Raw genomic sequence first — 68,658 nt, 5'->3', positions numbered from 1 at the left:
CATCAACAACATCAACAACAACATCAACAACAACAACATTAACAACAACAACATCAACAACATCAACAACAACATCAACAACAACAACATCAACAACAACATTAACAACAACAACATCAACAACAACAACATCAACAACAACATCAACAACAACATCAACAACATCAACAACAACATCAACAACATCAACAACAACGTTAGCAAAAGCATAATGAAGAACGACAGTCTAAACGGAAATGTTAAAAACTATCGCAACAACAACATTAACAACAACTGTTACGACATCAACATCATCAACAACAACAACGACAACAACAACAATAATAATAATATTAGCAACACTAACAATAGTAACAACAACAACAACAAATTAATTGATGGATACAAGCGGTTTTTTAACTACAGCAACATCAATACTCTCACCACCTACAACAACAACAACAACAACAACAACAACAACAATAGTTTCACACTCAACGGAGACATCAAACTCAATGCCGATTCAAATTACAACTCCAAAAATTTAAACTCTGCAATCGAAAACTGCAGAACGTTTTACGATTTCGTCAACATCAACAACAACAACATCAACAACAACAACAATAATAATAATAATAACATCAACAATAGCAACAACCACATCAATAACACTAACACGGAGTACCAGCACCCATCGGCTCTCTCCCAATACCTCGTATCAAACACCTGCATCATATGTTTCAGCAGCTTCAAATCTGGAAAAGAACTAATAGAACACGTCTACGGACACCACAAACATTTCATTCCTCCCTACAACTTCACGGCTCTCTCGTTCTTTCAATCCACTTACTTCAGATCATTTCTCCAGCAATTGTCTCATTATCAGCATTCAGTCAGCAGCAGCCACATTAACGATCGTAGTAATTTCGGCTGTAGTGATGGTGGCGACGATGTTGGCGACGACGATTACGTTAATGATGGCGACAACAACAACAACACAAACAATGATGATAATAGTCTCAATAATAAGAATAACAACAACACTGATGACGTCAACGATGATGACCTAAACAACAAACTGACCAGTCGTCCAGGGCAGACAGCAGTAGGCCAGCTGACAGCAAGCAGACCACCCGACACTCAGATTCCCGGCTGGCTAACTCCACTCTCCAGCGTTTCAAATGATAGTGACCGCTACATCAGACGATCCAACAGCGCTCTCTACAACAACACTGAGCCGTTAAATTACGCTAAAAGTTCAGATGACGTAAGAAATTATTTCCTGGATGGTTACTCGTCCAAAAGTTCAGTGCCCCTTTCCAGGTTCAACACCACTTGTCTAGACAGTGGAGGTGTTGGCGTGGTGGTGAGTTGTGGGGAGAGGGAGGTGAGGGTGAAGAATGAGCAATTGGAAGCAGGCGCTCTTCATGGTAAAAATCTTCTCCCATATTTGTTACCGCCATCATCATCGTCGTCGTCGTTTGACTACCAATCGTATCTGTTCACATCTGCGCCCTGGTTGGTCAGTCACAACAACATCAACAACAACATCAATAACATCAACAACAACAGCAACAATAGCAACAATTCTTCCTGTCTCTCACAACTGATCAACAACCAACAATCTTCAAATTTCATCGATAACATCAACAGCCACCTCAACTACAAAACTCACAACAACATTATAAATAACAACAACAACAACAATAAGAACAATAATAATAATAATAGGAGCGTTAAAAACCTCGTTAATTGCGACAACATCAACGACAAACTCAATCCGAAAACCGATAACTGGTCGAGTATATTCGATCGTCCATCGCCGGTATTGAACCATCCCTCGTCCATCTTCGGTCTCAATTTATCCATGGCGGCTTTCCATCGGAATCTTTTCAACAATCCACTCAACAACAACAGCAGCAACAATATCACAAGCTACAATAACATTAATGATATCAACAACAAATCCAAAACAAAATCGCAACAAAACAAAACGCTGCCTTTTATAAACAACATTATCGACAACAACAACAACGCAAACATTAACAACTACATAACAACCAACACTCACAACAACAACAACAACAAATCAACAGCAAGAACACCACTACATCACTAGCCAATCACATCCGCCAATCAAATTCCTCCAGGCCTAAAAATGACACGTGCGAGTATTGCGGCAAAGTCTTCAAAAACTGCAGCAACCTCACAGTCCACCGAAGATCACACACGGGGGAAAAACCCTACAAATGCCAGCTATGCCCCTACGCCTGTGCCCAATCCAGCAAGTTGACTCGCCACATGAAGACCCACAATCGTCAGGGGCGGAATGGCAGCGGGGCCAAATTGGCACCCCTTCATTTGTGTAAGTTCTGCTCGACTCCATTCTCCGTTCTAGCCACCCTAGAGAAGCATATGAAGAAGTGCACCATGAATCAAAACGCTTTCGTCGGACTTTGTAATAATAACAATAACAATAATAATAATAATAATAACAATAATAATAACAATAATAATAATAATGATAATGATAATAATCTTAATAATAATTATATTATTTATAATAATAATATTCATAATAATAATATGATTCCTAACGGTTATAACAATCCGGCTGATTTCATTGAAGTCAATCTGAGGAACGCCATTAAGAATATCAATAAAAAGAGCAACAAAAACGACAATGACCACAACAACAACAACAACAACAACAACAACAACAACAACAACAACAACAACAATAGCATTGGTGATGGCCATGACAACAACAACAACAACTGCAACCTTGATAACATTAAACCCCAACTCAGCATAGATAATACATGCCCCGATGTGTTTAATAATACAACGACGAAAGAACCAAACTACACTTTCAACATTGACAATGACGTCACGAGTAATAAAAACATTGCCTTCTTAACAGTGCCTTCATCATCGTCATCATCAGCAGCGTCATCATTATCATCATCTATGGTGACGTCATCATCATCATCATCATCATCATCAATGGTGACGTCATCATCACCAGTATTATCATCGTTTGCGTCATCGTCGTCACCGCTTTCATCATCGCCATTTCCGTTTCCGCCTATGTTTGCGTCATCATTAGCGCCATCAATATCGTCATCAGCAACATCATCATCGGCTTCCTCATCATCATCATCCTCAGCGGCGTCATCATCATCGTCATCATCATCAACAACATCATTATCAATACTTTCTTCGACTTCTTTGGCTAGATCATCATCGTCTTACTCCTAAAACACGTGCCAGTGGCTAATTTAAATATCACCCATGTATTCAACTCACTCTTATTAGCTTTTACTCAAAAAATAAAATACACACATATAAAAAAATACAAATGTATATACATTGTTATAATGAGGTATTCATACACATACACACAGACACACACATAGACACACACGCACCCACACACACACACATTTCTATATTTGTACTGAACTATCGACTTGCTAAATATATGCTAAGCAACCAATGGTTATCGTCTGTCAAACGCTTGACAATCTTTAAAAAAAGTTCTCTGAAGATTGAAACGAAACAACAAAGTATACAAAACGGAAGATACAAAACATGATAATACAAAAAACAAACGATACAAACACAATGATACAAAACAATACAAACAGATGTAAAACAAGTAAATACAAAGTAATACAAATACAGGACATGAAATACAAAACACAAACACGACGATACAAAACAACGCAAACAAATACAAAACACGATGATACAAAGCAATGCAAACGGATACAAAACATAATTATACAGAACAATACAAACAGTACAAAGAAAAAGATGACGCAAACCAGACTAGAATCAGTTACATCATCTTAAGATTTTTTCCCATGACTTAATATGTTCAAACAAAACACGCACGCACGCACACGCACACATGAGCACACACTCACGCACACGCACGCAAACACACACAAGTGATGGTTGAAGTTTTTTTTAATGTGGTTGATGTCGGATTGTACATTTCTTTTGATTACTAGCAATATAAAGTATACTTATCAATAGTATTTTCATTATAATTTATTACCAATACTACTACTAAAGCATAAGCTGCTGCTACTAACAATACTTCTTCTATTTCTACTGCTGCTGCTACTACTACTACTGCAGCCTTATTCTATTATTTTTTTATTTATTTTAAATTTATTTATTTATCTGTTTATACTACTGTTACTACTGTTATTTTTGTTGTTACTACTACAGTTGCTACATTCGTTCATTGATTCGTTCGTTCGTTCATTCGTTTGTTCGTCCTTTTGTTTGTTGTTTGTTCGTTCTTTTGTACTACAACTGCTACATTCGTTCATTGGTTCGTTCGTTCGTTCATTCATTTGTTCGTTCTTTTGTTCATTCATCTTTCCTTCTGTGCTTTTCCTTTGTACTGCTAATACAACTGCTACATTTGTTCGTTCGTTCTTTCGTTCATTCATCTTTCCTTTCATTCATCCATCTATCCATCAGCACTTATTTCTATTCACATGGATCTTCAGTTTCATTTTGACAATTATTATATGGAGAAATTTTTTTGAAATTTGTCAAATTAAAAAAACATAAACATAATTTTCAATGTTTCGATTTATAATCATTTTTTTACATAAATTTTTTTTACGGTTTTTGGTTTTGGCGTCATAAATTATTTTTATTTACACTAAAAATTCTTGTTGCTTTTTATATGGTGATTTTTTTTAAATTTTTATTATTATTATTACTTTATATTATTGTTTTTTATTATTATTATTAATATTGCTATTGTTGTTTCGTTCAATTCGGCTTTCCAAAAACAATTTTTATTCATTACTTCCCAATCTTGCAGAATAGAAAACAGACCAGTTGGCTATTATTATCGTTGCTACTTTAAAAATATAGAACATCATATAATATTAATAATAACTATAATAATAACCGCAACAAACAATAATATTGTTATTATTATTATTATTAATCATGACAATAATTTTTTAATCGTTCTTGTCAATTCATTCATTCATTTTCTCAACCAGAAGTGTGGGCAAACTACGGCTGGGCCTTGCTCGCCAAAAAAATGATCAAAAAAGGAGCAACAAATCTTAAAAAATTCTCCCCCGGGTCGAAAAAATTTGCTATTTAAGAACATATGCGGCCCTTCAAAAAGTAAAATAGTTCTCAATGCGGCCCTCACAGCAAAAAGTTTGCCCACCCCTGATATATCATTTGACCATATATTTACTTTTGTTAATGACTCTCTTTCCAATATATATATATATATATATATATATATATATATATATATATATATATATATATATATATATATATATAAACATTAAATTTGTTTTTAATTAATTCGGTGGCCTTATACACTCATACACACACACAACACAACACACACATTTTACATATATTTATAAATGTTATATTATGCTTCACTCTATATTATTTAATAATTTTTGTATGTATGTATATATATATATATATATATATATATATATATATACATATATATATGTTATCGTTATTGTTGTTATATATTTGGTGGCATACAGTTAATAAGAACTTAATATATGTATGGTGTTTATTAATGTCATGATATTTGTCATAATAAAATGTCTATTGTATTTATTCATAATTTAAATAATTCTGTATTTGTTCTTTTTTGTCATTCTATAAGCAAGTGCATTTATATCTGTAATAGATTGTGTAATATCATAACATGCCCCATTCGTAATAGTACCTTATGCTATGTAACAAAAATACGACTTTGTATTTAATTTATACTATTTGTATATATATAAACAAACATACAGAAAAACAAACAGATAAACAAACATACAAACAAACACATATACAAAGGAAAAAACACATAAACAAATGAAAAAAACTAAACACACAAACAAACAAGTGAACAAACAAACAGACAAACAAACATTTATAGAAACAGACAAACAAACAAACATATATACCAACATACAAACAAACAAACGCAGAAACATGCAAGCAAACAAACAACCAAACACAGCGCCTGAAGATATATTTGTCCTTCTAGTGCTGATTACTTAGATTTCATCTACTAACAATACTACCATTAGTACCATATCATCATCGTTGTCATCTTCATCATCATCGTCATCATCATTATCGTCATCACACACATAAACAACACACGCACGCACGCACGCACACACATACACACACAAACCCAAACAACACGTATTCAAAAAAATATATACGTACATTTTGTTGTCTAAAAACTGTATTAATTTATACCTGTCAAGTTGTTTTAATATCAATATTTTTATATTTATGAAGCGCTTAGTTTGGTAATAAATATTCCTCCAAGTTGGATGAAGCAGTCGATGGTCGGTTATTTGAATATGAATGTACATACACGCTAAACTATAAACAAATGAATGAATGAATGAACGAACGAATGAATGAATGAACGAACGAACTAAGGAATTAATGAATGAATGAATTAATTAATTAATAAATTAATAAATGATTGAATGAATAAAGAAATTTGCATAAATAAATATATATATACACGCACACTCGCACAAACAAACATCAACAAATCAAACAGGAAACAAGACGAAGTAATATAAACATAGACAGAAATACCAAAAGCAGCAGCATCAGTTGTCCAAAAATAAACGTTTCAACATCCCCATCATCATCCACATTATCATCATCATCAACATCATCATAATCATCATAATCATCATCGACATCAACATCATAACTTCCAGCTATTTTTAAAAGTTGTTTTTTTTGGCAATTTCCATTAAGGGGTTACTGATCTTATTAAGACAAACATTTATTAAAAGAATAATGTGTGTACATACACACGCGCATACACTCACTCACGCACACACACACACACACACACACACACACACACGTACATACACACTTACAAACAACCAATCAATAAAGTAATAACAACCTTTTATATAACAGCCTGACTCCCCGAATAACGGTCTTAAGGTTATCATCTTTTCTATTGTCTGAGTCAAACACACACACACGCGCACACACACACCACACACACACACACAAGCTTTAAACAATGTTTTCCCAGCTCTAAGCTTGATTGTACGACTGTAAGTAAAACCTTTGAAGGAATTGTAAATTCGTTCATAATAAATCATATGTGTGCGATTTCCTGTCTGTAATATATTTGTAAATTTGTGTATGTATGTATGTGTGTATGTATGTATGTGTGTATGTATGTATGTATGTGTGTATGTATGTATGTATGTATGTATGTATGTATGTATTTATGTTTGTTCATGTGTGCGTGTGTGTAGGCATGTGTATTTGGCCGAATATCCAAAGACCGAATGGTTGATCCCCCGTTTGGCCAAAGCCGAAGACCATATACCAAAAAACAATTTAAAAAAGTCATATTTCTGAATGGCAAACAAGCCGTCAAAAAAACATTAGGCGAATTCCAACAATCCTTCATCGAGATAATGTTCATTCAACCTCTTGCCCAAACATAGACAGCCATGAGGGCCAAAATAAAATCTTTGCTAATAATAAATCAACAATTATTGTTTTGGAATTTAAAAAAGGAATGGCTTATTTAAACAGAAATCACACCATTCGTCTAAACGGTCTTTAAAAATGATCGAGTTACACACACACACACACACACACACACAAACTCACGGACACACACACACACGCACGCACGCGGATTCAGAGGTACAGAAGTTTTATCGATTGAACGGTTAGATTAGACTTCATTGAATATCTTAATATCTACATAACTAGTCTGCCTGTGTCTCCATGCTAATGTTTCGACAATGTTTATCAGCCACCACCATCATTAGCATCATCATTATCAATGTCATCATCATCATCATTATTATCACTATCTTCACCGTCGTCACCATGATCGTCGTCATCATTATTCAGCCACAAGTTACATAAAATACGAGTCGTTAAATGTAACCAAACCATTGTCTTCTTCATCATCATCATCATTTTTTTACAATTATGTGGGGTGGGCGTGTGTGTGTGTGTGTGTGCGCCATCATCATCATCACCGCCCACAGAAAGTCTGATTTCGGATAAAGATTTAATTGTAGCAAGAAGACACTTAAAACACGGCCCGATCAATATCAGCCGTAGATAAAAACCCCGTCAAGCTAATACTACTACTGCTGCTACTACTATAACTTTTGCTGCTACTTCTATAACTTTTGCTGCTATTTCTACTGCTGCTACTACTACTGCTGCTGCTACTACTACTACTACTGCTAATACTACTACTATTGCTAATACTACTACTGCTGCTACTACTACTGCTGTTTGCATTATATCATCATTATCATCATGACCTATTACTCATTATTATCAATACCATCGCGGTTACAGTTATAATCTATTATCTTCGTCGTTATCTACAATTTCAATGTCATCATCATCGTTTTTTAGTAACCTTACATTAAATCTCTCTAATCGCGAGATTCACAATCGATATTCAAAGGCTTAAACCTCATTACGCACGCACACACACAAACACACACACACGTACGCACACACACACGTACGCACACACACAGACAGATTCACACTCATCAAAAAACATACAAATCTCCTTTGAACGAGGAGTATTTGTTTTTTGTATACAATACCATTTAAAAATACGACAAACGCAATTTTATCGAGAATAATTATTTCTCACTTAATAATGACAATAAAATCAATAATAATAATAATAATAACAATAGGAATAATAATAAAAACAAAACAAATAAAACTCATAACACCAAACAGAGTATATTATTATTACAACTTCGGTGACTTTTGATTGTATGATGACTTCAAACAATGAAGCAAAGTTTTTCATTTTTGATTTTGAATAAAAAACACAACATTAAAAAAAACTTAATATACAATAATAATACAAATAATAATAAATGATTATTATGAATAAAACATGAACTTAAATATGGAAAGCAGCGAATGAATGAATGAATGGTGTAACTAAGTGACTCGAAGCAGCAAGCAGTTTATTTAAAAAAATAATAACAACAAAAATAATATATATATATATATATATATATATAAAATGTATGTAAATTTTGAAAGTGACAGAAAAGACTAGATGATGATAATAAAATAAAATTATGAAATAAAGAAAAGAATTATATTATAATAATAAAATAATTATTATTCATATACTTATTATTAGTAATAGTAGCAGTAATAATAGTAATGTGTAGTAGGATTACATGGCAAAATATGACAAGAGTAACTAATGTATTTTCTGAATGAGAAACCTATTTGAAATTTTGAAAGTTTAAGATAAAATTATTCTTCATAGTATTATTTATTTATTAAAAAGCGAATGCTCTCGTGTGTGTGTGTGTGTGTACGTGCGTGTTATCAATTAAGTTATTATCATCATTACCTAAAAATGCGTTTAAATTCACTTGGATGAAAAGTTAAAAATTCTACTCTGAATAAAAATATAAATAATAGCGACAATAATAAAATAACAATAATAAAATAATAATAACTATTAACAGCAATGATGAGAATTTAAAAAAAAAAGAATTTTTAAATAACAGGAATAATATTAAAATCCTTTTCAATGTACTAAATTTCAACGAGTTTGAGGTGGCAAAATTAAAAAGAAAAAATCATCAAAAGGCACACAGACTAAAAAAAAAAATAAAGAAAAACAAAAACGAAAGCTACGAATGCGAAAGTATTTTTCCGTATGGGTGTATCTATGTTTGTGTATCTATGTGTCAATATGTATCAATGAGTGTGTATCTATATGTATGTATCTGTGTGTATGTATCTATGTGTCAGTATATGTGTGTGTTATCTGTGTGTATGTATCTCTGTGTCTGTATCTCTGTGTGTGTATCTATGTGTATGTATCTTATCCATGTATTTGTATGAGTGCACCCACCTGCTTATATTATTCTACAGCAATATAGTGTATAGTCATAAAAGACATGCGTTTGGGTGAAATTTATGGAAGATGTGATTGTGGAAAATCAATAAAACAATAATAATAATAAATAATAATAACAATAATTATAATTATTATAATTAATATTATAGAGATAATAAGTAAAAGATGATAGGAAGCATGGATTGGGGTGAAAATAGAGGTGAGAAAATGTTTAATAGGCTACTGTTATATATTAAATTATAAAAAATCTACCTGCAAGAGAGAGAGAGAGAGAGAGAGAGAGAGAGAGAGAGAGAGAGAGAGAGATTATTATAACCACATAATTATCTAAAAGTAATAAGTTGATATACCAAAAAGATGAACATACATGATTAAGAATATTTTAAGCAAAACTTAAGGAAAAAAAAAACAAAGAGATAATAGTTATATGGCTGTTTATTGTTTTTTAAAATCTATCCATTCATACAAAAGAAGCGAATGAGCAATAAAAGAAAATAATAAAGTAATAATAATAAACAACAATAATAATAATAAATGATAATAATATAATAATAATAAACAACAATAATAATAATAAATAACAATAATAATAACAGAGTATACAAACGCTCGATGTTTATTGAGTGAACAAGCGAATTAAAATGCTAATTAATTAAACAATAAATAAATAAATTAATTAATTAAAATGAACTTCACATCAGACGCGAATACTACCCTAGCCACGCATAAGAATAGAATAGCAAATAATATTTCATAATAATACTCAAGAGATATGGACTGAAAGTTTCAATACCGTTACGGGCAATCAACCACCATGGACTTCATCATTTCATCTCCATCATCATCAACGGTATCGTCGTCAGCATCGTCACCGAATACTATGCTCTTTGCTGTTTTAAAGACGCTAACGAAGTTGTAGCAATGCTAATATCATGTAATATGGACAATTAAGTAAATAATAAATCTATATATATATATATATATATACATATATACATATATATATATATATATATATTCATACCATACTATCTCTATACATATATTCATATATATGTATAATAATCATACATTTGTATAACACACACACACACACACACACACACACACACACACACACACACACACACACACACACACACACACACACACACACACACATATATATATATGCTTACTTATAATACTCTGCCAAAAGCAAGTATATATTATATGTTCTGTAAGTAAGAGGAACAGATGAACTAGTAAATTACTATGCATATGACAGTGATAAAATATTAATAATTATAATATAATAATGATATAAATTATTATTATTATTTTTATAACTAGATATTTTTTTCTTTTGGCAAAACAGACAAAATAAAATTAGCAAGTTTAGCAGCAAAGAGAGAGAGAGAGAGAGAGAGAGAGAGAGAGAGAGAGAGAGAGAGAGAGAGAGAGAGAGAGCAGTGAGAATTGACAATTTAATAATCAAAGATGACTAACAATAATAACAAAAAAAAAGAAAAACCATAAATAATAATAATAAAAGCGATAATAATAATAACGATAATAACAATAAAATATCGAATTTAGACAGTTAAATTAAAATGAATTAATAAAAAAATGAATATAAAGAACTGAATTGTAATTTAGTTTAATATATATATATATATATATATATATATAATCTGCTGTGTGTGCGTGCGAGCGCGTGCGTGGCTTATATTCCACCATTATTTGTTATAACATCCTCACTCAATTGATATTTTAATCCTTATTATTATTATTACTATTATTATCACAATTATTATCATTATTATTGTTAATGCTAAATTACTCCTTGGACTGTTCTAATATATATATATATATATATATATAATATATATATATATATATATATATATATATAAATAAACAAATATAGGTATATATACATACAATACATATACATAAAATACATACGTACATGTGTATATGTAGAGAGAACGCACGTGACTAAAAATAGTGGCTGAATGAAGGTAACAGCAATGCATAATGATGCCGTGAATAGTAAACAGGTGGTTGAAATAGTAATAATAATAATAGTAGTAATAATAATAGTAATAATAATAAGTTTTCTGTTCATTCATCATCATATCCCATATTATATTACATTACCATGTTACAAGACAATCAATTATATAATTACATTACATTACATTATAGCTATTAAAACTCCTTTGTAACACTACATAAAACATTACAAATCAGCCAAACATGTGATATAATATCATACGTGTATCATCTGATATCCATCTATATCAATCGATTCCTAGTGCAATAACTATGTAATGACATTGACCAAAGTAGCAGCAATTGACCATGGCATCATCATCTACAATGAGTAAAACGACTGACATTAAGATAGCATTAAGCAAGTGGCATCAACGCCATGCGGCGTCATCATCATCATCATCATCATCATCATCCATCTTTAACGTCATCATTACGTCAAATTACACGCTCCACTTACAATGCTTCGTTTTCGTTGTAAATATTATCATCGTAATAGCAAAAATAATAACAATTGCAACAACAATAACAATAATAAATATTATTATTATTATTATTATTGTATTATTACTATCGTTCATTTTAAGAATAGTAAGAAAAGCAGTAGTAGAAGAAAAATAATATATATATATATATATATATATATAAACAAATAAAGTAATGAAAGTAAAGTTTAGCTTTTTATACATACAAAAATCAACTTGTTAACAGTTCGTATATCTTAATTTAAATGTCAATCATTGAAAGTAGTAGTAGTCGTAATAGTAGTATGGACTGTAGTATTTGTAGTAGTAGTAGTAGTAGTAGAAGTAGTGGTAGCAGTAGTTGTAATAGTGGCTGTAGTAGTATTAGTAGTGAGTTCTCTTTCAGTTTGCAATCACATAGGTTCTCTGAAATAAAAATTAAGTAAGGTAAATAAACGAATTTGTGAGATTAACTGAAAATGACAACCAAAATGAACCAAATGACAAATGAATAACAAAGGAATAATACAACTGAATAGAACAAAATATTTGAAAGAAGTAACATAAATCAGAGTAAATAATATATGTAAAAATAGAATAAGTAAAATAAATACGGAAACCAACATAGAAATTAAAAGCGCTACACCTCCATCATCATCCTCATTATCTGAATCGAACGAAGGAGAGTTAAATATCAACTAAATAAAATCAATTTATTATATTCATATTAATTTTATCAATCAATCAATCAATCAATCAATCAATCAATCAATCAATCAATCAATCAACCAACCAGTCAATAACTCACTCACTCATTCACTCTCTTACTCACTTTCTCACTTAATCAGCCAATCCATCATTTAATCAAAAAACAACAACAATAATGATAACAATTATGACGATAATACAAACAACAATGACGTTGGCAACCAACAATTACAAAAAAACAACAACAACGATAATTAACAACAACGACGACGGCGACAATGATGACGAAGAAGAAGATGATGACGGTAATTACTTTTTCTTGCTGAGTGTGAACATCTTCCTCTTCTTTGGTTCATCGGCAGCAGAGGAGGACTTGGGATCGGCTGCTGATGTTGCAGGAAGTGTTTGTGACCTGGATGGATGCGATGAAGATGAGTGCGCCCCGGATGCTATGTTGATCTTCTCTATCCAGACATTCATCTCCTCCTGGTTTCATTTGTTTTTGGTTGTAAACGAATGAGAATATACTGCCTTTACAGATGTTTTAATAGCTATCAAAGATGCAGACAACAACAACAGCAACAAGACCAACTTCATCTCGGCACTGGAATAGATACTCAGCACCGGATGTGAACTTGAGGTTGAAGACGTTCGGTCGTTTGTTGTAATCTGTGGCCGGACTAGCTACTGAACCTTCCAACTCCAATGGTAACTCGTGATGGAAGTAAGTCTTTGGATCCTGAATATATATATACATATGTATGTGTGTGTGTGTGTGTGTGTATGTGTGTGCGTATGTATGTATGTAATTTACGCATATGTATGTCTACCTATGCATGTATGCATGTATGTATGTGTATGTTTAAGCAAATTTTCAAACGACCACACCACTAAACAACGCTAGTCTGATGAAGAATGCAACGAAACATGAATGAATTAGACAAATGATGATAATGGAACTAACAGATTTAGCATGCTTCTGGTCTTTGTAGAACGACAATGACTTGTTGGCTAGTGCTACGAACATCTTCTCCCACGATCTTTAGGCAGGTATTAATACGTGAATGAATGAATGAATGGATGGATGAATGAATGGATAGATGAATGGATGGGTGTGAATTGTTAGATGAATAAATGAGATGGTTGAAATGTCAGCACGATTTAATTTATGAGTTACCCAACTGAAATGACGATCAACAAATCTAATCATAAAACTAATTGACTAATTGACCAACAAACCAATCAACCAACCAGCCAACCATCAACCAGCCAACCAATCAACCAGCCAACCATCAACCAGCCAACCAACCAATCAGCCGACCAACCAACCTATTCGTAGCTTTCTTAGTAGCATTCTCCCAGAGGTGCTTTCTTGAAAGAAGATTCTCGTGTGTGACTTGCTCAATAACGACCTTCTGGGCTGAAATATTTGAGAAAAATTAATTAAACAAATAATTAAAAATTAATTTAATTAACTAATAAATGATAGCTGAAATTAAATAAAGCGTAAATAATAGGTATTTCAATAGGAAAAAAATATATATACCGTGAGTACATACATTTGTAAGTTGTAATGAGGACAATAATTAAACAATATATGCAACACTTTTTGAAATTCTGCTTAATAGAATGAATGCAAGAACAAGCTAACAAAATATAAAAATGACAAACTGAAAAAGAGAATAAGCAGAAAGAATAGCTCAAAAATATAATCAAAGAAGCAAATAAATACATCAGTCACTCAACCAGTCAACAGTAACTGAAACAAACTGCATCGAAAAAAACCATAACAACATAAAACGTTATTAATACTCATTAAGATTCAACAAAATTAATAACTTCAACATGAGCAACCCAACCCAAGCTACTGATGACAGATTGATTAACGTGTAATGACCGTGAAATAATGAAAACCAAGCAATGAAATGAGATCAAATGGAACGTATGAAAAACAAATTAAACGGTATTGTTATAATAAGCAAGTTAATCTTAAATAGTTTCATTATGTGCGTGTGTGTGTGCGTGTGTGTGTGCGTGTGTTGTGAAATAATCAATTTTTACTGCCAAATTAGACCATCAAGCACAGTGTTGACATCAATGAACCAAATAACATTTTTCCTTCTCAAAAGACGTCACATTCAATTATTATTAAACTAGACCAACAGAATGTTAATGAAAGTTCATGAACGTTCCAACAACAAACTTATCAAAACAAAATAATATAATGGCCAAAAAATAAAGTAATAACGAAATGAAGTAACAACAAAAGCAACAGGAAACAACAGAATACCAATAAAAGCAACATAAAACCAGACCAATCAAAGCATCCTCTTATAGCAAGGGTTCATCAATATGCTCATAATGTTAATAATAATAAAAGCTGATTTATTTGCACATAATAATGAGGATGGCTAATTAATATGTGCATATTGATGAACTATAAACAAACCCATGGCGGTTGTGGGCGAGACTGGCTCATGAAGAGCTGGCCTGCTCGATGCCGATGCACTCTTCACCTCTGAACGCATGTCAATCAACATCATCATCGTCGTCATAATTAACAATTTCATCATAATCAAAATCATCATCATTATCACAGTCATCTGCAGCAACTAATCACTACCGTAGCTGTTACAATCATTGTCAGCAAGAACATTACTAAAAATATTTCTGCCATCATTTTTGTTTCATCCAAATGAAATCAACCACAGAACGCATGATGACATTTTCAACAGGACTGCAGGACTCACCAACATTCACAACATACATTCCTCTACGAGACATTAATTTTAAACGTATCCCTATCATATAGCATGGAATTTCAAAAAAACTTTTAACGTTTTTCGTCTGTGGGATGGCAAAAACAACCTGTCACATTTCATTACAGCACACATCACGTATACACAAAGTCGCAACATCATCAATTGCAACATAAAAATTACTACAAACAACGACAGTTACACTACCAACGGCGTCAACATCTACTACAAAAAACGCAACAAAAAAACAACAAACAGCCAACCTTCAGCTTGTGGAACTTCGGGTTGTTGTACTTCAACAGGTGACTGTGGTTCTTTCACCGGCGATACTGGCTCAGGAGTTGGCGGTTTCCTACAAGTGCAAGTGTTTGATCAATCAACCAACCAATCAAACACTCAATCAATCAATTAACCAACCAACCAATCAAACACTCAACCGATCCACCATCAATCAATCAATCAATCAATTAACCAACCAACTAACCAAGTGACCAGCCAACCAAACACACACTAACTCAATGCAAGAACACTACTAACGAAGGTTCTTCAGGGGGTAGGAACTCCCTGATGTAGACCTCCTTGAATGATGCAGGAAGTGGTGGAAGGGTGGCATCCGGATGTTCACGCATGTATTCATCCCTCTTCCTCTTCTGTACCTCCCTCATCTCAAACTTTAAGATTCAACAAAAGTTGACAGTCACCAAGACCAAAACCAAGAAACTATATAACAACCACAAAAAGATGACAACCAGGGCTGTGGCGTCTCGAAACAACATCTCGTCTCAAGAAGAGGTCTATACCGTCTTGGTCTTGCCTCCAGACGTCAAAAATTTTAGACTTGACTGTCTCATCTTGTCTTAAAACAATGTCAGTCTTGGTCTCGTTTTTTAAACTGCCTTGATACGTCTTGAAATCAAGAGGCAGATAGGAAATTATTTTGTTCACATACAATTTTTTTAAATCCTTTTTGATAAATTTCTTCTATAAGCAAACATTAAATATATATTAGAGCATTTGTGAGCATTAACAACGAGTGATTGATTATGCATGCGTGCGTGCACCAGATATTTTCAAAAACATATTTCTCATTCATAGTCCTTTTAGTGTTAATGTCTGACATAGTAATTTTAAAGTAATTATGACATAGTCAAGATAATCCCATCAATCAAAATTCTTCACGCCTCAAATCACCTCGCATAAAATACGCTCCTGTACATGTGAACAAAGGTATAATGTGCACATGCGTACACACATAAACATATGCAGATACTTACATAAATAAATAAATGTATATTCAAACTTAGATAATAAAAATTCAACTCAAATCTGATTTTTTTTCAAAATTCTCATTGATTTTTTCAAATTTTGTCTCGAATTTTTCATCTTGTCCTCGGATGTATCGAGACATAAGACATCTCGTAAGGTCTCGTCTCGGTCTTGAGCTCTCAATGTCTTTGTCTTGCCTTGTTTTTAAAAAATACTCTTTTCACAGCCCTGATGACAACCACAAAAAAATGACAACAGACCATGGTTAATCTTTCGAGAGCTTGGAATCTTTCTTCTTGTGTAGCAGCAGCCTTTTCGAAGGACTCGTGTTTCTTCAGCAGAGCCTCAACTGCATCGAGTGTCTCCCCGAACTCTTGACTAGTCACGTACGGTTCGTGGGCTGCCAGCCATGAATCGGCAACTGTGGCATCTCTTGCAAACTGGTACACTTCCAAAACTGGCGGAATTATTGTGGTAGTTTCGAGTGTTATATCATAAACAATAGAACATAAGATATAAATGACATAGAGACTAGATAAAAATTAACAATGGTTTAAAAACGTGAACTGACTGAGTTGTAGGTACTCCCATTTGTCCTTCCACTGATCCATCATGTCACCTCTCTGCGTGGCCAGCTGCAACAACTTCTCACGAACCTGTATTCATATATCATACAACAATAAATTCAAATATTTTTAAATAATCACAAAGACACTAAAATAAATATAATATAAAATTATAAATAAAATAATAATAATAGAGTAGGATAAAAATGACAATCTACCTCTGGAGATCTGTGGTGCTTCCTAGCAAGCAGATCCTTGCCTAGGTTGACGCAGATGGCAAAGTTTTCATCACGGGCATCTATCTCTGCTTTCAAACTCTGGTGGTTACTCATCAGTAGTTCGACACCTGATACATCTCTCGGTTTGTCCTGCGATTGCGCCTGCCTCATCATGTCGTTCATCCAGTTCGTTAGGTCTCTTGCCATACCGAAGAATCTGTTGTTGTTGTTAGTTTGGTAAGAATAACAATTCCAACTTCGTAGCATATTTATAAGTTTATTTTGTTTGTTTTATTCCACTTAAAAACCATTTATTATTCATTTTCCAACAGGAAAAACTCATAAGAAAATTGTTAAACATACATTTATTCTCCAAACATTAGTTGACCAACGAATTCATCAGCTAACGATTTTTTGTATTCACCCAGTAACTCAATCAAGCCCTACCAACCAATCAACACAAACCAACCTATAAAGGTCATTGGAGTCACCGAGTGCCGATTTTCTGAGGTCAGCCTTCAACTGAAGGTTCCTCCATGCATTTACGACGTCCATCTCGTGCTGCTGGATGTCTCGCGCCTTCTCGCCTGAATATGCCACAATCAGCTGGGCTGCTTCCTCTTGCACTTGTTGCACCTGGTCAGGTCAGGCGCATTTAATAATATTTTTTATTTTTCATTATTTATAATTTGACTTCGAATTTTTTGACTTAAGTTAATCATAATTAGCACTGCTGTCGATTATTTTTACTGACTGAAGAGTATATGTGAAAAAAAAGACCTGATAGCAGAGAGCCACGAGCTCGTGTTCGAAAGTTGCATGTCTTCTCTGGAGGGCTGCCGTTGATTGTGGATCTCTGCCAACATCATCCAATATCAACAGCTCCTTCTCCTATTTTCATCAAGAATAAATATAATTATTTACATTTCTACTAGAAAAAATCAAATCAAATAACACAAACAAAGACGACCTCATTGAACAACCTCCAAAAAACTGACTAACATGTATGCGGTCAAGGGTCTCCTTACAATCGTTGAAGAACTTGAAGAGCTCCCACGAGGCCTGCAGCATCTGCGTCCTGGTGTCCATCAACTCGAGGAGATCGGTCCACGACTCATTGATGCCATCTTTCCACTCGGCTATAGTAGCAGCGTCCGTGTGACCGGCATGGATCAGTGCATCACACGTCCCGTTCACTACCAACACCCTCTCCTGCCCGACTGTCTCCGTGTCTCTCGCGAATTCTTTGAATTTGTCTCTTAACATCTGTTGTGGTGGGCAGTTACATGGGTGAATCCAACGAAGAACCAATGAATTTATAATTTTAAAAATCATATCTAATGAATTCATTTAACTGTTAGATCACTAAACAACATGATTTAACCAAAAAATCAGCCTCAGACTAATCACTCACAATTCAGCCACTGATGCTAGTTAATAACAGGTCAGCTAACTTACAGTGACATGTTCGAAATCTTGACCCAATTCATGAGAGCCAGCAACGACTTCTCGTTCGGCAATCCACTGCTCTATATCCTCGATGTCTCTATTCAGCAGGTACAACTTCAAAACTTCATCCAACTTCACCTTGCGATCGCCGGCCAGGTCCTTCAAACTGGCGTACAACTTGTCCACTTGTGCCTGCTTCACGGCAATGGCATCGCTGTGAAGAAAGCAAATAATAAAGTGAATATAATGATCATGGAGTTTTAAGTTAAAATTTGGATTAGTTGGTTAGTGTAAAGTTGTGAAGCGTGCACTAACACTCAACCAGATGTACACAAATCTAAATGAAGCTCACGGCATCAAAATATTTTGTTGTTCATTCAATTTATATTGAAAGTCAACATTCACGTTTGGCGAGCAGCGCTGCTCCATATTTAGGCCATGTAAAAATATGCCAATCGGCAATTGAAATAACAACAAACATTATCACTATGACTTCAAACAAGTGCAAAAAATTTAATCATCATTTCTGTCAGCATTATGAATGTTGTCATTATCATCTTCATCAAATTAATCATCGCCGCCTTCACTATCATTCAAATCATTCCAATCATTCCAATCATCTCAATCAATCAATCAATCAATCAATCAATCAATCAATCAATCAATCAATCAATCAATCAATCAATCAATCATCTCAATCCATCCATCCTCGTTTATAGTCTCCATCCGTTATTGATCGGACTCATTCCAACAACCATCTCAATCATCTCAACCCTAAACACCAGCACCAGCTCCACTTCATCAGCGACCTACCAACCTATCGGGATGCTTGTTATCGATGAGGTATCGACTCCTCTCTGACAGCTGTCTGATCGTGTCGGCGTAATCCTCTACAGTCTTCTCGACGTTGGCATGTTTCTTGATCATGTTCATGGCTCCATTCTCATCCTTTGCCCTGTCCTCTGAGATCATGAAGAGCTCCTGCTCGCCCATCCAAGCCTCACATTCAGCAGCATCGAAGAAGTACTGTTTAACAATGTGTGTCATACAGTTATTGTACTTTTGTTAAATTTGTATTTTATGCAATAGCGGTGTTAATTATAACAATTGTAATCAATATTAAGGAGTTGTGGCGATATCTTGAAATAATATTCATCATTATGTTACTAACAATATCAACAATTATTATCAAAAAGAATGCTGAAAAAAATTTAGACATAAAATAAATTAACCCATGAACTGTACTTAAAATAACTTTAAAAATGTTATTATTACCGTCAAACTATCACATTCTAGTTAAAAAAATATTTGTTAAAAAATAAAAAGTTACTAAAGTTACGAACTTGCTGAGCCTGTTCAGAGAGAGCCAGCCTATACTTGCGCTGCTCAATGGCCTCAATTAGCTCCTCCCACCTCTTGTTCAGGTCGGCGATCAGCTGTTGGAACTCCTCCTTCTGTGGATGCCCCTCCTCGATCAGGCACAACCCACTATCTACTACGGCTATGATTGACGGCTCGTGACTGTCAATCTCATTGCGAAGTGATTTGTTCTTAGACTGTAGCATCTGGACACTGTTGGTGGTGGTGACGTTGGTAGTATTGTTTCTGTCATTGTCAGTGATGGTAACGTGCATGCATATTCAACTGATTTAATATCGTTAAATCTTTACAGTTATGAAAAGAGACTGCTAGCTATTTATATTTCCATCCATCCTTTTTTTCCCCAGTCATTCTCAAACTTAAGCGACTGCAGGGGATGTACAACAGACCTAAGTAGTGAGTTGCCATAGTTAGTAGACCTGGCTCTTGCGAGTCGTTCGCTGATCCAGAGTTTCTCATCCTCGACATCTCTCAGGAACTGATGCACCCTCTTCACACGGTTCAACTTCTCTCTCCTCTCCATCAGCGGCTGCAGCATCTTACGGAATCTATCATTTTGTTGAATGTTATTCATCCTTTTCATTATTAATGCGTCTACGTTAGGTGTCAAAGCATGAAATGTAAAATCAACTAATACAGTTGAATCGGTTTACATGAAAAATTTATTCAGGAGAAAACTACCCAATCAACCCACCAAGCAATAAACCTATTGAAAATCAGCCAACAAATCAATCATCTGACTGACAAACTAATCAACAAAAAGCGAATCAATCTACAATCAGTCAATCAACCAATTAATCAACCGACTGACAGACCTATCTTCAACTCTGGCCTTCTTCTGGGCAAGTTCTTCAGACTTGCTTGGATCAATATCTGACAGGTACGGTGCCTGTGTTTCTAATGCCTTCACTTGTTCTTCCTTCAATTTCAACTGGCTTTCAAGGATCTGTTAGACATCAAAGGTGCGTTACAAATTATTCATTCCCCACACGAATAATCATAAACTCGCAATATAACAGGGCTGCATTTTAAACGTTAAAAACTTGCAAATTAGGAGATATAAAAACTCAAAATGTTAATAGTCATCTCAATAAATACTAACATTCTGTTTCTGAACGAGAAGATTAACAGTAGTAAGATCGTGCCCGACATCCTCTGTGACGATCTGAGATTCAATCTCGGTGATCCATCCGTCGATATCATCACAACTCTGCTCGTATAACTGTGGTCTGTTGGCGTCAAACAGTTTCTGGCCTTTCGTTGAAACTGTGTCTTGCAGTTCATTGAACTGCAATGAAAGTTCTTCCAACTTGGGCTGCACCTCCTAAGTGTGTGTGTTAATGCTATCAAGTCAAACAATTGTGCCAGATAGATAGATAGATAGATAGATAGATAGGTAGATAGGTAGATAGGTAGATAGATAGATAGATAGATAGATAGATAGATAGATAGATAGATAGATAGATAGATAGATAGATAGATAGATAGATAAATAGATAGATAAATAGATAGATAAAGAAATAAAAACTACTTAATAACTAAAAAATGACTATACAAACAAACAAACCTTAGCCAGTTCAGGCTTTTCAGCAATAAGTTTTTGACCATCCTTCAATAATTTTTCAAGTTGATCCTTGTTTGATTTGATCTCAAGCTCAAAGGCCTGGTGCCTCATGTACTTGCTGTGTATGCTCTTTGCATCTCTGTATGTGTCGTCTTGGGCGGCTATTGATTTCTCACCTAGCCAATCTGTCAACTGCATCCAAAATATGACAAATGTATCGACAACAGCACCACCACTACCAGCAACAACAACATCATCATCAACAACAACAACAGAAACAAACAAAGCAACAAACAAACAAACAAACCTCATCACAATCCTGCATGAACTTCTGGAGATCTCTAAAGTCCTTCAACTTATCTAACTTTTCATCTGCCTTCTGTCTATTGGCATCACGTCTGTAAAACAAAAATAACATTCAGAAACAGCTTTTTCATGGCCAATTAATGACAACTATTTAAATTCATTTTGAAGAACGGTCCTAACCTTCCCTTGAGACTTTCTGTCTTCTTCCTTATTTTATCAGCAGCAAAATGATTGGAATCAACCAATCTGCTTGCAAAGTTCTGGACAATGTTTATCTTCTCGTCATTAGCATCTAATGTCTTTATGAATGCTTCCACTTGTCGGATTTGATTGTCACACGACTCCGATGTCAGCTGTCAGGTACAGCGTAGAGTTGCAAATGATTCAGATTAATTCCATTGATAAGTGTAAAATTGAGTTTTCTATTAAGATGACCAATGAGCATACACGTGATGAAATGACGAATTTAAATAAAAATTAAAGATGTCAACATTTGTCATGAATACGAATGAGTCAATGAATAAATTAATAACTGCTTACCTGGCGAGCCAAGCTGGGAGATTGCTGATGTGTGGAGGAAAAATAAATGAACATTTGAATGAATGAAAATAATTTACTGTTAATAATATCTCTTGATTATGTGACTAACTAACTCCACCTGACTAGTTCTACTTTATATGAAAATATTTATATTTAATATTTATAAATATTTAACAAAAAATAAGAAAATATACACACGGGCAGTGTCTCTTTGTTGAGGAAGTTCTCCTGTTCACCTAACAATATCTCAGCCTGCTTGCAATCTCTTAAGAACATCTAAATGGAAAACATTGCACAGGCATTATTTTTTCACTCAAAAAGTAAATAAATTAATAAATAAATAAGCAAATAAATGAATAAACAAATAAATAAATATATATATATATATATACATATATATACATAAATTTATATATATCAATCAATCAATCTTCGTTTTGCGTCCAGAGTCTCGGTTCCCCAAGGTAGAACGTATAAATTTATAAATTTATATATATAAATAATACAATTACTAAATAAGCCTTGAAAGGCCAAATAACAACCATGATTAAAAATTTATTTACATTTGTGAGGAAGAATTGAGCAAACTAAAAAAAAACTAATGGATAAAAATATAAATTCGTAAATGAATACATAAATAAATAAATACATACATACATACATAAATAAATAAATACATAAATAAATAAATACATACATAAATAGATAAATAGATAAATACATACATACATACATACATACATACATACATAAATAAATACGCAACAAAGAAAGAGTAACGAAGGAGTGTGCAGTAGACGAACCTGCAGATTGAGATTTTGAATGAGGAGATTCTGTTTGTTCTCCCACATCTTCTTGAGGTCATGCCATCCATCATCTAGTCCCTTTAATCTCTGCAAGATCCACGATTTCCATCATTTATAAGATCACGCGTTATCATATTCACATGTGTATACATTTTTTAAACTAATCTATTTCATCACTATATTAAGATGATATAAAAAAAATTCAGTTACATACTTGGTGCTGAAACTTAAACTAATAAATTCGTGACCATATAGTAAATAGATCCTTAAAACTAGCAACAACATATTTTAAAAATGTTTATTTTAATCAACAATCAATGAAACGAACAAGCAAAAAAAATCCACAAACTTCTCTAAGGAACATGTATTGTACATCTTGCTGTCCTTCTACCACTTTACTACCATAGTCCTGTAATAATTCACATGTGCATTACTATTTGAAATACCAACGCCAAAATTTACATAATACATCATTCATTCATTCATTCATTCATTCAACCATTCATAAACAATCAATCCTGTAAACAACCAAATAACTTAGAATAAAGGATTATATCGATGAGAAAACTATCCCAACCAATCACTAAAGCGGATGCCACAAGCAAGCAGCCAACCAGCGACCAACCTTCATCTGGTCATATTCGGGAGCATAGGCGTCTATCTCAGTTTTGATCTGGGCATGTTGCTGCAGCAGATCCTCGGCCTCTGCAACATCATTTGGAATGCTCTCAGATGCGATGGACATCTGCGTTTTGGTCAGCCACTGCTGGAAGTGGTCGAGGTTCTGTAGGAATTTCTGCAAGTCACTTGCTTCTCCCAATTTTTCATCTCTCTCTTTCAACTGTGATTCATTTATTTATTCAGTTTCATTTATAATAAACATTTATAGGCTAGGCTAATATTGATTTTTTATGAATATGTGTGAATTAGCGTTGAGTAAAATATAGAAAAATTTAATAGCTATATATAGTTCTATCAAGAGTTTCTTCAAATGCATCCTAGCCAATAAAATAATGATTTATATAACCAATTGCAAACATGATAAAAAGTAAAAAAAAAAATAGAAATTTTAGCTATCAATATATTAAATGCATCAAATGATATATAAAGATGAAACAAAACAAAAATATACGAACCATGAGTCGGAGATCTTGCCACAAGTTTGTAATCTGATCCATCTTCTCCTGTATAGCCGGTGCCTCCTCTGGTTTCAACGCTGACAACTTATCTGCTTCTTCTTGTAGGGAAGCTTTCTGTTGTTTTTTTGGAGGTAGTTGAGTAGACAATTTTAAAAACTATGTAAATTATTAAATAAAAAGAATATTCGAAAGAAAATCAAAGAGAAAAAGCAAGGAAGAAGTAGAAATAAATAAGAGACAAAATAAATAGGTAGACAAAAAGAGACAGACAGACAGAGAAAGAAAGGGAGAGAGTGAGAATGAGGAAGACAAAAAAAAACATGTTGAGACCAACCAACCTTAGCATCAATAGCTGCAAGATCTCTTTCGAGACCACTGAGTCTCCTCTGTAATGTGATGATACTGCCGAGGTCGTTGCCCAGTTCGTCTGTTGACTCTATCAATTTGGCTTTATCTCTGATCCACGTCTGTTTCATCGATGAAGATGATGACAGTGATAATATAATACAACGTGTGACGGTGGTTTTGTTGTGTTGTTGCAGATGTAAATTGCAAGATCGCTGATGTTAACTAGGAATGACAACCTCAAATATTGTACTGACCATAGTTTCAGCGGATTCAATATGGAATGTGTTGACGTCATGAGCAAGCTGAAGAGCATCCTTCTTATCATCAGCTATCTTCTTCAGCGCCATCCACCTAGGATGAGTGAGTAATTTTTATTCAGGTGAGACTATAGTTATAATGGTCCTCAACGCCTCACATTTATAGACATTATATTTTAAAAAAAGGAATCACACATAGATAGTTCAATGCATCCGAATATTTGCATCAATGAAACACATCACTTCATTCCAATTCATTATCAGACTGCATCAACCCAATCCCACCATCCTCGCTAACTTCTCATTGAGCATCTTCTCCTTACTGGCCACTTCGACCGAGTTAGGGTGCTCGTTGTCGATGAGTTGACTGGACAGCTGGTTGACCAGGCCTACTTTGTCCAATGTTGTCTTCATCTCTTGGTCGAAGGTGTTGTACCTCGCTTTCTGTATCTCAACTTCTTCAATGTCCTCTGAAGCCACCATCGTGTGCAGGAGTTTCTCCTGGTTGAAAGTTTCATTTAGTGAAATAAGTTTGAAGTTATTCAACAGAAACAGTAAAAAACAAAGAAAACAGAAATAAGAACGTGAGAAAATAAATACAAAAAATTAGCAACAGCAAAACAAAATCGGCCACAACGCTAACCTTCTCGGTGATCCATTGTTCAACGTTATTGGATTCATTGTAGAGTTTGTAGAGAGCAAGGGCATCCAGCAACCTCTGTTTGCGTATGTTGGCTAACTCCAAAAGTTCCTGATATCTCCTATCTATACTGGCAAGTCTGCTCGTCACTTCTGGAGATTCGCGATCCTGTACGAAATTTCAAACTACGGTCAAGTGTTTGTTCTTCTAATTTTATTTGATGGAAAATAAAGTGATATTCAGCTATAGATATAAATTTTACATTTTCTAGAAATTGTATTGCCATATTTGCATTACATTTGACAAACCCTTATTTCACGTCCAACTTTGCAATAATGAATTACAATTTTAAAAAAAAAAAGAGTATTTTATTTCCATGAGAATGTTAAGTTTGTCAAAGAATGTTTAAAAAAATCTATCAAAAAAACAAAAAAAAAACAGAAAAACTTAACAAGTGTTATTTGAAAAGTAATAAATTCATCAACTATTTGCTAGTGAAGTAACTCTCCATGACAGATATAATAATAATATTATAAATAATTAACAACAACAACAACAAACACAACAACACCAACGATGATGATGAGTATGGGTGACAAAAATTTTAAAATAGATTAAATACTGAACCTGTTCACTGAGGTTTGCAGCTTGCTCGTGCAATGATTTGATTACATTCTGATAGTTCTGCAGTTCATCTGTTATGTCCTATCATCGTTATTTTATTATTAGTGGTGAGAGAGAGAGAGAGAGAGAGAGAGAGAGAGAGAGAGAGAGAGAGAGAGAGAGAGAGAGAGAGAGAGAGGGAGAGAGAGAGAGAAAAATTATATCAAACTCGGCCTATTTGCTCTTATTTTTTAAAAAAATCTTGTAATATGGAAAATAATGTTTCAATAAGATAGCTGATGAAGTTTAGGATAATAAAAAAAAATAAATAAATAAATAAACAAATAAATAAATAAACAAATAAATAAATAAATGCGACGTCATATAAACTTCCTACCTTGTGCTTCTTGACAAGTGATTGCACACTGGCCTCGTCATGACCAACATCTTCACTTGACACTAGTCTCAATGTATCCAACATCCAAGTATCAACATCATCAGCATCAGCAAAAAACTTTAAAGGTAAGTAGACAGAAAATATTAGGCAAAAAGCGCTACGCACCTAAAATACTTTATAATTATTAATAGTTATATTTATGTGCAGTAATAAAAATATTTATATAACTATTATATAAGTGTTAAAATTAGATGTACGACTTTCTTTTAGCTGAAAAACAATCCTTTAAAATTACTTCACATAAAACTATTTCAAACTACTAAGCACATATTTAAAATTATTAAATATCAAATGTTTGAACCTCACTATAACGAAATATAAGACGCAATTTGAAAAACGAACAGGCAAATAAATAAAGCAAGTAATGAAAAAACGTATTGCAATAAGAGACCTGAAAAAAGTCAACAGTTTCAGCAAGTCGTTTCTTTCTGAAGTCAGAGAGTTCCTTCATATTGGACCACTGTTTCTCAATATCATCGATGGTCTCCTGGATCTTCACTGATCCAAAGTTTCCAGCCGTGATGAGGTCCTTGCCAACTTGAAGTTCATCTTGCAAGTGGTTCCTACGTGCGTTCAGTTCATCCTCTGTTGCCTGTCAAGAAGAAAGAACTACCGTTTGCATCAACATTTGTACTTCCTCATCACTTCAACAAACAATATAAAGACAGCAGATATAAACAGCCAATCAAACAAATCCGTGTGAAGAGAGCACCTTATGCTTCTTAACAAGCAGCAAAATACTGGTGAGATCGTGCCCCCAGTCTGGCGACGACATCAGCTGCTCCTTCTCGCGAATCCATCCCTCCGTGTCTGCCATGTCCCAGTAGAACTGCCACAATGTTCTTGATTCTCCGAGTCTTGCTCGTCTGGCAGCTGCTAATTGAAGCAGTTCTTCATAGGCAGCAATGAGGTGACGCTGGCGGTCGACGACTACTTGTGGATCACATGGCCTGTAACCTGATTGGTTGGCAGACGTCAGTTGTTCATTCAATCAACCAATCCTCGTTTATAGTTTCCATCCGTTATGGGTCAGTCAGTCAGTTGTTCATTCATACGTCATATATATGTCCGTATACAAGTGTATCTTCACTGATGAATGCTATGAATATTGCAAATGTTTATAGAGTAAACAAACGGATGGCCTCTAAATAATGTACTCCCGATTAATTTAATCTAGCAAACGACTCACAACACTTTTCACTACAGCTTCTCATTCCACAAAACACCATGAAAATCAAAAAAAAATCCGCTGTCAACAACCGCAACATCAACAAAAATTGAAAGAAACGAACAGGATGAAGAAACAACATGAAAAGACTCACCTCCAGTGCCACTATCACCACCGGCTTCAGGAAAGTCCTCATCAACAAACCTCTGCGCCTGTGTGTTGATGTTTTTGACACGATCCCCAACAATATTGATGTCTGCCTCCAGCAAACTCTGCTTCTGCAGCAGATCCTCGACGCCCATCAGATGCTTGCCGTAATCTTCGGAGCTCAAGCGAAGCTAGTGGGTTTATTTGTTATTCTCAATGTGTGTGGTTATTTGCATTATATCATAATCATTAATTAACTCGCAGTTTTATGGAGAGAAATGTAAAACTTGTATACCTTGATCTCATCCATCCATTCAAGCACACAGATCATCTCTTCGAAAATCTTCTGCAACTGCAACGAAAGTTCCAAACGTTGACGACGAGCTCTCAACAATTCCAGCAAATATTCCCACAATCTTAGTACGTTGTCTTTCCTGGGAAACAATTAGAAAGGTTTAATGAATAATTTTATTTCAAGGCCGATGCATACAGATTCTATGAGAAAAGAGTCACAAATTATCGACCAGATAGATAGATATATACCTAGCATTAATGCGCTCAGAGTCATGGTAGTTCTCAGTTTCAAGTTCCTGAGCCACAGATACAACAGCCTGTACACGTTCTTCATATGCATTGATGTCTGTGACAATGGCTTCATGCTTCTTTGTGGCCGCTTCCACTGCTGCCAAATCAAAGCCGAAATTATCCTGAGCGACGAGACGTTGGTTCTCACTTAACCATGTTTCTCTCATGCCAGCTTTGCGATCAAACCTGGCTGCCAACTGTTCCAATTTCTCTTGTCTGTCATTGGAAGATGAATAAAACAAAAAAAATTTATAAAATTCACTGAAATACATAACAAGAACGTTGCATAATCAATGAAATATAATAACTGTCAAATACCAAGTTAACATGAATCAGAAGTCTCCACGAAACAAACCTTATCAACTCCTCCCTAAGAGCCAGTTCTCTCCCATGTTCAGCCTTCTCCAGCAACTCCCAAGCCCTGTTTATATCAGCTATCATTCTGCCCTCAGTCGGCATGTATGGTTTCTGGTTGTTGGCTCTCATCTTGCTCTGAATGGTGAACAGCAGAACCTCCAAGTTGCCCTTCTCTATGAATCTGGTAGGAGATTTAATGCAGAATTAAATGGTTGTGGCAACAAATATTGGTCGTTTCTCGATGTTTCATTTATTCAACTTATTAAAGAAACATTGAATTAGTTATTAAGCAGTCAAATAAATAAAGAGAGGCTGACTTTGGAGGCTTGCCGACGTTTCTGTAAGTGTTGAATGTTGAGAGTTGCTGTTGAACTCCAGTGAGAGAGTTGGCAAAGTTGCGGTCATTCAACTCCTCGATGGTCTGCTTGATCCAGGTCAGGAGGTCAGAGGTGAGGTTCTCGTAATCTGCAATCATCTGGTCATTCTCCAGGCATAGGTTCACCACCTTTAAAATGCGAAAATGGTTAGATAAATAAGAAGCATACACATCGATTGTCATTCTGTTTTTTTTTTTAAAAAAAATCACTTTGAATGCCATTATAGCCATAAATTTATCATCATTACTGTTATCATCCTCATCATCATCATCATTGTGGCCATCAGGTCACTGACCTTTCCTACCCTCCTGCCCTGCACTGAATCAGCCTTCATCTTGGAGAAGTAGTGATAATAAGTGACCACGTACGTGATGATTGATTTTTCATCGGGAAAGTCCACATTAACATCTGATAACGATGATGACGTGCGATGATGATGATGATGATGATGACGATAATGAGTGAGACGACGATGTTATTAGTAAGATAAGATGATATCTGATATAGATAGTCAAACAGCAATGCCATTGCAACATTAGACCATTAAATACAAATGAAACAGTGACAGAAGAATGGAGAGTTGGTGAAGTTATAACTATATTAAACCCATTTGATGATGGAGGTATGTAATGATGGTGTCATCACCTCTGTCATCATAATTACAGTTAGATAAGGATGTAAAATTGCATAACATGAAAGAAATGACAGTTAATGAATGGCAATTAAGAGAGCAGTTACATTAATTAATTTCATTTCTTAGTTGCTATAAGATGTTGTAATGTTATTGAATAGTTTCCCCCCCTACTTTTCACACTCTTACACATACACGCAAGTACGCACGCGCACACACACACACACCACACGCACACTCACGCGCGCACACGCACACATGCACTAACACATCATAAATAATTATAAAATTATTATTAATAAAGATATTAATCATCAGAATAAAAATTAAATTAAGATAGAAAGCACAGGGCATAATAGAATTAATAGCAAACAGCTGTGGTTTGGCCTGGATAAATAAGACAATGAACCAATCAAAATTTTGAGATTAAGACAGGAAAAGACATAACCAACCATTCAGTGACTAATTCGTTATCATCGTCATATACTATCATTCAAATTTTCATTATAATTATAACATAATAATTATAATATTAAATATAATTAATTATAATATACCTTCAGCATCTAGAAGCCTGGTGAGGTTAAGTTTCTCCTCTGCTACATTGAATGCGTTGTTTAGATTGGCAACGTTGTTCACCTTGGTCAGCTTGTTGTATTCTATCAGGTCCGGTCTAATGATGATGATGATGACGACGATGATGATAATGGTGAAAATGATGACGAGTGAATTGACATTAAAAAAAAGCGTAATATCTGAATGGAAGTATTTGCAGAATGTAAGAATGAATGAATGAATTGGTGAATGAATTGGTGAATGAATTGGTGAATGAATGGGTGAATGAATTGGTGAATGAATGGGTGAATGAATGGGATGGTTAGTATTTGAACGAAATTGATGGAGATTCCATTTTAACAAAATTGGTCTCATCTTTCATAAGAATTGGCTGCATTTTAAGTAATGATATTAAATTAAATTATTTCCAATGAAAATTCTTGGAATTAGTTCATTTAACTATTAAAAATATTGGCAATCTATCAGTTGTACCATCAATAAATAAATTAAAAAACCGATCAATCAATTAAACAAACAAACAAACAACCAGCCAAATAACCAGCTGATTATCAAATAAATAAGCCAATCAATCAGCCAGCCAACCAGACAGCCAAACAAACATACAAACCTGTGTTTGTGTATGAGGGCATTGAAAGCCAAACCATCCTTCCAGCTTGTTGTGAAATTCCTGACGTTAACGTTGGGGTAGCCAGCAGTTTTCATCTGACACCAGAGTAACAATGCGTCCTTTGCCGATTTTATTTCGCTACTGTCTACTTGTTCGATTGTAATGTCTTGAATCTGTGGTCACAGTGTTGTGATGCGGTGTTGCTATTGTATTTTATTTAGTAAATATAAATTTGACAGATTATAAAATTAATTAATCAAAAAAAGAATCGGTGTAAACTAATTCATTTAGTGTGATTGTTAATTAAGTTAATGAGAAAATTCTAATGCAATAAATTTCTTTTAAATCGTTATTTTAAATAAACGTTTCAAGGATCTATTAAACATTGCTTAAATTTTTACATTCGTGTGACTGAAAAATCCTACTCACTAGAAACAAAAACAGTCCACAAAGATGGGATGGATGTATTTATTTGGTGTAGTAGTAAAGTTATATTTTTAATGATTTATGTATAAAAACTTAATGACTATCAGATGCACAACTTTTACTCTTTCCTTGCTATCTCTATCTCAAACGAATGGATATAAGGAGAAAGAGAGAAAGAAAGAGAGAAAGAGATCCATTCAACAAATTTTATTACCGTTATTTATTATATCCATTGTCTCCAAGAATAAAAAAAAAACATTGCTTGGAATAGAGACACATAGGTAGTAGTGTACATTAAAATCGAACTTTTTTAATCTATAATAAATATACCAGTAAAAATAATAATATCAATGGTAATGATAAGAGACAGCAGAAGTTTAAAAGTTTCAAAAATTAAAAGAATATCACAAAGCAATAACCATCAGTGATTTCTATGTTAATATACAACGCTCGCACACACGCACACGCACACAACACGCGCACACACAGGCAGACAATTTAGTGGCATTAACTGCATCAATAAATTATGCAACTGTTTTAGAGATAAAGAATAATAATAATCTCAATATATAAGGACCTTGGTGAGGGGGATAAAAATGTTAATAATAATATGATGAACAAATAATAATGATAATTATTTTAAAAAAAATATCTAGCAGCCAAACATCAAGAAATAACTTATGAGAGTAACAAAAAGGAGTAAACAACAACAACAACAAAACTAGCTGGGTAATGAATATGGTTTTTTCAACACAGTGGGGAAAGAAAAATTTTCACAAAACCAAAAAAAGGAATCTACAGCATAATAATTAACATCATCATCATCATCAACATTACAACTTTAAGCTTCAGCCAAAGTAATCATTGCCATCCATGGAAATCATAACAAACAATTATTGATAATAGCTTCAAACCTACTTACATATAATCATCGTCATCATCAGCACACAATCCTCATCATCATCAGCACACAATACTCATCACCATAATGGTAATCATCATCACCCCATCTCAATAACTCCATTATCATCGTCGTCACCATCGTCACCAACTTGGAATCTAAGAATAATAGTCCAGATGAGACCCAGGGTCAGCCTCGGACTGCCATCCACGATATCGTGGGCCCCGACATTTTCAAGATGAACACGCTGCTCATTGAGGAACATCAGCGACTTGTCAACATTCTCCAAGCAGTGGATTCGCATCTTGCCTTTTGTAGGATTGGGCTGAATTAAAAAAAAAATATTAAAGTGGAAAATTTTAAATGAATGCTTCAAGTTTTGTTCCATTAAGTTTGAAATATTGTGAAGATATGGCAATGGTATATTTTTAGATGGTAGGTTTCAGGCAACATGATAAACAAGCAGTATATAACAACCTCAACTGTCTGAAATAAATGAATCAATTCAGTTCAAGATGGATAAAATAATTAGCATAAACTGCAAAGCAAACACGACCAATCATCATAATCATCACCACCACTGCAGCTTCATTCCAATTTTACACTCTCATTAACAATTATAATCACAGATCATTCAAATGAGTAACCAAACATTCAAACAAACAAGCAATAAATCAGCAGATCAACAAACCAAATGACCGAATTGACCAACCAACTGACTGAACCACCCGTCCAAAGAGGCACAACACTACTAACAAACAAGCCCACAACTAACCAATCTCTCTCCAGACAAGACTTCCAACAGTCTGATGAGCATTTTTCCGTCCCTAAGATCCACATAGAGATCCTGTATCTTGCAGCCAACACGTGCCAGGTGTGAATTCACCCATTTAAGGAATGTTTTCTTCTGTACACTCTCCCTTTCATCTAATTTTTTTTCAATATATTTTCAAAATTTATTCATTTATCTACTTATTCATTCACTCATTCATCCAATCATTCTTCAATTCATTCATTCATTCATTCATTCATTCATTAACTGTGCATCAACCGTTGTATCGATCTAACAATATCACTATGTATCAATCTGATTTTATATCTGACAGATAGAATGTCCTAGTAAATAAAATATTAATATGAAGTGCCTAAATTCATTCATTATTTGATGTGAGTGAAATGAAGATTTCAATCTCTAGTCAAGTGCCTAAATTCATTCATTATTTGATGTGAGTGAAATGAAGATTTCAATCTCTAGTCATATGCATTTGTGATACACACATATAAATTGCTTAATATTTAACATCATGATTCTAGTATTTTACAAGAAAAAAAATTTCAGAAAAAAAAACACATAGTCTTCTTCTGCCATACATCAGTAAAACATCTAACAAATTTGATTACTTTAATGATAAACAGATGGAAACAAAAATAGATATACTATAAAAAAGAGATCATGCTATCATCATCACAGAAAACATTTCAAAATACATCAGCCATCATTAAGATAATATGACACAGCATGGTATAATGTAAACAACATAAGCAACAATATACATGAAAACAAGAGCAATCAGGGCACAAAATACCAAAAAAATAAATAAAAAAGAGAAGATAACACAAAGATAATTGTGAAGAAAACTGAAAACCCAGGCAGATGGAAAGAAGAAACAAACAAAGGAACCAACAAAGGAACCAACAAATGATGATGGTGATTCATGCACACATGTGTGTTGGCAAGCAAAACAAACCAATACATGCATACATATTCATAGACACACGCGCACACACACGCACGCACGCGCACACAAATACATATATATCATTATATTAAATAACACATATACACACATACTTATATATTGTCTGACTATAAAACCCAACTTAATCTACTGACAAACACATACAGAATAAATGGAATGAATAAATACCCCATCCATATTTGCACAGTGGCAATAATGGTTATAACAACAACAATAATAAAGATGAATATTTCTAAAAGAATATTAGTTCATTCATCAAACTGTTGGATCAATAAAATCATCATCATCAACTTCACCATCATGTCATCACCACCACTATCCTCATGGTCTTCATCATTATCATCTTCATAATAATATTCACCCACCTTCTCACTTAATGACACATATCTTAAATGGAATTCAATCTCAATATGAGATTTATCAGTGATAGCAAGGCAATGTTAATCTTTGAGTATTATCTTTTCATTTTACATTACAAATAATACATGTTTTTTTCCAGTTTACTTAATGTTCTAATCATCCATCTATTCAATTTTACATTCCTTCCTTCCTTCATTTATTCATTCATTCATTCCATGTCATTTTTTGCATTTATTAAAGCATCAACCTATCAACCCAGCCACAACTTGCATACATTCCTTTAATATTCCTCCAATTAATCACATGTCTGTTTAGCTAACTAATCCCAACATGCAACCAACCAATAGTAATGCACATACAAACAAATTGTTTGTGAATGAATCCACCAATATATGAACCACCCAAAAACGAATGGATGAATGAAAGATGGAGTGGATTAAAAGATGAAAATGTAAATTAAATAGAGAACTAGTTGAATGAAGCTTTCAAAAACCTGCACATAAAACACATTAACTTGGACATATACATGATATATATCCACACATATGAATAATCACATGTTAAAGCCCACAGAACACAAGCAGAAACACCCAGCTGTATATAATGACATTTACAAACACATTCAGTAAGCTAAACACACACGCACGCACGCACGCACATTAAGTAACATCATCTTCTGTAAAATATACAAATATGCCAACCTCTATATGTGCAGTGTGAGTGAGAGCCAGCCAATGAAATTAGATATGCATGAAAACCCTTCTAGTTAATGTTGTATGCATAGTATTCAATCATCATCTATATGCCTGCATACCACACGCATACAGATACACTTTTATATACAAATTCAAAGATATTAAATGGAAACTGTGAAAACATTAAAAAAATGAACTATACTATTACAAATGCAGTAATGTTTGCTTTTCACATTTATACAAAATATACTCCCAACAACACTCTTCTTCATACAAGACAAATGATTACAACAATATTATCATCATAATTTCATAAGAATTTGTTATCAGTAGCTGTATGCTGTATATAATGATATATGCATGTATGTGTACATATGTACATTGCATATACACAAGTGAAAAACATCAGCTCTGCACAGATCAGGCTATGTGTGTATGTAAGATGCATGTGCTAGCATGTGTGTGTACGTGTGTTGTGTCTGTGCACATTAGGAATGTATAACTGTATCATATACATACATATAACACAACATCTCTAACAAATAAAGGTGCCTATGTATGTATATATATATATATATATATATATATATATATATATGTGTGTGTGTGTGTGTGTGTGTGTGTGTGTGTGATGAAAGAGGTTAAATCCAATAAATATACATCATTTAAAATTTGTGAAACACTTTTATTTACAATTCGTTAAATCATGTATGATGTAAAGAGAGAAATTAAAAAGACAAAGAGAGAGAGAGAGAGAGAGAGAGAGAGAGAGAGATCGGGAGGATGCTGCTATGCACAACACACAATGGAATTTCCACAGTGTACAACTATCTATTAATAAACCATCATAATGTCTGTTTCTATTTCATCAATTTGCAACCTCATGAATCAATTCTATACATACATACGTGTGTGTGTGTGTGTGTGTGTGTGTATATATATATATATATATATATATATATATACACATATGTATACATACATATATATATATATATATGTAATACACATATGTATACATATATATATACACATACATATGTATATATATATATAATACACATATGTATACATATATATATACATACATATGTATATATAAATATATATATATATATATATATATATAATACACACATGCTTCTGTTTGCCTTACATGTATACAGATTTTATAAAATTTAAAGTAGTAAGATATATATATATATATTATATTTTTTCTTCATACACATTCATGAATGCAGATAGGCCTTACATAATACAATATGAAAGAAATATTTAAACAATAATCAATAATAGAAGCCAAGAATTGCCATGCAACCAATTTTAAATTGAAAGCACAATGTTACATTCTTAAGTAGTTCTGCCTGCATGAATAGTGTTGGACAGTACAAACACATGAAAATATTTAACACTGATGATGCATGGTGGAACCAATTAGGAATAGATGGTAATATAAAATTGGTTGGCAAAAAAATTATAGAGATATTAAGAGACTGAGAGAGTGGGGTAGAAAAAGAGAGAGAAAGGGGGAAAGAAAGAGAAAAGTTGGGAAGGAGACTGCACTGATCAACCAAGGAATGGTAATTTTGTCCAGACAGATAATAAAATGTCAAAATGATTTACTTGAAGAGACACACAAATGTCAGTATACATCATGTGAGAACCATACATCAAATTTCATTAACATTAAATTTCATTAAATTTCAATAACAAATACAGCAATACTTTCTTTCATTTAATGGAATAATATATCTAATTATCTAATTCAATAGGTTAAAAATATTGACAAGAGAAATAAAATGAAATAATAATAATTAATAAAGAATATCTTTTAAAAGAGAAAATTAGAAAAAAACCCACTGGTCACAGTTTAAAGAGAATCTAGCATTAAAAACAATATTGTGATTGTGCCATCCAATTTCACATACACCTAAAATGTAAACAAACTATATTCAAAGTTTCAGATGCATCCCATAAGGCTCATTAGAGCATGCACTAAAATTAAAATCACACTGGCAAGCAAATATATATGAGAAAAAAAAAACAATTTACACATACATATGCATAATAAGTAAACATATGCAGATGCACACTATGAATAGAATACACATATACAAACAAGCAACTAATGTGCCCCTAAACAAATAAATACAAACACACATACATACAAACAAACACACTAAATACTGCAAAACAGTCTGCATAGTATACAAGAGTTTGTAAATTGGAACATGTAGTCACATACACTAAGTTGGTACTATAATTACATATATATACACACACAAACAGGGGATGAATTATAGATGCATATTCAAACATCTAGACAAACACATACATCCATAGTCAACATTTTGTACATATAGTAGGTACACATAAGACATTGAGACAAGTGGGCACTTGAAAGATTAGCATCATTACCATATATATATGTACATCCAACTTATTGCTAACATTTCATTGCTTCTGCATTCTTATTTTTATTAATATTATCACCATTAATAATAATTGTATTATTATTATCATCATTTTATAGTTTTAATTATTAAATTTAATTATTAGATATAAAAACACTATATTAAAAGTTTGTGGACTTTGTGTATATTAAAAGAGTTTTAAACAAAAACACACAAAACACATCATGTCATGCTACAAACAAAAGCATGTTAAGTTAAGTTAATGCTAAAATGTAAAATTTGTTAATCTTTGGCTTGAGAAAACTAAATAAACATTGCCATTCATTTTTACTTTTGTATTATACTTATAGCCTTCTGTGGTTTTCATTCTCTATTTTTATATAGTTTAATATATTATAATAATAGTAGAGCACAGTACAATATGATACAGTATAGCATAGCAAAGTATATATAGTATGTGTACATAAAAGCCATGATTTTTAAAAGTAGACTTTAGTCTACATCATTTGTCATAGAAATAAAACTGAGATAACAAACACACTTGGCAAAACAAAAACAACACTAAAATGAATTCCATAATAATTTATATTAGTGTTTATCAAAATTAATCATGAAAAAATTTTGATAACTGACCAGCCAGAGCCCTAATTCTTGACCTCTCAAAGAGTTTAGCAGAATTTGTTTCGTCGTCCTCTATGAACTCATCGTCCTCATTCATGACTGGGGTGTCCCATTTTAACTGGCCATCCCCTGGCCCGTGAACTACATCAGTCATCTTGCTCAGTCACTTTTTCAAATTAGGTTTTAATTTATTTCATAAATAACTAATTATAAAATAAAGTTATAAACAATTTTTATGAAATTTAAAAAAAAAATAACTTTAATTAATATGAAATAAAAATCTTTTATATTTTAAAAAATGAGATGTCTATGTCTAGACTAGACAAGTAGGTAGAACTTTCTAGCAATTTAAACATCAGAAGTCACAAAAAAAAAAAATTTATAATTTATTTGTCCTTGCAGGGTTGTTCATCCATGATGGGATGGTTATTGATTAAAAAAAAAATGAAGGCTCTCCTGGTAAAACGAAATCAAATGTGAACAGTTGAACGCAAAGTAAACAACAAATAAAATTTTTAATAATAACTGAAAAAGTATTTTAACTTAACTAGTGAAATTGAAAAATTGGTTTCTCAACTTTTTTAATATTTAAAAAAAATGTCTAGCTTGAAAAACTTGTCTGCAAGTGGAAAAAATAATAAGATAAAACAAAAATTAAAAAATTACCTTTGATGCGAAAAATTACGAATTTGGAACTTCCTCCGACAATAGATAAAAATCAGAAATTAAAATACAAATTTGATGAAAATGTTTATTAAACTAAATAAAATAATTAAACCGTGCGATCAGAATTTTGCAGAAGCTGAGAAGACATTTGCACGCAGACAGAAACCTAGCGCATAATCATCGCTGCATAATAGGCATGACCTAATTTGCTTCACTCCCATTGGTCAAGATTTTAATTTCATGTGCGCAGGTCAGACCGAGATTGAAACGGTTTAGGTAAAATGTGTAGGGTCATTACCGATTTGTTTGCGAAAAATGATTCATAATTGAGCTTTTTCAACAAACGAGTTTCATGATCAAATAATTTCAGGTATTTAACATTAATAAATGAATATAGAGACCCAAGTTTAATTTAATTGAATTTTTTCATTCACCTTAAAACTTCTAAGTTAAAACCGAATAAGCTCAAATGACATAAAACTGTACACTTTAACAGAATAAACGAACAAAATAACGTAAATTTGATGCGCGTAAACTAGCAAAACATCTTCAAGAATGTCCTTTGACGCCTTCCTCGTCCACAATGAATGCACAATACACGTTACTTGGGAGATGGGGAGCGGAAAGAACCTGCATACTTCGAATATTTGCCTCGTACGTCTCAATTTGTGCATCATTTAAACTATTTGCATCGTTAGATTTCAATTTAGGGATTGTTAAAAAGTCTTTGGTTCGTGATATGTTGATCCTGATGTTCATCTCGTTAGCCCACGACAACCCCAGAGCAGGAATCTTACGATTTGTGCTTCCTCCCAGCTGGGCTGTTTCACATGGTCGCCTCCATGTGCTCTCTTTAAAATCATCTACCACCTGAACACAAAAATTGTCAGCTTACCAATTAATATATAAAAAAAACAATTTTTAGCATAAAACTTGAGACTGTTTAACTAGAAGATCAAATCTCAATAAATCGTGACACAAATTTGAAAGAATTTATTTAGTGAATGACAAATGAAACACAACAGCATCCAGTTTAACCTGGTTAACAAGAATGACATGTATGTTGAACTTGGAGGTCATTTTATGCAGCAGACCACACACGGTCAACAGTTTTTTTGACCTTTCAAGCATGTGGCCCTCCACTCCAGCCATGTCGCCTTGAAAACAGGCTGCCACAGAATCAACCACCAACAATTTTATGTTTTTGCTAATGATTAAGAATGAAATTTTTCTTAGACAATTTTCTAGATCATTCTGTAAAAAGAAGTATAGAGCAAAATTATATTTAAAAAACAAAAAAATATGAATCAGAAATTAATAACTGACAGGCTCAACAGCATGTTCAATAAAAATATTGTCCATAAAATTTATTCCATCAAATTCTTTAACTCTGGCTTTTAGTTTGTTAATCATTTCTGCCAGCCTGGTACTGGGAAATACATCTTCTGTGCACACATATACCACACCTGGATGAGAAAAATATGTGATGGTAATTACAAAAAAATTGCTAACACCTCAATAATTGTTTAATTGTTTAACAAGAGAGTAAATCTTGAGTGTAAGAGAAAAAAAATTTTTCTGACAGCCATCAAGGCCTCCCCATTGTAAAGAAAGCTGTGCCATTAAAGAGAGTTGGAGACAGATTTGTGTCTTCCCAGAGGCGCTCTCTCCTGATATTTCAGTCAACATGCCTGACATGAATCCTCCTGGTCATAAAATTTAGGTGAACAATATATTTTTAAAAAATTTGTATTGTTGAAGAATAAACCAACCACCAAGAAAGGAATCAATCTTTTCACATCCAATTGAAAGTTTCTTCTGTTTGATCCCATCAGGAGAATTGTTCTCAAAAATCTGTAATGCTTTAAAAAGTTTATGAACTATGAACTATTTTTAAAATATTGTTTCCACAATTTTTAAATGAACATTAACATTATGAATGTGTAAAAGAACATAGCAAACCTGATAATGAGATGATGCCTTCAATGGATCTTGCAGTCACAAGTTGTAGTTGGGCTGCCTCTCTGCTCGAAAGTTTCGTCAATTTCATCACATCCCTTCTTGAATTTGTCAAGATTTCTATTATGTCTATGTTTGCTTTATTGGAATGAAAAGTAATTATCTTGAGTCTTGTTAATTTTCAATTATAAAGGATTGGATCATTAAATACTACATTCACTCAGTACCCAGACTACACTAAACTCTAAAGTCAAAAAAATAAAAAAGCAATATAGTAGGTAATAACAATAATTAAGTGATTGAATTATTAGTCTAGTAATTACTAATTGCAATAAAAATATTGTAGCACTTCGTAATCACAACGTAACAAAAACGTACTAACAATTTTTGACAGCCTTCAACGTTTTCTGATTGACGTCTAATGTTTTGAAAATTTTCTTTCCAAACATTTTATTTGAACTTCTTTCGATTTTGATTCACGACCATTTAATAATCATTTAATCATTTAAAAATGAATAAATTAAATACAGCGACATCGAAACTCTGTATTTTTGACTTACGCGGTACAATGATGAATAAATAAATACAAGGAAAACTATGGTTGAGTTTTCTTTTCTTTTTTTTACAGTTGATTTTTTATTTCGATTCCCATTTAATTACAATTTAATTTCAAATATAATAAAAAATATATTGTTACAAATCTAAAATTTGATGACAATACTGTTACAATAGGATGAATTTCGAAAGTGTTTTTGAACGAAGATTGAGAACATTTTAAATCTCCGATGTGTCATCATTTTCCGATGTCTTATCGTCGTTTTTAGAATTCAATAGCTTACAGATGAAATAAGATGCAATGGCGTTGTTGGAGACAATTGTGATCACACCAGCTGAGTTCAAACATGGGTCGTTGCTCTGCTCATCATTGTCGTATTTTCTGGGAAATTATAATACTCATTTATCGAATGTTCGTCAAGTTGTTTGCCAAATGTTCATTCTGTGTTCACCAAATATACAAGAAATATCAATTTCATAATTTAAATTTCATGAAATATCTCACACTGATCCATTTTCTATTGAATATTGAAAATACGCAGCTGCATCCTTCATCCTATGGATTATATCCAAGTCGTTGCATGTCGGTTCTGGAAGAATGTTTCATTTGATGGCTTGGTTTTCGTGTTCGGCTTGTTAATTTCATACAGGAACACAGCAAAATAGTTGTATATTGATAGAATATAGAATATTTTACAAATCTTATAAAATGTGAGCTTCACTTCGCAAGCAAGCAATTTCTAAAAAGACAGTTAATTTTATTAAAAAAAATTCCTTACGTCCATTAACCTTCATGGAGTAACCTCCAAACATCGTCGACAATCTTGTAATTTTTTTCCTCAACGTCGGGAGTCACATTCAATTCATTTTTTACCATTGAGAAGAAATATTTCGGAAATAAAATTCCAACGCTAGACGCTACTTCGCCTACACATTTAACTGCCGTAAGAAATTATTTCATTCAGCAGATGTTAGTTATGATATACGTTTGATCTTATTTCAGATGGGAAAAAAGAACAGTTATTATTGTTCGATTGATGTAGACAAAAAATGAGAGAATGATTAACAAAGTTTGTTTGAACTAAATTGATATTTCGTATAGCGTTTAATCACTTTATCTACCTTTGAATGCGTTAACGCTGAAAGCCGAGATTTGTGTAGTTATTCTTCGGCTCATTTTTCGTGATGGAGTCGCCTTCAAAATTTTTCCACTCTTTGACTTTAATTCTAATTTACAGATTAACATTACTAGCGCATGCATATACAAATGCTTGTTAAACTTAGTTAAACTTATAGTTATGCAAGTTTTTGAAAGTTATAAAATGAAATGAATGGTTCTGATATGGACGTACTGCTTTTAGGCTTTTGCTAGAAAAAATAAAAATTTACAAGATTTTTAGTAACTTTAATACATATTCAACGTTGTTAAGTAAATTGAAGCACTGTGAATAGATATATGCGTGCAATTTAAGGTGTCCCGTTGAATAGATGTACCGAGAACAATTGTTTTCAGTTCAGTATTTGAATAGGTATTATTTGAAAGTTGTAAATTTGAAGCAAAGTGCGAAAATAATATAAAAATTATTAAATTTGCGTCTTGCATGCTATCTTGAATTTTTGTATATTTCAAGATTTTACAGACCTCAACTGGATGCTTTATCAGCGTGTTTAAAAAGCAGGTTTCTACACTAACTAACTTGCTCTTTGATGTAGTAACAATGGTTTTCAAGGAGTGCCTCTAAATATCCTTGAGATTCTATGCTGTTTGACTTGAAGGCAACAAATTGATCTGAAATTTTCATTACTCAATCAATTTTAAAATTTTGTTTACAAATGTCATAATTAACCAAGAGCTTCAGAAGAGAAATCGGGAAAGAAGAAAGTATCATTCTGTTTAAGCATCGGAGTAACGTTATGATGCAAGGGATAAATCCAAATACCAACTTGAAAATAATGATTCACATAACACTTTTTAACAATTTCTTCATCGCGATCTTCGTAATGATAAATGTGCGCACAGCAATTGTGCTGGATGAATAACGCTGAAGACGGAGAAACTAGAAAGACATCAACGGAATCAATTTTTATCAATTCCTGAATTTTTCCTTCCGAAAGAGGCTTGAATGTTGCCTCGTCCAAGTTGAAAAAATCTTCATCTTTTGAGCAACGAATTTTTTTAAAATCGACCAATTCCTCAATGGTGTTCCTTCGCCTACGTACAAAAACTCCGAGTTGATTTTCCTTTGTGGATTCATTTTCGTCTGAGAGATCTATGTCTCTTACAGCCTTATTCTTGTTATATAATCTTTTCAGTGCCTTTTTAACGGTTAGCATGTCTTTTATTCGATTTGAACCCAAATCATCGACTGTTATATCAAGATCGTCCAACACCTGTTCAGAGGCTATCGATGAAAAATGCTCACGGAACTTATTCATCTCTTCCGCTCTGCTCTTAATCGCGTTCATACAATTGTGCAACGACCTGCTTATTTCCGTCATGTTTTCTGGAAATTTATATATATTCTTTTTCTGCATCATTCTCAATTTTATCCAGAGGTTGGCCAAATATCTGCGTGACGTTCTGTATAGGCTGACAGCTTCACAGTACTGCAGAAAATACTCGCAAGTTATTGCCTTCCCAAGAGCGGAAAAGATTTGACTTTGAATTTGGTGGAAAGTTCCACAACCTTCCTCTAACTCGGAGCCACTTGACTCATCTGATGCCTCCTCTACAACTTTTTTGTATTTTGCAGCCATTTTAGAAACACAGATCAGTCATTATATCAAACGTAAGACAAACTTTTTAACGATGCTTCTGTGGAAACACGATTTTAATTGACGGATGTCACACATTTATGATATTCTATATAAAAAAACTTGCAAATGGCGTTATAATATTGATTGACGGAAGATTACACAATGACGTAAACTCTTCCTTTACGCCTACTATAGCTCAATTCTGGTACTAAAATTCCTTGTAGACAGATGTCATTATAAAAATTTACCATTGTTATTAAACCTAAATATTTTACAATTTACAAGCTTATAGAATGTTAAAGAATTGTTGTTCTTGGTGTGTGTATATATATATATATATATATATAAATATATAAATTTTGGTAACAGACTATTGTTAACGCAACATTTCAAAAAATCAACACTACTTTCAACATTCTTCAACTTTTTCATATTTCTTTTTAATTTATTAATCTCCGAGAAATTAGACATTTTATTGTTTTTTCTTTGTTTTGTTTTTTTTGTTTTTTTTGTTTTTTTTTAATAATAAAATTTAAAAAAACAATAAAATGTCTAATTTCTCGAAAATTAATAAATTAAAAAGAAATATGAAAAAGTTGAACAATGTTGAAAGTAGTGTTGAATTTTTGAAATATATAAATATAAATATATATATATATATATATATATATATAGAACGTAGATGTGGTTTTATTTATAAGTAATTAAGTTATCCATACTGCTTTTTTCCATTCATTCGCTTTTCAGGGTCATTCTTTAATTTAATCGTGTCCACTTTTCGCATGTTTACTTTTTAATAATTTAATTTTTTAATAGTTACTTTTACCTGTTTAGAATTTGAATTAGTTTTAATCTTAATTAATTCTTAATTTATTCATCTTGTTGTTTTACTATTTTTAGTTATTGGGTGTTTTGATTGCGGACGTCACACTAGATCGATGATCGAAGATTAATTATTATTTTTTTTACAGATTACAAAATTAAAATAAATAATAAAATTTAATTATCTAATTATTAATCTTAATGACTTAATTTCTCTAAAAATCTTGAAATTATTAAATTAGTAGTTTCGACGTTTTTTATTATCTGCAAGCAACATGAATGATGAAGAATTGGAAAGGTTTATTTTTTAAACTTTTTTAAAATTTAATGAAAATTGATGCTTTTAATTTTTATAAATTGCTTGTTATATATTTAAATTTAATTATGGCGTTGCTATTATAGATTTAATTGTAACTTATTACAATTAGGGATTGTTCATTAAATTATTTAGTCAAAATGAATTATTAAATAAGGATTGCAGTTGAAGAAATCTTGAAAGAGGCCAAAAAAGGGAAAGAGAGATTTGAACGTTTGGGACCAGAAGGATGGTCAGTAATATATATTTTTTTAATTATTTATAGACATTTGTTTCTGAAATTTTATATTTACATTAATTTTTATTCATAATTTACATTAATTTTTATTCATAATTTTAGTCAAAACATATTCAAGATACTATTATTTTTTGAAAACATTTTTTTTACTTTTAATGAACTTATTGGCACTATTTTTAGCACAATTAAATTCAAAATTTCTACAATACATTCATTGCAGGAAAAAGAAATCCACCATAAACAAAGTATTTCTAAATCGATACATCAAAAATTCTATATCATCGAATAAATGGAAAAACGATTCAGTAAAACGAAAATCCACACTCCAGAGTTTCAAACTTGAACAGGAGGAAAAGAAATTCAAATCCTCCAAACCAGATGGCAGTAATGACAAAAATAAATCATTTAACCGCAACACTAGCAACAATTTCAACAACACGTGTAATAAAAATGTGCAGTGTGTTAAATCAGAATGATTTTCATATGTTCATATTTTTATTTATCATACCTTTATACATGACACGTACATAGTAAAAGACTGTTTTTTTAAATAAAAACCAAGAAAATAAAATATGTGTATACAAATTATTGTGTTTGCATTATTTTTGTTTTAACTTGTGCTGGTGAATTTTGTTGTTTTATATGGAAGGTAAAGATAATTGTTAAAAATAATTCAATTTTTCCATCTAACAGTGAAATTTAAATAATCGTTAATAATAATGAAAATGATAATACAGCAAAATAGCAATAATAACTAATTTAATAAATATAAGGAAATATCTTATAATGAACTGTATCACAGTACGTATCCCAATCTGATCCGTACTTCTTCCTGCAGTGCGCGTCATCCCGCATTCCTCTGTGCACCAGCAAGTATGTGAAATAAATGGGATAGAAGTATGGGATTATGTGCTGGAAGCCTGGATAGTGGGATTGCACAATTTCATAACAATAATAGTTATGTGATTTTTTCGAATGTGATCCTTTATGCTTACTGATTTCAAAATATTCACTATCGGTGAATAATAGTATTATTTCTTTTAATTTAAAAGTAAATTTGGCAACAAATTTAAAAAAGTTAGTTTAATAGTGGAATTAATTTAAACGGAGACCTGTGACGAGTGACCAGGTCAGGGCCATGATGAGATCGCCCATGTAGTTGGGGTGCCTGGATAAACCCCACCAGCTACTCACCAACAGCTTCTTGCCGGATGATGTTCTTAACGTCTTCAAATCTACGAATATTTCAGCGATATATACTTACATTATATTTTAAATTAATAAAAATAATTAAACGTTCAACTATTTCGATAATTTACGTGATAACGAAGGGTTATGTGGATTTTTTCTGAATTCATTTTTTTGAGAATTCGACAGGCGGAAGATGGCGTATCCAACCACTGCAAATGAAAAAATTAAAGTTAAAATCTAGGTTATCTAGACGGTTATTTAAACTGATTTTAAAATGATTATTGAAATGAAATGAGTAGAAATAAAACAAAATTAAATTAAACAAAATTTACGATTTAAGAGGAAGAATGCGACTAGAGCACAGAAGCTCCATTGAATTTGAGGATGTTCGAGAAGGAATCTGGCTTGAAGAGAATATAAAAATGGCACCCACGATAAGTTTCCCATGACCAGCATCAGTCCAAGGCCGTCGTGGACTATATCCATCGTAGATAGAATTGCTTCCTGCTCAGATAACAAAGAAATGAAGTTATTTTCTAGCATTTGCATACATTAAAAAGTGTGTTAATCATTCACGATTAGTTGAAAATTATGGAGAAATACCTCATGCCAAAGAGCGTCAGCTACGTAGAAAGTGTGGAAGAATACAACCAACGCCAGCGAATAATTCAACGAATTGTGTTTCTGAAAATCTTCGATTAGGATGCAGAAATCCAGAATTATCCATCCAATCAGGCCGGGTCTGAGTTCGCAAAAGAATTTCAAGTCGAAATCTCCAAATCGAGGGTTTAACTCTCTGCCAAGAAAATGCTGATAGATGAATGAACCTAGGGAATGGAACGTTTATTGAATGTTTCTTTACTAATTTTGTTTCCAACCATGAGCCACATGTGCAAATGAAATACACAAGTAATCTATGAAAATCGATCATTTATTGAGAAAATATATGAATAAAAATAATATATCTTGAGTCAATTTTATAATAAAGCAAACGTTTAACACTCAGCACCTTTCACGTTTACAGAATCAGTCAGTTTGTCATAAGGTACACTGAAAGATTTGATGTACAAGAATAGAGACAGGGTAAAACTGAAGAAGATTGACGATACGATGAACGACAGATAGTGCTTGTAAACGAATGAAGTTGGCAGACCAAATATGTAGGCTACTACAAATGCCAGTACGGAAAAAATGAAACAGGAAAACCCTGAAAAATAAATAATTTTAAATGTCAATCACGTCCAACTTAATCATCCCAGCAATTCAAAAATGACAAAGCACAAAGGCAATGCATAATTCGCGTAACAAATGTCATTTCGAGGTGTACAAAATTCATCTCTACCATTGCACTTGTAGGAAAGCCTTTTATCATTCTTCAATGGCAGGCCATACTGAATACTGCCAAAAGGTAGTAGTAGATGTATGATTAGTTGGAAGAAGAACCATCCTGTGTAGATGAGTAGGGAGGTCGTGTTGAACATTTCTTCCATTGTCGGCATCAGAGGTAGCGTAAGAATACTGCACGAGCTCTGTGTTAGTCGAAAATTTAAATATATATTTTTGAAAACTGATTGATCAGTTGTAACGATTTATATAGCGCAATCTTAGCTGTACTTAACAAATTTCTATCAACATTTGACTTGGTGATTACAGGGCACTATCATATGCGTACGCCCGAAAACGCATCGCGCACGCACACACACACACACACACACACACACACACACACACACACACACACACAACATATATTGAGTAGAGCTTATGAACCAGGCATTCTTTTAATTACGTTAGTTAGAAGACTTTGCTCATTCAATTTTATAAAGAATTTCAAATGAAATGAATTATTTTAATGGGAAAAAACAAAGAAGCAAGGTCAGACTCACCTTCCCACATGCTAGGTTTAGATAAATAGTTGTGAGCGGCAGCACAGTCGTCAACACCAGCGTTCCAAACGTACCGCCGAACTCCTCAACCGCATTACTTTTCTTGTTCTTCATCCTTAATGTTAATTAAATGTATCGTACTTTTACAACAAATCGTTCAATTCAAATGTGTTAGTTGCGCGTTGAACTGATCTAAGACCTACGTAGAAAATACGGTTGCTCTAATCCTAATGCCAGGACGCCAATAAATAAATGTTTTAAATTATTATCTACCGAATTTTGAAACTATTCTACAACTCATGACTTTGTAAAAACGGCTTACTCTAATAAAACCAGTAACAGCACTTGAAACAACTAACTCACACGTTCTAACTGCCACAATGCATGCTTATTTATAACAAAACAAGTAACGATGCATCTCATTGGCTTCAATTAAACGCATGTCAAAACAGCTTTAAGCAGGTTATATAACGAACCGGTGTCAAATATAATATAGGTACATACATATACAGATAGAAAGAAAGGGAGAGAAGGAGAGAGAGAAAACTCAACTCATAAAGAATGCGGTGAATAAAGTATGCATTTGTTTGTGAGAATCACAGATATGATGTATTGCATGTATATTAAATATTTATATTTATTTATTATTTTAAAATAATAAAAAACAGATTACATATTGAATTTAAACAACTAAATTCCAATCTTTCTCAACGCTGGTTCTTAATTAAGTAAAATGAAAACATTTCTCTCGCCCAATAAGAAACAATTAAACAAATTTTCTGCAAATTTTACATAATATTAATATTTGAAATTTCTAAATTTGAAAAAATAAAAAATTATATAATGGTCGATGGAAGATTGCTGCAACTGACATTTTGTTGAGCGGTTGACGAACATTTTCATTGCTGCTTTGTGTTGCGCGACTCTTTCTGCGACAGCGTCGCAACATATGGTAGACCAGTTCTGCGACCTCCACGGCACTGGCAACTGTGATTCCTAGCCATAGGGACAACACGCCGCCCACAGTTCCTACCATCACGTCCATCAGCCTTCGGGATCCCAGTAAGGCAAGTTTTGCCTCATTATGAATCTTATCTCCAGTAGAGATTCTTCAATCTGCGTTAGGTTGGGATGGAGGGTTCTAATCTTTCTCTTGCTCATGTACTCGTTGTAGGCTTTTAAATAATCGACGCATCTCGTTCTAACACCAACATTCCTATTATCGATACATTTACTTTCTATGAAATATTTCTGAAATATTCTACATGACGCTAAACGAAGATTGATTACTGAAATATGCTGAGCTGAGCCGAAGGTTTTGGCCGATCAGGTGTTGAGACATATGAGTCGTATACAGTTTCGTTGTACGACATTGGACAATGCTCCTTGCAACCAAATTCAATATCGAGAAATATGACAAAGAACAGACGATCTTTTTCATAATTAAATCAACGGTTAACGACATACTATTTTAAAAGTTAACTAGAAAAATTACTCCGTCCCAAAACACACACACACATGATCATGGACCTAAACTTGCCTGTGCAGACCTGCGGAACAAATAAAAAAAAACTCGACGAACGGCGCGAGGCATACGTGTTCGCCAAAATGCCTCATATTAAAAGACAAGCAACAAACCAAGATTTATACACATTTTAATTTCGTTAAACACAAGTAATCATTCTATACGACGAAAAGACATATCTGGCACGCACATAAATTACGAAACTTCATCTTACATCAACGACAGTAACGAGCCAAACATCGAACGTACAGACTCGAAAATGATTCAGTCAGTAATAAAATAAACTATACGAAACATTTATAGGCGGTTGTACAGTAAAATAATGCATATACACACGCATATATCTATTGTATGTTAGAGTTATGTATGCTATCTTTGTATGTGTGTATGTATAATATAAATACGTATTTGCATGTAGTTTCAACACAAATACACACACACCTGAACATACCGCTCCTACTCAACACAAGGAAACACAATAACTCAATCAAAAATAAAAACATCTAAATAAATAAAATCATATTAAAACGACGAAGAAATAGTGTATGAAAATGTCTTTCACTAATCTCACGCAAACATACCATCCTCATCATCATGATAAAACTACTTAGAAAGAGTCGAACCAATCGATCAATAATTTAATCAGTCAGTCAATCAACCAAATTTTATTCAGCCACAGCCCTCAATGTCAGCCGAAGATATAAAAAGTAGCAAAAAAGCGAATACCTTGACTAAATATGCATATACACATACCATCTAGTCTTTAAATTTGTTCCATGAATACAACACATACACACACGCATGCAAAATTATTACTTTTCTGTCAACACACACACACACCACACACACATTCACACAAAGTTAATCCTGCATATCTTCGGGTATTTCGTGGGGTCCAATAATACCAGGTACTGTTAGTTGCACCTTCCTCTTCTCTTCCTGAGCCTGCAGAATGGCTGCTTCCCGCTCTTCCAAGAACAACCCGGTGTTGTCCTCACCAGCAAATTCCTGGTTTTGTAATAAGTGCAATATACTGAAAATAATCTCCCCTAAACAAGCTAATCAGAAGTATGTTGTAAATTTTTAATTATTATTAAATTAATGAGAATAAAAAGCGAAAATGACAAAAAAAAGTGTAATCTACAAACCCTGATTTGTACAATGAAATCTCTGAGATGCTCCTTGAACTGTGGGATGTCCTGGTTGAAACTGAACAAACCCTCTATGAAGACTTTTATCTGCTGGCTGCAAGTTCACGATCAATCATGCACAACATTTTACAATGATAAGAGAGATAGATAGATGGATAGATAGATGAATAGATAGATAGATAGACAGCTAGTTAGTTAGGTAAATGGATAGGTAAAAAATGAAAACAAACAAACAAATATGCAATTGAAACAAACTCATTGAGGTGTGGGAAAGCAGATTTGAGAAGGTTGGCGAGGAACTCCTGGACAAAGACCATGTTGTGTAGGACGTCGTAGTTCGGATTCAGTGGTGTTGTTATTTTATTCATCTCAACTAAACTGAACATGTAGGCTAGAATAGTCGCGTGCATAAGCAGGCCTGCAGGGTGATTTGTTAAGGATCAGGTTTCATCCAATCACTCACTCACTCAGTCAACCAAATCAATCAAAGTGAAAAAAGTGTCCAACCAGCACTATGTGAGCTGTCTGTGACGACAGAGAATATATGTTGGAGGACGTCTGTGTAATAGGTCTGGTAGAAGCTCTGTGCCGCTATCTCATTCAACGCTACGTTCTGCAACATCTGGTACAATATACTAAGACCTGCGTACACGTGTTGAATGTCAAGGTCAGTTATTATTATTATTAGTTTACCAAAACATTGTAGTATTATAACATTAAAAATAACACGAGTGAACGTAGAAACTAGATCAACAACACTATCCACAATGCTAGCAACAAAGACAACAATATCAGTACAGCAAATAACGCTAACCCAACAAATGAAAAATAACAAACATTTAACGTCACCACATCATAACAACAACAGCAACAAACCTGTGTCAGAAACATTCCTCATCGTGTGTTTGAAGCCCCAGATTATTGAGTCGAGAACTAATTTGAATTGGCTTGGAGGAATTGTCAGGAAGGCTGTTTAGTGATTAGTGAAGTGATTGAATGAAATGATAAAGGAATGTAATAAATGTAGTTAACATTATCATGATTTGTAAAGAAAAAACGAAATTGAAAAAAATTTCGCTTTTATTTTCTGCCACGAAAACACTTCATCAGATTGACAGATTTCTAAAATCATTAGCAGCTGAAAATATAAAAGCAACAACACTTCAACAACAGCTATGACATTAACAACAACAACGATGATGACAACAACTTTAGTAACGACAAAAAAAACAACGACCAAACCTGAGAAGCAATGAGAGTTAACAGCTTGTAACAGTAAAAAGAAATTGGTCCTATGCTCTGGGTACTCTTCAAAATTCTGCAAATAAATTACACATACCAGCAAATAATTAATGTCACCATTATAAAGTATTAGTGTCATTAAGTATTCCAATCATTAGGTTATACAAAGTATCATTACATGATAGTCAGTCATCATTTGGTGTTATGCATAGATGTCATTCATTATTGTAGCAGAATAGTACAACTTACTTTGTTGATCATGTCCAGTGTGCATTCGAAGACGGCATCAAATATTTGAGGTATATCTTTAGTTATGTGGTTCTGTGTGGAGGAGAATTTATTCATACATTCATTCGATCAATCACTCACTCAATCATTCATTTGATCAATCAATCAATCATTCACTCAATGATGATACTAGAAGTAAACATACCTCAAGTTTATTTACAATGGTGGCCATGGTACTCAGCACTTCGGGTTCCCTGGCAGATGGTACATTTCGTTGATAGTCCAACAAAACCGCATCTAATAATGGGGGCACAAAGTTCTCCGCAGCCTAAAATTATAATAAATTAATAAAATTATAATAAAATTAATAACAACGTAAACAACCAAAAAATCGACAACTGACCACTTGGGGCTCTATGCACCGACTGACCCATCCGGATATCAACTTGAGTATCTCCTTTTTCACAGTCCTCATACTCTTGATCAGTGGCTGTTTAGTGACCACTTCACCGTTGGCTGCTATGGCCCCGGAGACGTTCTCACTCATCACTTTGTATACATTCAACATGTCCAAGTACAGACGACCGAGCTGTCGAGATTAAAATGTAAAAAAAACATGCTATAAATACTGTTATTGCTACTAGACTATAATAATACTATTATACTTGCTACTAGCGTTAATATTTATAACGACAACACCAGCAACAACAGCAACACCAGCAACAACAACAACATTCTATCTGTTTGAGTGTTGAGAAAAACGAAAGCCGGAGATAAGATACCACCTGAATGATGTATGAATGACCGAGAGCCTTGCACGCTCGAACATTTGTCTTGAGGATGTTGCCTAGCTGTTTAACAGCATCAGGGTCTTTCAAAATGTCCACATTCTACAAATACATTATACTTACATATAAATAAATAAATGAACAAATAAATATATATATATATATAAATATTTATTCATTCAAAACAAGCTATAACCAAAGAAAAGAAACTAACAAAAAATAAAATAGAATGAATGATTGGAAAAATGATAGAGAGAATAAATTAACGATTGGAAGAATGAATGATTGAATGAACGAGCGAAACAGAGAAGGAAAAAGAAGGGACCAAAATAACCTTGGAAGCTTCCATAATAACATTGTCCCATACAGTGTTCGGAAGAAGCATGTACTTTTCTATTAGCTGGTTCTGTAAGGCCTGATCATTCTGAGCACTTATCATGAATCCAATAGCTTCGTAGAACGTGTGGACCTTATGTGTGTGTGTGTGTATGTATGTAATGCTGCTTATGTGTGTGTTTGTGTGTGACGTGTCCATGTGTGTGTATATATACATGTACATATATGTTATGCTGCATATGTGTGCGTGTGTGTCCAGTCCATGTTTTCACTAATTATTATTCGTTAGTTACCTGCTGAGGTTGGAGATCGCAGATGATGGAGTTTATGTTATTGAGTATCTCATCGATGAATGGAATCATCTCACCTGCATTGGAAAGGAGAAGCAGATTTCAAAATAAATAAATCATCAACAACTAATTAATTGGATAAATATGTTTTTAGAAAGAGAGAGAGAGAGAGAGAGAGAGAGAGAGAGGGGGGCAGACATACAAACACATTATTTAGTGTCATAATACAAACACCTAACTAACATGAAAGGTACAAACAAGTGAATGGACAAATAACAAACGCACCTATTTGCACTTGTACAAAATGCCTCCTACACTTTTGTGATATCTTGATGAATGTATCACACGCCATGTCCTGTACTCCATCATGAGTTTCTGTGCAAATGACGCGACGAAGATGGCGTTGCAATGATAATGACAATGATGTGATAATGACATTTATGATGATGCGAGTAATTTTTTATTTTTATTTCCAGTCATTTATTTGGTAAATAAGAAAATCTCCAGGAGATCTAAAAGAAAAATAACTTGTGCAGACCACCTCAATTAAAATGTAACTGAGTGAATGTTATAGCAAAAAAAATAAAAAAATTTTAAATGAATAATTCATATTGGAAAATAAAATATTTACATCGTTTCTCCAATTGTCTAAAACATTATATAATAGTAGCAAAAATCAAAGTAATATCACAAGTATGGAATAATAATAGCTAATTAAGTTTACAGGACACTTTCGAGAATTTTCGAAGTATGTATGCATGTATGTATGATTGTATGTGTGCATGCATGCATGTATGCATGTATGTATATATGCATGTATGTATGTTTTTGTCCATAAACTAACCGTGCATAAACTCAAACAGTTTGTTGACAACAGTTTTCAGGAACCTCCAATGAGCCCTGAGAAATCTGGGATACTGACCGACCACGTACATAATGTTCGAGGCTATGATGGCTTTGTTATCCTTACCTCTTTTCTGCTCGCACAACCCCAACAATTCCTGTGTTAGTGATTGTACGATTGGTCGGTTGGTTATTTGATTGTTGGCTGGTTGTATGTATGATTGGTCAGTTGGTTATTTGATTGTTGGCTGGTTGTGTTCGTATGATTGGTCGGTTTGTTATTTGATTGCAGTTTAAAATCTATTAGCATGTAACGTGATTACGCATCAACTGGATGTTTCAATTTAATAACAAATAAATTTTTAGAACAAATTGTACATAACTCTGACTATAAAAAGAAACCCAAAAAACATGATTGAATGGAAGAACAAATACACACAAATTAACAAACACATTGTATTATACATAGACAAAAACCTTGATGACTGTGACAAGAAATCTCTTCTCATCTTCTTCATGCATGGCGCCACTGATTGATCCAATGGCCCAACATAACTGTGATTAGATGGACAGATAAGTGGATAGTTAGATAGATAAATAGATCAATCAATTAATTGATAGTCAATTAATAAAACCAGTAAATTAATTCTAATTATATGTGTCATTACAGAACCGTTTAACACAATCAATCAACTAGCTAATCAATCAACTAGCTAATCAATCAATCAATCAATCAATCAATCAACCAACTGTATTTAGATTCTTCCACGACCATTCACTGCCGTTGACTTGGTTGTGAAGTTTCTCAGTCATAATGTTCTCCGTGTCCGTGTAGTCCAAGTGAGTTAGGTAGACTGTATGAGATGAACATCACCACCACCATCATCATCATTATCATTATCACTATATCATCATCATCATCACTATCAACAGTTTATATCATCACAGTAAGTATATAAATCATTGCTCTGAACGTTGTTCACTTTAACGTGGTGTAAATAATAAGCATGCATTAGAAATGAAAACAGCAGAAACTCTTTGACTATGATGAACAGTTATAAACAAATTGGCGTCAGTCAGTCAGTCAGGCAAGCAAGCACGAATAGATGGAAAATATGAAAATGTACTTGACGAAAACTGTGGTTGGTGGCTGTGGTATGTCCTGAGAAAGATGAATCTGTTGAGGTCATTTTAGCTGCTGCTAATATGAATGAAGAGGTTTTGCTCTTGTCACTCCAAAGTATGAAACAATTAAAATAACGTTGACTGGAAGATAGACAGAATGAAACAAAACCGAATGAATCTTCCAATTCCAACCAGGATAGCACGTATAGAATGGATATGTATTATATATCACGTGATTGCTTGCAAAAAGATGAATGAAGTAGAAGGTAGGGCATACGAATGAAACTCTAAAAGGTTTGGAGTCGGAGCAGAGTAAGCCATATATATTTATGACAACAGTGCACCAACACACAAAACAGCCAAATTTACCCAATGTCTCTCTCATGGTTTTGTACATGTTGATGGCATCTGTGTCCTTCATGAACTCTCTCACGACCTCTCCTTGCTCATTTTCAACGACGAGTACTTCCTCCGGTTTTGCCATCCTGGAGATCATGATTCTACGCACCTGCGACATTGTTGTTGTTGTTGGCGTCATCATTGATATTGTTGTTTAATCAAACCAACCAACCAACCAACAAATCCATCAACTAGCCATTTGGCCAATCAAACAGCCAGCCATACAACCGACCTTAGTGAGAACAGGTGTATAGAGAGATCTCCTGGGTGGCATATCTGCCTGCCTACTCACCAGGATGGGGTTGATGGGGGTGTAGGGGCTTTCCCTGTAGAGATCCGACGCCAGTGCATTCCAGTACTCCAAGCATATCTTGAAGATTTCTGTCTCCTCTACCTCTGAGATGAGAACTAAGTAGGACATTGACTGCATGGTTGAGTTGTTGTTATTATGATTCATTAATAAAATTATTTAATCAATTAATATAAGCTATTATTATTTAGTACCAACTAATAAATTACCAGCTAACTAAAAACAATATATAGAAATAACCCAACCTAAGGTAATAACTATGTACAGTTGAAACATTAAATAACAAAGAATATATACTGCAAAGCATATACAAATGTTTAGTGTACACATAAGCATACATACAGCAAGATACCAAGAAACTAACACCTACAAACACAGACAAAAATAAACAGATACACACACACACACACACGCACGTGCGCACACACACGCCAACATCCACTACCAACGTCCATGAGTGATTCAACAAGAGCAGGATTTTTTTCTATGAGTTGTCCATGCTCTTTGAGGAAGGTACATAGGAAGAGGCTGAGGTTCTGTATGAAGTTCTGCTCATCATCTCGACCGGCTTTGTACGCTGCTCTGATGTTCGTCGTTACTGGTAACATCTTTTAGTGTTGTTGTTAGTGATGTCATTGTTAATATTTGTTAATGTCATTTAGTATGTATGTAGGTATGTATTAGTTGAGTTTCGATGCTTTCAAAAATGTCTGTACTAATTTAGTAGTAGATAGATAAATGAACATACCTGCTTGAGTTGCTGCAATGTTGTTGTGAATATCTTAATGAACTGCTCGTCATATTGGGTTACCTGGACACCAGCTACACACAGAATGAATGGATTGATGAATGAATGAATGGATTGATGAATGAATGAATGGATTGATGAATGAATGAATGGATTGATGAATGAATGAATGGATTGATGAATGAATGAATGGATTGATGAATGAATGAATGGATTGATGAATGAATGAATGGATTGATGAATGAATGAATGGATTGATGAATGAATGGAGTGGATGAATATGTAAATTAATGAATGAGTGAATAAATAGAAGCATGGCTAACCTATTTCTGTTAAAGATTTCAGTGTAACATTCCTAAACAAGGGAACACTTAAGAACTGCAAGAAATATGGAATGACAGTTGACCATAAAAATAACAAGTTAAATAATATTCATCAATGAAAATTATTGTAAACTGTCCCTATACCCATTACCATGCATTATATTTAGCTACATTTTTAATGATGTCACATCCATGGAGAAGTTTATCATAAACAGAAAACTTAAAATTTATGAGAAATCAATTGAATTTTTACTTACTAAACCAAGCCATAAAAAAATAAATAAATAAAAAAGTTGACCAATAAATATATGTAAGCAAGCAGTGCAAAACTTTGCATGAACGATAAAAAAATTAAAAATGACAATACAAACCTTGAAGATGAGAGTGTGTGTTAGGTTAGTTTCAAAGACGTATCCCAGAGGTATCCAGTTAAGAAACCTCAGAAGGGTATCCAATGTAGCACCGACCAGTGAGGCATTCTGAGAGTTGTCCTGTGGGGGTTTTTTTTCAATTTGATCTCACTTTTAATGAATTTAAATTTAAACAATTTTATTTATTTAATTCATCTACCAATTTATTTACTTATTTATTAATATAACATATTAATTTAATAGGAAAATGTTTCAGAAAGCTACATGGAATAAAGTAGGAATGTAAAAAGAGCCTAAAAAAATGAATGAAAAACCAAATTTTACTAGAGAAAAATTTGAAATAAACTTGCTTGACTTGGCCAAAAAAGAAAAATACAATAATTAAAAAAACAAATATAGAGTAAAGTAAATAAACAAACAAAAAAGCCAAAATAAATGATGGCTATAAATAATCTTTTATGAAACTAACCATCACATACTGGCAGAGATCGAATATTTTGGCAAATTCACTGCACATACTCTCTTTGAGATGTTTGGCCTTTGTCTGGGTCATTTGGCCGCTCGAAAAGTCAAAAACTTCCTCACTGTCATGGTACATTTTTAAATTAAAATTATTAGTTGCTTACAATTTTTATGTGCAATTGTAGTGACCTGTTCATAACTTATAGAAAATAAAATGATGGTGGTAAATAAAATAAGAATGATAATACTGAACAACTATGACAAAATGATGAAGTTACAATGATGATTGCATGCAATGATGACTATAGTGAATGAATGAAAATTGTAGTTGTGTGATAAAGTGATGATACCAAACCTTAGAAGTTTAAGTATGATCATATTGTTCTGGCAGAGGGATTCATTCGTTTTGCTGGCCCCGACGATGTCACTGATAAACGTCGGCCAGTTATGAGGCCATTCATATTTCAATATCTTCAAATTCGTCGAGGAAATCATTTTTTAATAGTGGGGCATTTACATTAAATCAAATTCTGTTTACTACTCACCGTCAATGTATTGTTATACGTCTTTTTAAAATACTGAGGTATTTTTATATAACATCTAAACACTGCATTAGTACAAACAATATATATATATATATATATATATATATATATATATATATATATATATATACATACACCATCATCGCAAAACAATGATGGTGACATCATTTGCACGAATAGTAATACATAATCAAAACCATCAACTAAACCAAGTGATCAACCAGGTGATCAACCAGACAGACAGACAGATGAGGCATACAACCAAAAATTGAATCATAACATAACTAATTAGACAAACATCAAACCAACCAGCCTGTCACTCAATCAGCAAACCAGACAGCCAACCTACAAATCACATGCACATCTCACCTGTACGAGGATCATGTTCAACTTGCCGAGGTAGACCTTTTCAGCCTCGGCCATGTTGGCATCAGAGGATGTCTTGATTATCAGACTGACTATATATTTTCTTATGCCTGGTCACAAATACAATAACACAAACTTTTTGATAATCACTATGATTAAAATTTATAAAATAATAAATGTGAGTAAATCATTGGCAAAAAGATTAGAGCATTATTGTAAGAATTCTGATAGACATTTTATAAAATTATTTTAATATAAATTCCTTAATACAAATGGCCAATGGAGATGGAAGCAACAACTTGAAACAAAGCAGAGCGTTTGAAAATGAAATGCTTATTAGATGAGACATAATTGTGTACATTAAAAAATTGAAACTGTATAAAAATTAATAACAAATCTGAACCTTCGCATTGTGCTCTAGGCAGAACTTTCCATCTTATTTTGATGACATTTTCAAGAATTTGAAGAGCATAATATTTGGTCTGTTGGTTGCTTGAGAATTCGAGGATGGTGTCGACGCGAGTCCACGCATCGGGGTGCTCCTTGAACGTTGTTAAGATTTCCTGGGCCATCCTTTGCTGTTGTGTGCCAGATTAATTAAACGTTTTCATCTTTAACAAGTTATATTACTAATTGTTTCACATACAAAAATCAGAATCAAGAGAGTTTTTGAGACCATTCATTGCAAATTTATAAATTGTAAAAATATGAATTTAGAGAATTGATTTCCCGATAATTTACCTGTGGTCCAGAGGCAGAATACATGCAATTGACAATGGTATCCAGTAACTGGATGTCAAATTTCTGGTTAAAGTCCAAAAGCTTGGAAGCCTGCTCTGCTAAAGAATTCATCGTGGGATCGCCTTCAAGACTAGGCATCTGTTGGACTGGAAAACAAAATATAAAAAGATTTTTTAAATGTAGCCAAAAATTATTTCCACAAAAATTTCTTAAACTCTTCAAGTTTCTGTTTAATTCTTAGTTTCTTAAACTGAAGGTTAATAAAATTCATTTTTTCAAATGTTAACTACACTAAATTTAAAAGGTATTGTGGCTTCTCTTAAACTGGTAATGACCAATTACTATTAGATAGTTGAACACGTAAAATATTTTGTAAAAATTAGATGGCTCCAAGTTTACAAAGAAAAAAGATTTCTTGAATGAAGCCAAATGTTTCTTTGATATGAGCTCTAACAGAGTGATAGTTGAGGAATGTTTTATGTTAGTAATTAAATTAATATTTTCTTCATTGAAAGTTAAAAATATATTAGTAATTTTTAAGGATTTCAACAAATGGCGATCAAATGAAATTTCCAAGAAAGATGTAAAATCTTGATAACTGAAGACGATTTGTCCGATGATTCTGACAATGTTAGTAACTAATTTTTTTATTATGCATAATCATGTTGAATTTATTTTAGTTTATTTATTATTATTATTTCTTTATTTATTTATTTATTACAATTTAATAGATGAGAATCTTCTCACTGTAATAGTGGCGCCAGGCACTTTACCGTTACACCACCCTTCCGCTCGAAATATTATTTAAACAACATTTAAATTTTAAAATTAATTTATTTTAATATTAGCAGGAGCTAGAAATAGTGCCCAATAATTTTTCTATGAGCATGGAAATACAGACTAAGTAAATAATTAATATAATAAATCTAACTATTTCATATCATGAAATGCATGAAAGTTTATTTGCCCAGCTTTTTATTTTTTTGTTAAATTTGAAATCCAGTTGAGAAATGCTTAACTAACTTCACACACCTTTTTAATTAAATTTAAATAGTTGGTGATTAAACTAGAAAACAGTGCCGACGGCCAGAAAATTACGAGCTTTAGAGTTTTGATTGAACTTTAATAAAATCAAAATTTTAAATTAAAAGCCATCATTTGACAATGAATGTTGAAATAAATAAAATAAACAAATTCGTAAATTCGCGCCAATCGTTTGCTTACCTTTGAATAGAATTTTGTTCCGATGAGCGATTGACGAATTTGACGGAAAAACCAATGTCCGGACTGGGGAAAGAACAAAAAAGAAACAAATAATGAAGAAACGTGAGAATGGATGAACTCATATGCGGGATTATCATTAACGATGAACCGGTTCTAACTGGAACACAACGCCATACTCGGGATCGCTCTTGGAAAAAACCCAACGAATTACTTTCAAAAAACGTCTTAAAAAGTATTAAAAATTATTTCTAAATAACGCAGCCGAAGCGAATTTTTATTTTACACTCAACTTTTGCAAAATTAAAAATTTATCAAGGCTAAATAAAAAAAAAATTTAACGGAGAATTTGTCGACTTTTGTCGCCGTTTTCTGCAATTCTATTGGTCCGATTGTAACATCATTTAAGGGATGGGCGTTATTATTTAAACATGTGACCGAAATAATTTTTATGACTTAAGCATGTCATAACACAGAAATAAATAAATAAATGATTACTTCTTGTATAAACTTCTAAACATCTATTGTTAGATAAAATTGTCATTTTCATGAACTTAAATAATTGGTGTATAATTAAATAATTGATTGAATTGAATTGACTGAATTGAATTGAATGTTCAGTGATACATAACGCTAACTATTCAATCGGATCAAGTTGCTATGTTAATAATTTCAAAGTTTCCATTAAATTAAACATTTTCATGTGCACACACACACGCGCGCGCGCACACACACATAGCAGTACAGATTTTTATATTATTATTATATAAGCATCGCACGTTTCTGATGTTATTAATATGATTTATATGATTAATATGGATAATATGATTTATATGATTAATATGATTTATATGATTAATAGCCTATGGTTAATATGATTTATATGACGATCTCAAACGAGTGTTTTGCCTCAAAAACATGGCTGATAAGTTTTAAAGATTTGTAAAATGTAATTTAATTTGTTGGGATTGCCTTTGTGGATCCGTCAATGTTATTATCACCTAGGTTCGACTGGTTTAAATGAAGTGACGATGAAAGCAATGATGACGATGATTATGATGACGATGTCGATAGGGATGGTGTTGATGATGATGATGATGAGGAGGAGGAGGATGACTCCCCACTTTTAACGTACTGCGGAAGACTTCCATGTAAAACGACATCTTCTGTGATGATAATCTCCACAATGTCAGACTGTGGACAATTGAACATAGGGATGAGAAGAAGCTGTTCCTATTTGCGTGTGTGTGTGTGTGCGTGTGTGTGTTCGAAGATGTAGGTATGTACACAGGTGTGATGGCACATATCGTTGCATTGATTAACTTTGTGTTCGTTTTGAACACAGAGCGCATGAATGAACGCATCAAACTCACTGCATATGATGCGAGGGAATCATTTGCATTCGAACACTGTTACTTCAATAGCACCGCCAGACGTCTTTCTTAACGATAGCGCCGTCTGAAACAAATACGAAAGAGCATGCTGAAAGAAACATCTGACGACATTTCTCACCTACCATGACAGATTTCAGCCCCCTGGCACCTATCTGCTTCTCGATGGCCACGCGAGCCACTGCCCTCAGGGCCTCTTCAGTGAATGTCAACTTCACCTGCGTTTGTTGGTGGCAGACGTTTTCTCATTCGTTAACTTCTTTCAATCGTTAATTTTGTTATTTATTTCTGTTCATGTGCATTTGAACGAAAGCTTTCATCGTTTCATATCATTGAATTTGTATAGGCTTGCAATTTTTAATTTCTGTAATCAATTGATTATTCTATTAACCAACTAGTCAAGCAGCAGAGTGAAGAAGCCAACCAGCAAACTAAGCACCAACAACAAATCATTCATTTAATTCTATAAAACAATAATGAAAATCAGCAGCACATACGCTGTCCATGAGGAGAAGGTGTTGGTACTGAGAGACGAGCGAATCCTTGGGCTCAGTTAAGATGCGGACGAGGACGTGTGCATCCAGGTGACAGAATGGCACGATCACCGGGAACCTGCCAACAAACTCGGGAATCATTCCGAATTTCACGAGATCTCTCGATTCGATTTGATTCAAGAACCAATCACGCGACTGAGTGTCGTCATCGAAACTGTGGTCACCGTTGTAGCCACCACCGCTGCTGCTTCTTGAGTGTCTGTGGATGGGCTGGATGGTCTTGGCGTCGAATCCAAGTTGCTTGAAAGTTAAAACGTTACAGGTTGTGCAATATTTTATTGGTTTTAAACTAAAATCAACAAAATTAAATAACTTTTATTTACTAACTTAATATTTTTACGAATTATTTAATAACTTTACTAAAGTAAATAATTTTGATAAAATGATTCAGACGCTATCATAGCTTAAATGAATTCAATACAATCCAAATCAATAAACATTGTTTCAAAACTGAAAGCTAAAATTTGAAAAAGTATTGAAATAAGATGAAAAAAACCAGCAAAAAATCTCAAACCTTGTAATCCTTCCTGTTTTTTATGATCGTCTGCATGCCGTCAAAAGCCCCGGAAGCAATGAAAAGAACATTCGTCGTGTCAAACGTCACAGTCTCACGAGACTTCGAAGACTTCGATTCGGGAAGGTTGATGCTGGTTCCTTCCAGAAGTTTCAACAGTCCCTAGAGTTTATTAGTGAATTAGTGAATCAAATTAAACTCTGTTTAACTCTGATTATAAGGCATGGCTGTTGAAATTGATTATGCTTGCCAGCATATGAAGAGAATGTTCTCTTCTATAAAATAAACGCTTGTTATCGGCCTAAATTGATTTCTAGAGATTGAATCCACACAGCAATTTGCCGTAATGCACACGGCACGATTGTTAATAACTCGTGAATAACAATAGCAAATAAATGACAGAGTGAATGTTATTGTACGGAGCATTAAAGAAGGAAAGCAAGTGAGGAGGGCACGCACCTGTTGAACCCCCTCTCCACCAACGTCCCTCATGTGACCTATGACCTTCAAACTGCAAATCTTATCGATCTCGTCGAGAAAGATTATACCTGTGTGTGTGTGTGCGTGCGTGGTGTGTGCGTGCGTACGTGGTGTGTGTGTATGTGTGTGCGCGTGTGAGGTTGTAAGTAGTGGAATGTTTTCGTAGTTGATCATCTTATTGTCTTAATATTTCATCTGTGGTGCTCCATTGACCTGAAAACTGCCTGACAACGTCATCATAAACACGAATAACCATTCTTTCGGTTTCAAACGAGTGTATGAAATTAACAATTAATTTATTATTAAAATGCTAAATCGCGAGATAGTTAGTTATTCATAGAAACGGCAAGCAGCATCCAACCCATCCTACCTTTCTGAGCTTTCTCAACGTCATAATCGGCAGCCTGCAGCAGTTTGTAGACCACAGTCTCCACATCCTCTCCGACGTAGCCTGCTTGCGTCAGGGCCGTGCAGTCGGACACGGCAAATGGAACATCCAGCATCTTGGCCAATGTCTTCACCATGAATGTCTTTCCACATCCGGTTGGTCCCACCAGAATGATGTTGCTCTTGTCCAATACGGGCTGTTGTTTGGCTTTCAGTTTTTGTTGCAGCTGCTCCTCTTGCTGAAGTTGTAATTGTTGTTCTTGGTGCTGTTGTATCAACTGCGCTTGTTGCAGTTGCTGTTCGAAAGTCTGTGACGTCAGCATCTGCAGCTGCGATCGTGTTACGTCATCCTCGGCTTTCAGGATGCTTACTTTTTTTATTTTGTCATCGTTTCGACTGTTGCTGCTGCTGTTGCTGCTGCCATCGCTGCTGCTGCTGCTGCGAGGTCTTTTGTTGGTTTTTGTGCTGGAATTGTTGTTGTGGTTGTCGTCAGTTGCAGAAGTTTTGGCTTGTTGGAGTTTGTCCAGGGTCAGCTTGAATTTCGATAAGATTTCTGAGCCATTGCAATTTGTTCAAGAGAAAAACTATCAAATAATACGATTACGATGTGTTTTTTAAGAGATGAACGTAGAAACTGACCATGATTTTGCTGCTGCATGACATCGTTCGGGAAGAAGTTCGTCTTCCTTCTCAGCCTCCTTGTAGCTGCCTGCTGACTATGCAGCATCATGCAGTTGTGTCTGATCCTCTTGTAGTGGTTGTAGACGGCCACTGACAGCACCTTCTTCGGATGATCCTGCCCGATGATGAACTGATCGAGGAAGCTGTTTATCTGTGGCGGTCAGTTTTGGGATTTGGAAGATTTGAAATTGTACGCAGAGAAATGATTATGTGGAAATAATCATTATTATCATCTTCATCATCGCATCGTCATCGTCGTCGTCGTCATCAGCAGACACGAACTTGCATGGGAGATGGGAGGTTGGCAGTAGTAGAGGACTGATGGTGCAGTTGTTGCTTCCTCTCCTGCAAGGACTGCTTCAGCGTCTCAGAGCAGAACAGATGCTTGCAGTTGTCACACTTCACAAAAGTTGGTCCTTGTTTTTACATTTTATTACAAAATATTGATAAGATTGGAAAATAGGCAGTAAAAAATTACAAAAAACTGAAAAATAATTTAAAGGCGGCTACACCACCAACCATGACTCATAGTTTCCAGGTTCATGCGCAGTTTATCCGAGCCACACTTGGGACAACATGTGCCATCGTCGTCGTTGTCGTCACCTCTCTTCTGCTTGCTGGATTGCCTGCTGATGCAGCGAAAGTTCTGCCTGCCAACGTCCCACTTCTTATCCAACAGGATTGCGTTCCTGAAACTTCTGCCGCTAGCGGTAGTTGTGGCGTGATTGCATTCAAATATTATCATTCTGGCTTATGCCAGATGGAAAAATGATTCGACGAATAGTCTGATCGACAAGATCCACAAACAAATTAAATTTACTAATTAAAATCTCAAAATTATTTTTTAAAATATAAAATTATTAAACTCATTTTGATTTATAATATGTTTTATATTTCATTTCTTAGAAATTTTGTTAGCATGGATTGTTAGCAGGGCAACCTGTTGAACGGATGCAAAGTATTGTTTGGCCTTACGATCAAACTTCTGACAGGAAACACCGAAGATGACGCACTTCGAGTTTTATTGCGAACTGATTTCATTTCAACGAAATATTAAAAATAAAAAAATATTAAAAATTAATTTTAAATAAACCCAAAAATTATCACAAAAAATTTTTCTACAAAGAAAAACTCAAACAATTTCAAATCAAAAATAAAAAGTTTGAAGATTGTAGCGATTAAAACGTAAAGGATTATAAAATAATTGATATAAAATAAGAAAAAATAATTGGGATTTTAAAATAATCGAATTAATAATAGTTATTATGAAGAAATTGATTTAGTAATGACTTTGTTTTTTAGAAATGAAGATGATCTAAGTCTAAGTAATTGAAGAAAAAAAATGGAATGGTTATCAGATAAACCAAATATACCGCAACCATCGTTAGCGCGTCTTCCGTAGCGTTCTAACTGTCGAACACAATTCGGGATGCGTTTCGTATTTTTAAGTAAAGAAAAAATCATTGTTAGGAATTCATAAAAATAATAAAATAATAATAAAATAATAATAAAACAATAATAAAATAATAATAAAATAATAGTTAGACAACAGTCATTAGTTTTTGTGTTTTTTAAAGATGTTAAAAGAAATTGTAATAATGTGGATTTAGATAATAATTACAAATTTGAAAAAAAAATTCAAAAATATGATTTATTTAGAAAAAGATGATAATATTGTTGTTTATTTCTATTTGAGATCGATTTCAATAGATATAAACATAATGACGTTCCAGTTGATCTCGATTCATGTAGTTCCTACCGACAAAATAATAATTAACGAAAGTAATTAGTAATCAAATTAGGATCGTTACAAGGAATTACAAGCATTATGGTAAGTTCAGTGACGATTAGGAATGCGACAGTTCCGAATCCGGGTTCGAATCTAGAAATTCAGATCCGCGGATCCCAAATTGAGGATCGATCCAAAATGTTACGTGTCCAAAATCAACCAAAAAGTGTTAACATTTTTGAAAGTTAATTTACCTAGGATAAAACTATCTGATTAGTGAATAATTTAACCTTGACTGTTTTGATATTCACGTGTGTGAGAATATTTGGAGTTTAGTAAATCTGAAGGAATGGTTTCTAACTGTGTCCAATATGAAGAACATTACTACTAACAAGTTGATACATCTGCGTTTTATAATTATTTGTTTGGTTCGTCAGAGTAGTGTTTTGAAG

At 33.5% G+C, this 68,658-nt stretch overlaps 6 protein-coding genes across 6 annotated transcripts; 1 reads left to right on the top strand and 5 right to left on the bottom strand.

The window, feature by feature from the left end:
- Positions 1-2,094: 2,094 nt before the first annotated feature.
- Positions 2,095-2,400, top strand: HELRODRAFT_83493 (hypothetical protein; the record flags this gene model as incomplete). Its single annotated transcript, XM_009023660.1, has 1 exon — positions 2,095-2,400. A coding segment is annotated over one exon (306 nt), but the record flags the coding sequence as incomplete, so codon positions are not given.
- A 9,979-nt stretch (positions 2,401-12,379) lies between these two features.
- On the bottom strand, positions 12,380-39,184 carry HELRODRAFT_101195 (hypothetical protein). The gene is made up of 47 exons (XM_009023687.1): positions 39,079-39,184; positions 33,992-34,143; positions 33,368-33,541; positions 31,890-32,062; positions 31,264-31,379; positions 30,371-30,483; positions 30,016-30,203; positions 29,697-29,879; positions 29,300-29,557; positions 29,052-29,190; positions 28,785-28,947; positions 28,154-28,398; positions 27,833-28,033; positions 27,382-27,498; positions 27,009-27,086; positions 26,385-26,549; positions 26,040-26,242; positions 25,739-25,835; positions 25,471-25,603; positions 25,134-25,246; positions 24,623-24,838; positions 24,347-24,406; positions 23,995-24,084; positions 23,390-23,467; positions 22,832-23,004; positions 22,653-22,743; positions 22,349-22,537; positions 21,884-22,105; positions 21,597-21,727; positions 21,171-21,329; positions 20,745-20,973; positions 20,219-20,427; positions 19,411-19,615; positions 18,955-19,218; positions 18,733-18,843; positions 18,422-18,588; positions 17,953-18,169; positions 17,740-17,824; positions 17,429-17,625; positions 16,440-16,573; positions 16,166-16,254; positions 14,473-14,563; positions 14,108-14,183; positions 13,736-13,882; positions 13,457-13,629; positions 13,073-13,102; positions 12,380-12,873 (listed from the first exon to the last, which is right to left on the bottom strand). Exons 1-46 carry the CDS (start codon positions 39,161-39,163, stop codon positions 13,099-13,101), a joined length of 6,903 nt encoding a protein of 2,300 aa, XP_009021935.1. The 5' UTR covers positions 39,164-39,184; the 3' UTR covers positions 12,380-12,873; positions 13,073-13,098.
- Positions 39,185-42,465: 3,281 nt separating this feature from the next.
- On the bottom strand, positions 42,466-45,003 carry HELRODRAFT_176199 (hypothetical protein; the record flags this gene model as incomplete). The annotated part of the gene is made up of 6 exons (XM_009023686.1): positions 42,466-42,628; positions 42,752-42,836; positions 43,036-43,185; positions 43,599-43,614; positions 43,944-44,035; positions 44,094-45,003. The coding sequence occupies 6 exons, from the start codon at positions 45,001-45,003 to the stop codon at positions 42,466-42,468; spliced, it is 1,416 nt and encodes a 471-aa protein (XP_009021934.1).
- Positions 45,004-46,512: 1,509 nt separating this feature from the next.
- Positions 46,513-49,798, bottom strand: HELRODRAFT_187232 (hypothetical protein). Its single transcript, XM_009023685.1, has 9 exons — positions 49,779-49,798; positions 49,457-49,571; positions 48,913-49,099; positions 48,580-48,777; positions 48,174-48,397; positions 47,903-48,074; positions 47,699-47,779; positions 47,492-47,614; positions 46,513-47,299 (listed from the first exon to the last, which is right to left on the bottom strand). Exons 2-9 carry the CDS (start codon positions 49,568-49,570, stop codon positions 47,139-47,141), a joined length of 1,260 nt encoding a protein of 419 aa, XP_009021933.1. The 5' UTR covers position 49,571; positions 49,779-49,798; the 3' UTR covers positions 46,513-47,138.
- A 1,295-nt stretch (positions 49,799-51,093) lies between these two features.
- On the bottom strand, positions 51,094-62,860 carry HELRODRAFT_187231 (hypothetical protein). Its single transcript, XM_009023684.1, has 28 exons — positions 62,474-62,860; positions 61,250-61,395; positions 60,912-61,086; positions 60,512-60,618; positions 59,953-60,068; positions 59,605-59,719; positions 59,136-59,255; positions 58,765-58,819; positions 58,442-58,515; positions 58,143-58,301; positions 57,616-57,807; positions 57,354-57,492; positions 56,610-56,713; positions 56,337-56,414; positions 55,861-56,017; positions 55,302-55,391; positions 55,020-55,093; positions 54,725-54,859; positions 54,388-54,492; positions 54,006-54,191; positions 53,808-53,930; positions 53,624-53,695; positions 53,375-53,450; positions 53,009-53,101; positions 52,640-52,774; positions 52,388-52,550; positions 52,130-52,226; positions 51,094-51,989 (listed from the first exon to the last, which is right to left on the bottom strand). Exons 2-28 carry the CDS (start codon positions 61,385-61,387, stop codon positions 51,843-51,845), a joined length of 3,225 nt encoding a protein of 1,074 aa, XP_009021932.1. The 5' UTR covers positions 61,388-61,395; positions 62,474-62,860; the 3' UTR covers positions 51,094-51,842.
- A 735-nt stretch (positions 62,861-63,595) lies between these two features.
- HELRODRAFT_121032 (hypothetical protein) lies at positions 63,596-66,637 on the bottom strand (the record flags this gene model as incomplete). The annotated part of the gene is made up of 7 exons (XM_009023683.1): positions 63,596-63,703; positions 63,987-64,079; positions 64,359-64,655; positions 64,930-65,091; positions 65,389-65,477; positions 65,780-66,079; positions 66,424-66,637. Coding segments are annotated over 7 exons (1,263 nt in total), but the record flags the coding sequence as incomplete, so codon positions are not given.
- Between the last annotated feature and the right edge of the window lie 2,021 nt (positions 66,638-68,658).

The sequence above is a fragment of the Helobdella robusta genome (assembly GCF_000326865.2).
Source record: "Helobdella robusta unplaced genomic scaffold HELROscaffold_37, whole genome shotgun sequence".
NCBI lineage: Eukaryota > Metazoa > Annelida > Clitellata > Rhynchobdellida > Glossiphoniidae > Helobdella > Helobdella robusta.
The sequence above is the reverse complement of the archived record's forward strand: the minus strand, read 5'-3'. Positions and strand labels throughout refer to the sequence as shown.

What these genes read in the sequence shown, in the direction of transcription:
- HELRODRAFT_101195 (XM_009023687.1), bottom strand. Translation starts at nt 39,163, where the DNA reads ATGAATGAGGACGATGAGTTCATAGAGGACGACGAAACAAATTCTGCT. An exon ending in CTGCAAACCTCAGTGAACAG is followed by an intron (nt 26,550 to 27,008) that starts GTTCAGTATTTA and finishes AATTTCGTACAG; the next exon opens with GATCGCGAATCTCCAGAAGT. An exon ending in TCGTGGCTCTCTGCTATCAG is followed by an intron (nt 18,589 to 18,732) that starts GTCTTTTTTTTC and finishes TGACCTGACCAG; the next exon opens with GTGCAACAAGTGCAAGAGGA.
- HELRODRAFT_187232 (XM_009023685.1), bottom strand. Translation starts at nt 49,570, where the DNA reads ATGAAGAACAAGAAAAGTAATGCGGTTGAGGAGTTCGGCGGTACGTTT. An exon ending in GCTTTCCTACAAGTGCAATG is followed by an intron (nt 48,778 to 48,912) that starts GTAGAGATGAAT and finishes TTTATTTTTCAG; the next exon opens with GGTTTTCCTGTTTCATTTTT. An exon ending in CTGACGCTCTTTGGCATGAG is followed by an intron (nt 48,075 to 48,173) that starts GTATTTCTCCAT and finishes TTATCTGAGCAG; the next exon opens with GAAGCAATTCTATCTACGAT.
- HELRODRAFT_187231 (XM_009023684.1), bottom strand. Translation starts at nt 61,387, where the DNA reads ATGCCTAGTCTTGAAGGCGATCCCACGATGAATTCTTTAGCAGAGCAG. An exon ending in TAACTCTCATTGCTTCTCAG is followed by an intron (nt 53,102 to 53,374) that starts GTTTGGTCGTTG and finishes ATCACTAAACAG; the next exon opens with CCTTCCTGACAATTCCTCCA. An exon ending in AGACAGCTCACATAGTGCTG is followed by an intron (nt 52,551 to 52,639) that starts GTTGGACACTTT and finishes ATCACCCTGCAG; the next exon opens with GCCTGCTTATGCACGCGACT.